Source organism: Larimichthys crocea, chromosome XIII, assembly GCF_000972845.2.
Source record: "Larimichthys crocea isolate SSNF chromosome XIII, L_crocea_2.0, whole genome shotgun sequence".
Lineage (NCBI taxonomy): Eukaryota > Metazoa > Chordata > Actinopteri > Sciaenidae > Larimichthys > Larimichthys crocea.
This window is the reverse complement of record NC_040023.1, coordinates 2,023,288-2,095,376: the sequence shown is the minus strand read 5'-3', so window position 1 is coordinate 2,095,376 and position 72,089 is coordinate 2,023,288. Positions and strand designations below refer to the sequence as shown.

The following is a 72,089-nucleotide window of genomic DNA, read 5'->3' as shown; positions in this document are numbered from 1 at the left end:
TGGGGTCAGCTGCTATTACGTCTGATTAGCATAAACACCAACCCATTGTAGATTGGTCAGTTTGCTGCAAGCACAAACCTCACTCTGTCATGAGTTTTTGGGGCATGGCCCAGTGCAGTATGGGTAATAAGAGTGACCAAGCTGTTGGTGGAAGATAGAAAGGGGATGGAGGAGAGGCGGAGGGTCTGTCTGGTTGCTAGGATACGTAGCCGGCGCCAACAGCGGATATGATTTATAATGGCCAGCCTTACTGTCTCGCTTTCTCCGCTAGTTTCCTCCTTCCTCTCCTCCCTCTCACTTTTCCACTGACTCTCTCCATCCTCTACCCTCATTTCTATCCTCAGCATCTCTACGGGTCTATTAACTGGCTCTTTCTGACTGATCTGAGTACTTACTGCTGGCATTAGTGAGGGCTATTATTCATATGGGTGTTCCTGATATTCCTTCCTGCGTCCATCATGAGCTTGGCGAGATAAATTGAAAGCAACTTCAGTTTATTTGGCAATAACAACAACAAAACTCATTTTGAGTCCATGTTTTCTCCGTCTCCTGGGTTATACATACAAAGTGTATATTTTAAAGGTGCAGTAACTTCCATGTGTGTATGCCTGAGCACTCTTACATGATCATGCCTGAGCTGCACCGACATGAATGGATGATATTGATTTGCAGAGATCTGATCCACCTCGGGATGTGAAAATCCTCAGGGACGAATACAGTGTAAGGAGGAGGGGGCACGAGGCCATGTGAGGGAAGGAGACAAAAGGGGAGAAATGGAGGGCCATTTGTATGATGAAAGGATGTCACACAGGTATGTTGTGATGTGCACTGTAGTGTTCGATAAAGGTGGGTTTTAGAAGGCCGATACCAGCTCTTTAAATATATATTTTAACAGTGGTGCATTGTCTGAGAATTTTTTGTTCATGTTTTGGTGGAGATTTTTTTTCAGAAGAGTGTTCAAGACTGAGAAACTTAGGAGACACGATCAATGATCAACTAACCTTCTCTGATCACGTTGCCTCGGTTGTCCGCTTTACACTTTACAAAATCAAACAAATCAGACCTTACCTAACTTAACATGCTGCCCAACTACCGATACAGGCTGTGGTCATCTCAGGACTCATCTCACTGTACCGACTTCCTGAACATCGTACCACTACCCGTCAAAAAACTCCTGAAGATCCAGCTCTTCAGAGAGTACCTTCTCTCCAACATTACTTACAACTGGTGCTAAATGCTAAATCTATCTCTGAATAGTATTTACTGCTGCACTTACATGTCCTTGTTCACTGTACCGAGATCGGAGGCGTCATTATTTTGGGTTTGTGGTTGTGGTTGCACTACAGATTTCCACTCTAGATTTTACAATCAGAGGCAGATGACACTAATTATCTTATTATCTGCTATCTATTTTCCATGAAGAGAGTTTAGGCTACCTATAATCTCACTGCGTACAACTACTTTGTAATGAGAAATAGTGTCTTAGAAAACAATTTACAGTCAGGTCTGTCCTGTTATCCAGAGCAACAGGAGAGACACGTTGCTTTTCAATTTTATTCCAAAGAAACTTTTGAGCTGATCGTAGCGCCACAATCGAAACTCCATTCACGTTCTTTGTGGCAGAATCTCAACTCCAAACCTGGGAGAAACTATTTGCTCGGATATGTGGCCGGATACAAGCAGACAAGAGAGAGAATATATGTTTTGTACGAAAATTGGTTAACTGGCTTCTTAATACAATTATAGTCCTTTGTGTCTACAAGGTGATATGGTTTGTGTAGTATGAAGAGCGAAATAATGTAAACTGGATTTATAGTTGACACAAGGGGTTAATGGGAGTCCAGCCCTAGACACCTCTGGCGTAGGTTTTGATTTATAGTTCAGAGACACATTCTACCTTCTCATAGCGCCACTGCAACTCCACACAGTGCGTGATCAGGCCGCGGCGTGCTTTAATTATTTCCCCCACAATAATTATAGTTATATCCTCTCATGTGGTTTATAATAAATAGTGACAATGGGTTATGCAGATGCTCACATAACTGGAGTTGCATCCTGGCAATATCTACTTGAGAATGTCACGTTACTGAATATGAAACGTCGCTGTACAACGGCTGCATTTACTTTATTTCATTCACCATGATCGACGGCAGGGACCACGGTGAGCTGAATGTTTGCTGTGTGGATGGCTCTCCTGGAAAGTAAAGTCTTTGTGCAGCTTCCTTCAAGGATAGGTTCACATTTATTCAAGTCTATCTTTAGACAGCACTCACGCAGCTATGAAGAGATCCTGAAACAATTCAAATGTAAAAAATACAGGACCATCTGCCATTCTTAGTTGGTCAAATCAAGCTGGTACCTCCCAAAATGACTTTTTAGTGCAAAACTATCACTCCAGATAGTGTTTCCTTGTTGAGTTCCAGTGGCACAAAAAGACTTTGGTACTAAAAAGTCAGTCTGGACCAAGCGGCAGCCTCTGTTTCTGTGAAGTGAAGCCAATGCAGAAGTGCAGTTCCTCAAACAGCCACTTGAGGCTGGCTAAAGACCAAGGCAATCTCCATAAGCCCTAATGTTAAAATGTCCTTCACAGCAGAAATAAACATGTTTACAGCCTGGTTCAAAAAACGGTTTTGTTCTCTATAGCTAATTTCCCTGGTCATGACAACTGTACTGAGGGTGAATTTGTTTTTAACCCACCTGTTCAAATTATATTAAGGCTTAAAGTTATGCACGACTAACAGCGTGGCGGCTTTGATTGACAGGTAGGCGCTGTTACTGAACTCTTGTTTGAGCAACCAGATGTCAGGTCCATTGATGATCCATGTCTTTGTCTCTCTGTAGCCTACGTCGTAGCTATGCAGCTTTAGTGCTTTTGTCACATGAGCATCCCAGATGTTTTGTGTCAAAGCTAAAATGTCTGCTCCAGTTAGACAAGGCGTTGTCCGTCTTTTTTCTCTCTCAGACTTCTTAACTTATCCGCACTTATTAAATTAGATTATGTGCCGAAGCAAGAAGTCTGTTTGTCTCTTAGCTCTGCATCCATAAGCGATCCAGGAAGACATTCAAACTAGAGTGTCCATATTTCTCTTTCCCTCTCAGTCTGTCCAGTGTCTTCCAGTAAATGGAGGATAATTTTAGAGCGATAAAGAGCCCAGAGGATATCAAGGGGAGGGAACATACACACACCCACACACACACACACACACAATAAGATGGTCCCTCATTCCCTGTTGCACCTGCTGACCCCACAGGATCCACTGAGATCGGCTACTGCTGAGTGTGCGGCTTCTACACACACTCAAACACACACACACACACACACATACACACATACAGGAATGCGTACGCACTTTGACTAATAGGCCTAATGCTTCCTGAAGAGGGCCCAGCACTGCATTAGCTACGGATGTGGGATTGATTTAGAAACTGAAAGCCTTCTAGTGTGTGTGTGTGTGTGTGTGTGTTGTGCACACACTGGTGTGTGTTTTTCTCTGTTCCACTCCTCTAACATTATCTGTTTACTCACAAATGTTGCACATGCAGAGGAAGACACATATGAAGGCGGTGTGACCGATTTTGAAGATTGATGTTCGGTGTATGTTTACATTCAGCCATATAAATTCCAAAAACACACGTGTGCAGAGTTTAAGTCTGGTATAAGCTTTTGAATGAACGTTTAGACTGTCATCAAACTCATCTTACCAATTTTAGCAACCGTGCCAATTAAGGCAGTTTGACCCTTCACACCAATTAAACAGGAGTGAAACCTGGGGAACATTTGTCCTTTTAATGCCGGATTAATTCTTCAGCATTAAGAAAATTGAATTCAAAATATAATGAACTAATGAAGTGAAGACAGTTTGCTGCAGCAGATGACGGTGACTGACACTGTGCAATATTTAACACATGAAACAGCCAAGCTACTTTTTGTTATTGGCCATTATAAACTGCCTCAGGGGTGAACATGTCACCATTATGCTACGCTGACTCTTTGGCTACTGTGTTGGAGCACCACAATTTCTGGCATTGTGGAACACAATCAACCATTGACCACTGCCATAGCGCACTATTTTGCTAGGTTTTTAGTAACATCACTCTATGTACTCTATATGAAGGGGGGTCACAGCAAAACAGGAAGTATGTGCATAAATAATGACACAGTAGGTTTGCCTGTACCAGAGATGGTTCAGAAAGGAGACAGCACACTTGGAGTCATTTCCTGTATCTGTGTCATGTGAGCTCAGCCACTGCCCCACCCCTAGACTAGCATAGTACACAGTGAATACTCTTAGGGAGAACAGAAAAGAGAGTAAGCCATATATCTTCTGAGCATTCAGACACTAAAATGACGGCTCAATCTCAGCAGCAACACAGATGTCTCTTCTCTCTGTTGCTGCTAAACCTTCGGTCTGGTCTGGTCAAAAATCGACACCTCTTATGAAGAGATCTGTCTATAGGATGGAGCATCCTATATCAACAATGTATGTGTAAATATACTGTAGAGGTTAAAATTACCATATAAGTAACGTCCAAAACTGCTGCTACATTTCGCAAACTTCCAACAACTGTCAGAGCTTCAGATTTTTTCACATCCATTTTAATATGATACTCAAATGCCAGCGTGGTGAGAGTCAGCACATCCAGGTCTGAGGCCATGGTTCTCTGCCAGAGAACAGTGGAACGCGTTCTCTTCTGGGTAGGGAGTGAGTTGTTGCCCTAAGCGAAGGAGTTCAAGTAGGGGTCTTGTTCACAAGTGATGGGAAAATGGAGCATGATATGGACCAGCGGTTTAGTGCTGCGGACGTTGTACCAGACTGTTGTAGGGAAGAGGAAGCTGACCCAGAAGGCAAAGCTCTCGATTTTCCAGTCCATCTACGATCCAACCCTCACCTATGCCGAAATGAGCTTCCTCTGCCGGTGGCTGTGCTCAGCTTTAGAGATAGGTTAAGGAGCGTGGAGGGAGCTCGGGGTAGAGCTGCCGCTCCTTCGCATTGAAAGGATCCAGTTGAGGTGGTTCGGGCATCTGATTAGGATGCTTTCTTGGGCGCCTTCCTTTGGAGGGGCACGTCCAACTGTAAGGAGACCCCTGGGACAGACCCAGAACCTGTTGGAGGGATACATAGCCCATCTAGCCTGGAAACACCTCAGGATCCATTCAGGAGGAGCTGGAATGTGTTGCTGGGGTGAAGGACGTCTGAAGCACCCTGCTAAACTTGCTGCCGCTGCGACCTGACCCTAGATAAGCAGCAAGAAATGGATGGGTGGAAAAGAGTAATTGGCTGAAACATTTGTAGAATAGCTGCACTGTAGAGGCAGGGACACACTCGAGAAGACTACTTTGTCACGCTGGAAGGCCAAGGTGTTTATAGCTGTCCTGTACGGCCGGGTGAAAAACCTTTTGTTGTAGAGAGAGGCGACAGCTGTTGAAATATTAGGCTAACGACACACATTTTCAGATTATGTTCTTGTGGAAGACATTCACAGTGTTGCGCGTGTTTGTACATACAAAGTGACCAGGGAATAGTTGCGTGAAGAATAACAGAGCCTGGGAGAGAAACCCAGATTTTCAAAGTCTAGCTGAAGCTAATATGAGACTTCAGTAGGTAAATTAAGTGGTTATCTTCTTTTAGTGAATAATTCCCTCTTTGTGTTTCCTGTGCAGCATCTGTGGGACACTTCTCGCAGTGTAATGTAGGTTTGTTGCCCTGATAAAACGATAATAATCTTACATGATTCAGGTTAAACTAGGACTGCAGACCTCTCACATCGTAGTCTCACTATCAGCGTATCGCCTCTCAGCCAGTAACTCCTTCGACGTACATGTAACTATTACATCAAGATAGATGTGGAAAATCAGAGCGAATGCTGTATTATGTCTTTAGAGCAAGACATATTATATTTGACATCGCCAGCCTTTATGTGTCGCAGAGAACGCCTGCTGGGAAATGTTGGCAAACTAACATATAACCTTAACGTAATGCCATGTGGAGCTAATCGGAGAAACAAAGAGGCCACGGTGCGTGGAGGGGGGGGTTGATATCGGTGGAGAACCAGGTGACTGGCAGAGGATGCTGGTAGAAAGAGCGAGAACGAGGGCAGAAGAGGAACGGGTTAAAGCGTTGTTGAGAGCAGAGGAGAGAGGGTGAGGTGGCCTGGGGGGAGGAGAAGAGAAAGAGCAGAGAAACAGAAAAGCAGACGTGGAGGAGGTGGGGAATTGATGAAGCAGAAAGCTGGGTTATTCCTGCTGTGAATCTATGTGTCTTTGCCTTGTGTGTGTGTGTCTGAATGTGCACATGCCTGGGTGTGTGTGTGTGTGTGAAGGTGAGTATGAATGGCGGGCTATGGCAGTAAATGAAACTGTTTATCAGATCAATATGGCCATCATCTCCCAGATGATTGTGGCCTCTACCGAAGAGCAATCATAAATCACAACCAAATATAGAGGACACCGATCCATACCAGCTGTGTGTGTGTGTGTGTGTGTGTGTGTGTGTGTGTGTGTGCACAAGCAGACATGCACCTCTATGTTTTTTTATATCGGTAGATGTTTGCGTGAAATATTTCTCTTTCTCGCCTCCGATTGCTCTGAGCCGAGATTTGAGATGGAGCAGTCAGAAAATGGAGACGGACCACACCTTACACCATCTTATCCACACACTTTGTGCAAAAAAATCACAGCCTCACCGTGTATAAAACAAACACACACACACACACACACAGGATCAGCCATATTGTAAGTGTAACATATCCTCCGTCTTTCTCCATAGGGTTAACAACAGTGCTCTTGTCCTGTGTGTGTGTGTGTGTGTGTGTGTGTGTGACGGCCCCCGGTGCTCTCACTCTGAATAATGTAGCCTCCCGATATCAGTGACAAGAGTCTCGAAACCAAAATAGCATCTTGAGCTCCGATAAATATAGAAGGTAATTAAATCGGCAGCAGGAGAGAGACAGAGAAAAGCCAGGAAAAAGGGAAGGTCTGTTTAATGTGTGTGGATAAAACTCCCCTCTGCAGCGAACTACACGGTGATCGACCGGACGGGGACGAAACGCCGTTTGTCGTGTGTTTGTCTCTTTTACTCACCCCCACACTGATACTATCGGGATTCAATTCTTCTTTTTGTTTTGTTTTGAATAGTCTCCAGTGAATCTACTGGATTTAGAGGTTAATCTGTGTGTGTTTTAAGGCCTGCCAGAGTACAGTGAGTCAGCAGTATTTCACCGGTTAGTTCTCAGGAGATTGGGCTGTGTGTGTGTGTGTGTGTGTGTGTGTGTGTGTGTGTGTGTGTGTGTGTGTGTGTGTGTGAGCGCTCGCTGCCATCTGCCTCATGCCACTCTCTCGCCCTTTTTTTTTTATTTTTTATTTTATTTTTTTTCTTTACTGCCTTTTCTGTGCGTTGTGCTCGCCTTATTCCACATTTTTGTCAAATATTTTCAGCACGCATTGAAGCAGACAAATCGTGTGAGCCAGAGGTGTGGGGTGAAAGGTTGTGTGTTTGTGTGTGGGGATGATGGTGGTGGTGGGTTGGATCAGCTTGTCAGTGCAAACCGGTCCCCATCTTGACATGATATCCTCTGGGAAAGTGTGTGTGTCCGTGTGTGTGTGTGTGTGTGTCCGTTCGGTGTGACATGTTGTGACAGAAACTGACTGACAAGCCCCTTTGCAGCCCAACACCAGCCACTGCAGAGAGACTAATGATGACAGCTCTCAGGCCGTACACACTGCTCTCTTTTTCTTTCTCAAACACACACACACACACAGACACACACACACACGCACACACACTCACCATGTCTTCCTATCTCTCGTTCTCTTTGTCTTGTGTCTCTCCCTCGACTACCTCTTCCTCTATCACACGCCCACACAGACAATGGCATCCTGTATATCGTCTCCCTGACACAAAGGCGCAAACACACACATTTACATGAACATTCAGTCAAACACACACACACACGCTCACACACACACACACGCTCACACACACACTCACACACACACACACACACTCATATTCATGCATACAGTCTGCATGACAAATATTTCTCAAATACACACAGAAGGTACACACGTTTTTTTCTCTTGCATTGTCTGTCTTTCTCTCAGACACACACTCTCTCTTTTTCTCGCACACACACACATAAACACACATACACACAAACGCTGCACTACTCTCTCTGTCTTGGAATTTTACATTTTGATGAAGGAGGAAGCACGTCGTCCAATCAGAGCAGCGGGAGCTGGGAGAGACCATCCGAGCGCAGACAGCAGGGAGGTTCGGAGGCAGTTCGACACAGCGCTATCAGGGCCGTCCCTACCAGCTCTGCCCCCCGGCGTCCCCTTGTCTGCGGCCGGCTGGTGGTACGATCCGCCAGGCTCGATAAGAACCCCTCCTCTCTGTCTCCCCCTCTTCTGTCAGTGCTAGGGTGTAGCTACTGATCCTATACTACAGCAGAGAGAGTGAGAGTGAGGAGGGAGGAGGGACATCAGGTGTCACAGCTCTGCAACCCCAGTTTGAGGCTGCATTACCACGACAACCAGCTCCAGGGGTGCTGCCAGGTGAGTCCGAGGACACGCACGCACACTCTCTCACACGCTTACACTTTGACACACATGCTGTACATGCAGCACAATGAAGTGATCCCACATTGTTTCTTCATAGGGATGTGTTGAAGTGAGCAGATTTACATACACAGGTGTGCAGCCGCTGATGTGCTCCAGGATGTGGGTATTGTCACTTATTGCACCCCGTGTTCCAACACTGTACCAGCAGTATAGTGTGTTGTCAGTGAGTGTGTGTGTGTGTGTCTGTGTGTGTGTGTGTGTAGCCATGCCAGAATGTACAGTATATGTGTGTGTGTACATACGCCATCCCTCCCAGTGTGGTGGTGGTGGTGGGAGACAAAGGGTCCCCTCTGTCTAGCGCTGAAGCACCGCTCACACCGGCGCTGATGGGTGGGAAAGTTCTCTCTCCGTCAGCAATCATGTCTGATCGGAAAAAGAAAAGAAGTCAAATAGGGTGCCCCCCCACACCACCCCTACTGATCCACACCACCCCCCCTCCATCCAACACGCACACACTCATACACACAGCCCCCACCCCACCTTCCCACCACACCATCGCTGTCGAACACTCCGGACTCACGGTGATAGGAGGACACGGTCACAGCAGATGATCACCCGGTGGGTGGGGGTTGGGGTTGTGGTGGTGGGGGTGGGGGTGTGTTCTGAGGACATGGAGGATGAGAGGAGTGGTTGGCGGTCATGACACTACTGTAATGTGCGATAGACATACCATAGAGAATGAGGTTAAAACACATCCGTCCGAGGAGGGGTCATCTGCCATGCACATGACTGCCGGTGTGTGTGTGTGTGTGTGTGTGTGTGTGCACGTACGCATGCAAGAGGAAAAGAATGGGAGCAGGAGTGTAATGTTCCGGCCATTACTGACCGATAAACCCAGACAAAGGGGTGGCAGATCATATGTGCAGTCTCGTGTCATACTCTTGAGCGTGTGGGTGGGTGGGGAGGGTTCGTATGTTGAATGGTCACGTATGTGCGGGGCGCCTCCGTAAGCATGTGCGCGTCCGATCATCATGTCTGAGCCTCGTCCCTGTAAGGTGGCCTTTCGTTTTCCAGGAGATCACATGTGCGCATTGCGCTGCCGTGTTCTCGGTCCCTCTCTCTCTCTCTCTCTCTCTCTCTCTCTCTCTCTCTCTCTCCTCTCTCCTCTCTCTCAGCGCCTGACGCCCTTATTCAACCTGTCCTGTCTGACAGCCGGTCGTCATCCCACCCCGACCCTCCACCGTCATTCATGCAGCACCAAGCGGAGCCTCGTTCAGCCTCCCTTGTCTCACAAGGCTGCCGACCGGGTTCAACCCCGTCCATATGACACTAGATTATCAATCCCCTCTTTGTGTCAACTACTGTAATAGATGTGCTCGTATCCTTATGTGGCCTTTGTTAAATCCTGCCCATGTGATTGCAGATCTTCGTGTGTTCGGTGGAAGGGGGGCGGGGGGGTCTGTGTACATTGTAGTTTGTAGTACTGTAGATGGACATTTTAGGACTAGTCAAATCTTTTTTTGGTCATGCTACATCAGATAGGCGATAGGTGCTCATTCAAAGGAGACCATCCATTTTCTCTGGACTAAAATATCTCTTATGTAAGAAGCGACGATTCCGTCTTTTTTCCCTATCATTTCTGTGGCGTTTGTCGATTGGTACCGTGTGTGGGCGAAAGACAAGAAAGTTAATTTAGAGAAGAGGTCTACACGGGTGGAGAACCGGGCTCGAACTCTAGACATGTAAAGTGCGCAGGTCATGCATTCACCTACAGTGACACCGGGCAGTGAATTCGATGAAGGCAGGGTTTATACGGTGCGTGACGAGTGTGGGCTGCCTCTGAGTATTGTATACATCATGAGAGCGGAGTAATCTATGTCTTTATAACCAACAACCACTGACCAAACTGCATAGTCTGTGTGTAAAAATGGTGGCGACGAGAACAAGCTGTACATTCCTCTTTCAGTGCCCTTCTCTCCTCTCCTCTCTCTCTGTCTCCCTCCTCTTTCATTTTATTCTCACCCTTCCCATTTCCTTCTCTCTTTTCTCTGAGCTCACATGCACACACTCGTCCCCCCTCCTCCATGTGTGAGCACTGACAATCTGTAGGGCGTGCCCCCACCCCGACCAACCCCCCCCCGTCGCCACATACGTACACATACAGCCAGCCGTGCAGCGTACATACATACATACATACATGCGCGCCATGTGGAGATTCACACATGGCTGCACAATAATCACGCCGGCCCGTCGTACATACGTTGGTTTACACTATGGGGCCTCTGCGCTGAGAAAAGACATCGAGACAGAGCTTTTTCTTCTCTAATTTGGACGCTGTGAGGTGAGTGTAGCCGCACGGAGACAGAGATGCTACTTTTGTTTGCGTATATGATGTCTGTGATGCTCAGAAATGACGGCGTAAGCAACAATTACCCTAATTGAACATTTTAGAGCAGCCCTTGCAAAATGGCTGCCGAGCCGGCACGCTCGTCTGTGATGGCCGACAAGAGTGTGTAGGTCTAAGGTGTGTGCGTGTGTCTGTGTGTACGCCGGTTTGTATATACAGTATGTCTGTGTGTGTGTGTGTGTGTGTGTGTTCTGTGTGTGTTTGTGCTAACTCCATGTGAGAGTAATCCTGCTTTTGCTTTTTACTGACTGCTTTGTGTCAGGGGAAGTCTCTGCTCACCGGAGATCTCTGCTAATCCATAATTACCAAGTGCAATATACCTAGACGGTAGAAGCCATTATGTCAAACCACCTTACTGTAACAGTTGATGATTGTGTTTCCTGTAAAAAAGACCTTACATACAGCTTTGAAAATAAAACTCGCTTTAGATAGCAACGACGCTTGGGAGTCGCCAAGACACTCCGGCGACACCCATCGCCACGTCCACCATCTTCAGAACGTCGGCATTTTCACAGACCAGCATAAAGGTGCTGAATGCGTTCTGCCAAAGAGCTGACCTTGTTTTTTTTCTTTACAGCTCTCTACCTCGCCAGCCCAACCCAGCACCCAGCCGGCCGGCCCAGCCACGCTATCCAACAAACAAGCCAGGCCTGCCTTGCCCCAGAACTGGCAACCTGCGGGAGTCATCAGGGTTAGTGCGCCTTTGGCACGCCTCCGTGCCAAAAATCATCTGTAAGCATCAGGCTGGAACTTGTAAATTTATAGATCTGCACTTAAACCAAAGGCCAAACAATCAAATAATACATATGAAGAAGAGGGAGGGGGGTGAGCTCGAGCCAGCCATAAAACACTGCTGCTGCTGTTTCAGATTTATAACAGTCAGTAGGACAAGTCCAGAGACATGCAGAGGCTTTTATTGTAGCACAGAAAACAATGTTTCATTGTAATCGTGAAGTAGATATCAATTTATGGCAATTTTGTTTGTTTGATTTATGTTTTTTATGCTTTGACACAAAGACAGCAACGACTCCTCTAAAGTCATTTTGTCCCCACATCAATCCTCTTATGACTCTAGTCCAATATAATATCTCTAAGAAGGAGCAGCTTTCAGAGGTCTGTACCTTCTTAAACACACACACATGCAGCCTCACACATTTTTTCTACCGAGATAAGCAGCATTCTCTCATTTACATACCCACTTTTTCTTCCATTCATATTAGGCTACTCACACACACACACACACACACACACACACACACACATACAGCACAGATTATAAGCATCGCTGGATTAAGTTAAAGCCGTGCCGTTTTACTAATAATTCAAATACTGCAAGTGTTTGCATTTTCTGCAGTTCATCAGGGAGACGCTGTAAAAAAAAAAAAGACAAAGCTGAACTAAATGACTACCAGCGCTCAGGCCTTATCGCAGCTGTGTGGGTGTGCGGCTTGTGTGCTCATGTGAAAGAGAGAGAGAGAGAGAAAGTGTGAGTGTGTGTGTGTGTGTGTCTGTGTGTCTGTGTGAATGTGCGTTCGCCGAGTCTTGAATGTGACAGCCGAGGGGTCGGGGCTTACACATTAAAATCTCTGCCGCTGTTTCTAATGCATTTGTCAAGCAGTGGTGTGGTCACACCGTTCAGTCCAACGCAGCAGGGAGGAAAGACAGACCGCGATCTTATTAGCATTATTTTATATGCTAACAATAGTTCTGGGTTATATGCACATTTAGAACAATTATTTTCTATTATCTGATAAATATATGAGCTATTGGAAAGCTGTAGGCCCATTGTTGCATCCTCGTATAAAAGAGCGTCTGGTATTCAGCGCTACGCTAACAACGATTTAGACCGTAAAAGAGATCAAGTTAGAAAGGCCAGGGTAAAGACATAATCTTGTTTTGTTAACCTATTTAATTGGAAAGATATTGATGTTCACCTTTGAGTAGAGGGAACATGAGGACAGCAGTCTGTGTGTAAGTGTGTGTGTGTACCTGTGTTTGGCAAAAGGCCTTTTAGACTCGAGTAAAGAGGAAATGGATGCTCAGCCAGCATCCTTATCGCCGCTGCTCTGAGAGCGGACCACCACAGGTCCTTCATAATGGACACAAAACACAGTCGTTTCTATTTAAGCACTCACTCACACCTCTCGGCCATCCAGTGTGTTGCTGCAGATAACATTAATACACAAAATAATGCATCATAATGCTCATTTCTAATAACGTAATCATTTATCGTCCGATTTTTGATTATATAGAGAGGGGAAAGGACGATGCAGCACACACAAAAAGTGTACGGTGTAGTGTAGAAATTGGTATTGTACGGCTCTGTCTTTCTCAGCATGAGGTGAAATATGAAATAAAAAAAGAACATCGTTTGAAGTGGAGGTCTGCTGGTTAATGGCGTGGCTCTAAAACACAGAGATGGGGAGGATGTTCTCCACAGCGAAGCTTTCTGCCTCCCTGGCTTCCATCAACAGACGTCGTCATTTTCCAACTCAATTTACAGACGCATTAGGAGATGCTGAGGCGCGCCCAACTCTCTCAAATGCAATCAGCCTGCCTGTGTGTTTTAAAAGGAAATGGAGGGTGCCATCTTTATCGACTTTGTTTCCGACTTCTCCTCCCCTCCTCTGTTTTCTGTCTGAAATTATTTCAAAACGTAAAACATACGGATTTGTTTCATGACCACCTCTCACTGATCTATCTCCCTTTTTAGGCTACAAGAGGATGCTTGTGACGACTCACCTCTGAAAGATTTAGATAGTTTCAGATACGGTAAGTTCAAAACATATCTGGCTACGTATTGTTAAATCTTACCCGTTATCGTCTATCCTTTGTCCGTCTATTATTATATTTCAAAATGAGCAAGTTCATTTTATGTATTTGTTTGGCTGCAAAAGACAAAGATGTGTCTCCAAGTTTTTGTTAATATGATGTACTTATTTACATTTAAGGCTTCATAAATATCCTTTTATTTTGAAGTGCCTACATATACAGATACTTTCCGTTGTACCACATTTATTGGTGGCATAATTTGTTAAAATAATATGAAATACAGCAAATACAACTCTGTTAACAGTGACAGTAGTTAACACTGGTGCCTGTTATACTTTCCTCTGTTAAATATGCTTTCAAAGCATGACGGCATGTTTAATGCACGTCAACAGAATTGATACAGCGCTTCCTTTTTACATTTAATATCTTGCATTTGATCTTAGTTTTGACAGGTTTTTGTTCTATATTTCTCGTCGTTAAAATGATTTTCACTTCCAGGTAGCGTTAAAAAGCTCACTTTAAATTTGGCTTTGTGAAAAGGTCTGCCTCTACCTCTCTTTGTCTGTAATTGATTTTACACCTTTGAGCCCTCACAATAGTTTTCTGAGTGCACTTAGGGGAGAGATTCAGGACAAAGTCAGCTTGAGAGGTACATCCATGTATATCTCACTTGTGCGCGCACGCACACCAGCTGACTAGAGTCCTGCACTGTTAATGTCCTGTTTGACCCTCAACTAAACATATGACTAATTGAGAGCCTGGGTAAAAGCTGAAGAGGGGGAGAGAGAGTAGAAAGAGAGGAGGCCAGACAAAGGATGGGGGCTGGGAATGGCAGAAATGAAGAAGAGGAGGTGGTGAAAAATAAGACGGGGAGAAGAAGGAGTCATTAAAAAAGAAAGAAATGACATCTACTGTTATCCTCTCCTATCTATAGCTATCTTTCAATTCCTTCATTCTCTCCAAAATGTCACAGAGCAGTCATCCTCTCTTTCACCCTTCATTTCTCTCTGTATCACCTCATTTCTTGTACCAGCTGTTCACTCATCTGTTTCACTTTTGATCTCCACATTTTTCCCAACATATTCCTTCTCTCCTTCTTCTCATACCCCTTCAAACACTTGTCTTTTTTTTTTAATAATCACTACGGCGACGAGCGGATTGATCTCGCCCACAAACGCATAGCTCAAATATTGATTCTTTCTCACACGCCGCCGTGGACGCGTAGACACACACCGAAACATTATTCATATGTGCCGTTAAGTGGCTGCATCTCTCCTGCAAATCTCTTTTCTGCTGAGCAGCGGCGCGGATCTATAGCGTGCAGGTGGAGGAGGTCTCTCGAAGCATGTGGACGATATCTTGAAACGAGGGGCCGGCTGCCATAGCAACCATATGATGAGGCAGGCAGGGCTATTTAAAGGAATTCAGCTGCTGCTCGCGTTCCCATCAGCTTCACACACCGGTCCAGTGAAAGACAAAGAAATAGATGTGAATGCAAGAAAACGTAGACCCCCATCGCTCCACCCTTCCAAATTAATGCCTGATATTACAGCAGGGTTACAGAAAGGAGTAAATTCAGTAGTTAATAGTTTAAATGAATGGTGACAAATTTAATCTTCTGAACATTTATTTAACGTAGAATCTTCTACCTATGAAATTAATGTTAGCTTTTTTTAGTCCACCACTCCTTTTGTATTTATTCCTGATAGCACCTCTATCTCCCCGAGTGCCAATTAAATAAATCAGATTTAATTGCAGCATTTCCGCCCAACAACACAGCACCACAGCAGTCTTGTCATTTTGGTGAGAACATGCTGCACACATTTTAGATCCTTCCACATAAAATGGACATGCATGCACACACCTTCCTGCCAAAATGGATGCACATTAGCAAAATGTTTTTCAGACAGTACAATGTAGACAAAGCTCGCTGTGCACAATAGAATTATGTGCCATTGTAATGTCTCAAATTATTCATAGTAAATAAATAAAAAAAAACATACTTTTTTCTCTAGAGAGGTATTTCTCAGTGGACAGTAAAACATGAGGAGAGACAAGTGTGAGAGGAAGAACAACTGCTGTGCACACACAGTGCCTTGCATGCCAAACAGAGAGAGGGAAGCAAACAAAGAAAATCATGATTTCTTAAACACATATTTCTCTGTCATTACTGTTATAAGACGACGCACACCTGAAGGAAAATGACGTTTATCTCCCATCACCTATTGAGCAGGATCGACATTTTTTAACCTATCCTCCCGTGTGTCTCTGTCGACATTTAACTCTGTGAATAATGAGGCGGTGCTTCTTTTGAATGCAGTGTTCAGGTTATAGAAGTTAGATTTCACCGGGCAACAGATAAAGACTTAAATCAAACATTCACCCAGTGTTTTTAAAGAAGATATAGCTTCTAGACATTTAGTTTCTACCGCTAGTCTGGACACAATGCATGGCAGTCAGAGGGACCAACACCTAACAAAATTAACTTACTACCTGAATTTATTAGTTCATAAATTGATAAATTGATCTGTTTTCTATAATTGATTCATCCTTTAAGTTATTTTTTATAATATTTTTTTAGTTCTAGCTTCTCAAATTCAAGGATATTTTCTACATTTTCAGACATTTTCTAGACGAAACATTTAATTGATCTGAGCTCATGGGGGTTGATAGGTGATTCTCCCTCTCCTATAAATAAATAAATGCTCCTGTGCTTTTTGAATGTTTTATCATGCTGATATTCTACAACATTTTAATTTGGAGTGCACAATTATTGGCAAAACTGCTGGTGTTCTTTTATCACTCATTCGAGCCCAGCGAGCGAGTCAGGAAGATTTAAAGTGTCTCATAGAAGCAAAATTATGAGTGACCTCTCTCGTAACACTCCCTCTGCTCTTCACTTTGCTCTTTATCTCGTTCTAATCCCAACTCATTTCATATGCTAAGTAAAAGCTTATATCCCTCTTCAGTGTACGTACACACACATCCCTCGTTGCTGTGGTGTGATTATAAAATTTGCATAGAGGATGTTGTTGGAGCTGTTGGAGTGCTGAAGCACCAGAGCTGAAGCAGAGGGTTGTGGGTGGTCTAATGCCTGTCAGGTGTAGAAAGGTGGGGCAGAGACTCCCAGAATCCCTCATGTCTGGATTTATGACGAGGACTCAACAAGAGGAACCAGGAGAAAGTTCCCTCGTTTCAGCGTCTTTCTCTCTCTTTCTTCACCTCGACTGGTTTCCTCTGAATCTAATTTGCATGTTCTCTCTTCACAGCTGTCACAGATGTAGCAGAGATTGGAAAAGAGGGAGAGCTGACTCTGTACCCCCCTGGGGCACGACGCAATGAGATGGAACCACTTCTCTGTTTTCCAATGGAGAAAAAAAACACTTCCATCAGAGCGCCATCTGCTGGCTCGGTGGGGCGGGACAGCTGGTGTTGTGAATCAGGCCGCCGCAGTCCAGGGACCGGCTACTTCCCAACACCAGGGTCTCACCTTCACCCCTCACGTCTCGTCCATCTTGAAGGATACAGTCGACCATATCTTTGACACTCTTATGTCTGATGTAGTCCATATCTGTGTGAGGTGTATTTCCTCTGCATCATGTCCTCTAAAATTATGAATCAGAGAGTGTAATGGACATAAAATGTGATATCCCAACCAATATAACATGCAACAAGGATGACATTCAACAAACAAATAAATAAATGAAATAAACATTTCAAAATATGTCTGTGGCTTTATTCTCTTCGTGACTCTATGAAAATATGAAAACATCACAAGGAAATTAAAGTTCTCGTTTCAATTGTTTGTTTGATATATTTTGTTCAAAATGACCTGAATCACTCCTTCAAAATGATAAATTTAAAAGGACCAAATGCTCAATAACGGCTCCACAGTTAACGGATAGCAGTTTGTTGTAATCAATTGACAATGGGATCCCACAGGGCTCCGATGGTGGACCTTTATTTGTTAGATTCTCTTTTTTTTTGGGGGGGGGGGTCTCCATCAGAATATTCAAATGATCCCACATTATGTTAATCCAACATGTACTTAAATGTAAAACATGTAATGAAGAAATAAAATACTCAGGACGTTTATGGCTTTATTCCCAGGTATTAGATTTAGGAGGAGACCAGGCAGGGGATATAGCCACCTACACTATAATGAGCGCTGGCAGCACTCTCAATGTCTTTTCAAATATGAGACAATGTGATTGCATAATCCTATGCAAGAAGACTGACTCAAACACACAGAGGCTGACAGGGAGCTCACATTTTATAAGAAGTGTGTGGAAGATGTGGGACAATACTGTTAAAAATCCTACATTTTATTTCCTTTGTCTTGAATCCTCTGTCCTTTATTATACATCACAGCTCTTATCCCCATGTTACTGACTTAAATGTCTAAAAGTGAGATGAGTCTGCTGTGATGCTCGTGATGGGAAGCAAGAGAGATGACATTTACTGTAACAGTTAAAGGTGATGGTGTGTCTCTGTCTCTGCAACGGATCAAAGAATTTAACATTAGGTTGTATTTCCTTAGGATAAGTTTAGGTGCTCCCTCTGTACTTTACCACCTGTACCTGTACCTCAAGATTTGAGCATATGCATATACTCATATACATACAACCTGCCATAAATTCTACTTTTACAAAGCTTATAAGGTTTCAGTTGGACTATTGAGATTGTAGGTTGCAGTCATGTTAAACTGGACTGCATTGTATTGAAAGGTGTTTTTAATATATTGGCTACCCTGTTTACATAAATGAGAGGGCCAATACGACACAGTCCAGGCCTAACATTACTACAAACTACAGCTCAATAGTAAACATAATAGTTGAATTAATAAAAAATAAGCTTTATGGTAGTGTTGTTGTATTGGATCACACACACACACACACACACACACACATATATATATATATACAGTACTGTATGTTCAAACTAATGGTACGTATTGATCACTACCAGTTATTCTGTATTTTCTGTTCGATTCATCCTTTTTGCTACCCCTTTTTCCAGTTTGTGTATTGCTCAGTTTTAGGTTTTAAATATTTAAATGAAAGTGTAAAAGATTTTAAGATGCAAGGAAGGTATCTAGTGCTAACACACTCATACATGTACAGCTCTTTTATTTAAAAATGTGTTGTCAAATGGTGTAAAAAATTCAGTGAAATGTGTAGGGTTCAGTATATGAACAACAGAATTAAATGAATATAAACTTAAATACTTTAATATAAGTTTGTTTTTATTATATGACACTGTGATAGATAGATAGATAGATAGATAGATAGATAGATAGATAGATTTATTTTATGTGCAAAAACAATTGCCAGGTCGTACTGCGCATGCTCAGCACACCTGAGTCCCTTGTCAACTTGTAGTGAATAAAGGTGAGCAGCCGGGAAAGATGCGCGCTCAGGTCGGAGCTACTTTTGACGTCGTTACGCAGATTTAATTGTAGCAAGTACACTTTACTTTTTAAAGCATATATATATATATATGTATATATAGTAACCACGTTAAGAAGGCATTATTATTTATTGTTTTCAACATGTTCCCATCTTCTAGCAGGGTTAAACTGAACCGAGCCGCGTTAAAAGACGTCGTTGAGCTAAAAGTAGTCCCGCGGCGGAGGAGAGTCCATGTTACAGGTGACTCCCAAAGACAACATGAAAACCACAAAGTCACCCAACTATTCTCAGTCAAAGACAACAACAACAACAACAAATCCACGTGTAGGAGCGTCCAAACTTTTTTACCACACCAAATGGGCCCTGAAAATGTGACCGGGTACATCCCTGGAGGAGAGCCGGAGGAGACTGGCGTAGTAGGTACGCAGAAAGCAGTGAGGAGCAGGTGGAGGCTGGGCTGCATCAGAAAGCATCGTTTAAACTTTAAAACAGACCGAGGTGGCAAAAATGTCCTGTCAAATTAAGCTAAATAATAAGCCTCCAAAGAGTCAGACGCCTTTAAAGTCCAAACATAAAACTCGTGTGACCCACGTTGCTGAAAGCGGCAGAGGCAAAGTGAAGGCCAGGTCCGCCCGGTGGGACCTTCAGCCCGGACAAGGGTCGACAGGAGCACGGTCGATATTCACCGGACTGTCAAGTAAGGTGCACTGCAGCTGTGTTTGTTTGGTTAGTTAATTAAAACAGCCAGCTAACGTGTTAAGTGGACTCCAGCTAACATTTATTGACTTGAGGATTTCAGTGGTGGTTAAAAGTTTCAGCTAACTTCAGTGTTTTCGGCTCAGTTGTGTAGAAACGTGTCAGATGCTAAGCTAACGCGGCTAAAGCCCATCTCCACTGTTTTCAGTGTTTTCTGTCGGTTCATGAATAAATAATTGTTTTGTTTTGTTTTCTGGTAAGTTGCACTTAAAATGGCTCACTCAGGTTGCTGCTGTGCAAGACTTGGTTTGTTGTGACTCAGTCAGACCAAGCTGGATTTATCCATTTTGGATTAATGATGAATAAGTCCACATATTTTCATATATATTCAGTTTTTAAGGCTGTCTCCTCCACAGACAGTCTCATTGAAAAGCTTAAAGCTGCCCTCTCTTGTTGTACATTTGCTAAACCAACCACTTAGTCCTTAAGCTGAAGACCTCTGTCTTGTAAAAAAAACAAAACATACAGTTTGGCAACACTACCAGGGAATAATAAATGTTTGTTTTAAACTGTGCAATCAGCTCATTGCTCGTCCTCGTGGTTGGTTGTGGATGTTTTCCACGGTAAAACACCAAGTAATGAACCCATTATGTGTTGGTGGACTTGAAGGAGGCGAACAAGACCTACTATTTGAAAATATATGCTTCGACAAGTCACACAAGTGTTTTCAAACTGTATTTATGCGTTCAGACAGGATCCTGCGAAAACCAAAAGCAGGTTTTTCCATTAATTTGAGTAATGGGTAGTCTGTTTTGGCCCGGTGAGGCCAAAAAATGCAGCAACCCGCAGTGGAGAAGTTGAAGTGGGTCTAACTTTTGGAAATATACACGCTCAGATTGGTTAAAACCCTCCACAGTCAGCCTGAAACGTCATTAAAACTGAGGCGATCCAGTTGGATTCATGGACTAAACTATGATGCTCTACCTGTTTGTGCTCTGGCTTCTAAATCTGTCTGGCTTGCAAAAAAAAAAAAAAAAAAAAGGTGACATGAAGTTTAATTTGGTTTGTGTTTGACGATTTGATGGAAAAGAAGAAAATGAGCATTGGTTGAGAGACATAGACAGTGAATGAGATTGAGGGAGGGCCGGCATCGATAAAGGCGGTTAAACAGTGAAATAAAAAGTAATTTCCTGATTGTTTTACATTCAGCACAAATGGATACATCCCAGCAGCCCCTCACACCATCAGACAACCCCGTCTGATCCTGTCTGAATGAGCCTTAACTGGTTGATTTGGTAAATGCACGTTTTGCTGCTCCCCTCAGCACAGTAAATGAGGCAGTCCCAAATGGGGTTGACTCAAAAACACTTTTACCCTGGTGATAGGGTGGGTTTATCTCAGGTAATAATTCCAAATGGCCACAGTTTCATTCACTTTTGCACTATTTGTTTCCACTTTCAGACCTCGTTAGAAAGACTCACCCAAGCCTCACTGGACTTGCTAGTTCAGAAGGGTCTTTAAGAAGATCTGTCCGAGACTCCGGCTGTGGTTTCAGCGATGACTGCATTTCCCCTCTGTGGAAGACATCGGGTAAGCAAGGGCAAAAAGCCAGTAGCCCAGAAGAAAACACAGTCACCTCTAAGAAGATTATCCGGTGGATCGACCCGAAGGTGACGCTTTGTGACGTTGCCCAAATATGTGATGGTTTTAGTCCTGATTGTCGCTACGTGTTACCGGATCTTCTCAAGAACAAGGTTGTGTATTGCTTCAAACAGGACATGAGAGCTGGATTCCAGTTCAGGCCCAGTTGTTTAGGGCAAAAGAAAAATGAGGAAGGTGCTCTGGCTAAAAATGGAGAATGTTGTCCCAGGGTTCGCGTCTCTGAAGACCAGAGACACCTGAACGAACACACCAATGCACAGTTGTGTCATCAATTCAAGAGTTGGCCCAGTGACGGCTCTGCAACCTGTTCTTCTTCCGTCTTACTAGGTGAACGTACAAAAAAGGGGGTCTGTAGGTCTGGCATGTGGGACACAGATGGTGAGGAGGATCCTGGGTCAGGATCTCGCCTCACAGGAGCCGAGAGTCACACAGCCAAAAAAATAAAGCTTGGGGAAAGTGATAAAGATGGGTTTTTGCCATCCGCTCCTAATTTAGAACAGATTTGTTGCAAAAATGCAACTGCAAAAAACGACTTTAGAGACAAAGAGAAAACATGCTTTTGGATGTCTAAAAACAGTCTGTCATGTTCAAACCATGAAGCTGGGGGAAGCAGCACTCTTGGATCAGATTGTGTCCACAAGAAATCTTGTGGCGAGATGTGCAGTCTCTCAAAAACTGATGCAGCTCACTTTTCTACAGATCAGGACACCGATGAACTAGAGTCATTCACCTGCCAGAGAGTGAGGCCCTATTTCAGGGAAAATAACTTTTCTTGTGCACGCACATACGTGTCCTGGCCTTTCTCTAACAGTGGCCAGACCCTTTGTACCGCAGCCTCTCCAGCAAAGTCTATGGATCCATCGGAAAACTTTGACTCAAACCAAAATCAGCCCAGCAACATGCTCCCAAACGCACCTCATGAAATTGAAGAGAAGCGAAAGGATGATGGAGAAAACATTTTATCAGAGAGAAATGGGAAATCCCTTGGCAATATGTATTCATACTCCTCAGACAGCAAGAGCATGGAGTTTCCGCCTCTCTTAATGGAGGCAGAAAAATCACCAGGCAGTCCTCGTTCAGAGATGCCCACCCTCTCCACCCCAAGACATTGTGGTAGAGAGCCTGGACATGGACCTAACACTGACAGCTCTATATCCACCCCGTCCCCCTCAGCACTTGGCCTAAGTGATTCGGATACCACCACTTTGTCGTTCATGTCATCTCCAGTCACGCATGGTGGTTTGAGCAGCCTCTCGGCCACGCCGTCCTCTCTCCCGCCTTCATCGTTCCTACTGAGGAAAGTCAAAAGTGTTGATGGCTCTTCACGCAATCTTATGGTCAAGGCTGTAGAGAAGTCGTTGTTCTACTGCGAGGAAACCCGAATGAGTGCATGCAGCTCCTCATCCTCTGCTCCTCCACACAGCTCTGACTCCCTTCAGTCATGTGAATCCGTGCTCCTGCTTCCTCAATGTGAACAAGAGAGTGATGAAGAACGTCTAATAGGCAAAAGACTGGATCCATATTGTACTTCAACCTCCGTTAAGCATGATCTTTTAAAAGAGAGATCATCGCTGAGTCTGGACTTTGTTGAAACTGAGTTCATGCTTCCAATGATGCTCTCTCCTGTCTCGTCACCACAAAGACAGTCATGGTCAAGCCCAGGCTGTTCAGAGGAAGAGGAGAAGCAGGAGGAGATAAACAAAAACACCTGCAAACACAAAACATTACTTGGAGGTCACACGCCACAAATTGCTAACGGCAATTCTGAAAACTCAAAGGGTTATCTTGAACATGGCGTCGAACAATTGGAAGGAGTCTGGACAAATCTCAAACCTCAGAGTCCTCCAAGGGAACCTCAGTGTTCTGCCAACAGTGATGAAGATGTGAACAACAGTAATGAAGATGTGAACGATGGTGATGAAGAGGAAAGCCAGGATGAAACTGACTGCAAAGATTATGTGGAACAGGGTAACACAAAATCTGAACAAGTTCCCTTAGACCCTAAAATGAAGGCCACCGTTTCCTCAGATGCTCTGACAGAACCCTGCTCTTCTCCCAGCAGGGATGAAGTTGATGGTGGATGGCCATGTTTGACAAGAGAGGAGGGCTCAAATCCACCTGAAATAGCTGGCAGTGGAAGGGATGAAACTAAAGCAGAGGCAGCTGGTGATACTCAGCGGGGCATTTTGGATGAGTTCACAGCTTATGAACAGGATATCCTGCTTGTTGATGTGATCCAGGATGACCCAGAGCTGTTTGAAAACCTGCCGCAGGAAAGTTTACTGAAACTCGGCCCCACCAGAGTCACTGAGGCCCCTAAAACCAAAACACTGATGCAAAGAATAGATGGACCATCGGAGGAGTTTAAACCAAGGTAAGGTCTCATATTTGATAGCATCTCCTGACAGTCACAGATAAATTGTGGAGTCCGTTACAAATGAAATTACTGTTTTATTTGTGTTTCAGATTGACCCGAGTTAATATTGATTTTCACTGTGACAGCCCCGATATCAAAGGTATGACCAGTGCACCTGTCAGAATCTGTTATATAACACATATTTCAGATGTTATCACACGCTCGTTGCTAACTGGTAATAGCATTGATGCATAAACACGACCTACAAATCCTTAAAGTGGGGATTTACTAGCCAGCCAGTGGCTTGTTAGACAGACATGAATAGAACCATGGTGAGAGGTATTTTAAGCCACAACACCACAAGAACTGTTTATTGTGTATATTTCTGAGGTTAATGTATTACCCTCTTAAGTAATTAAGGGCAAAGTGTCCACCTCTGCTATAAAACTTAAACAAATTAATATTTTTTTGGCTTTTTTTTCTGCATAAATCTCTTAAACAACTTTTCTTAAACTTCAGCCCAGGTCAAAACTACCAAACATTCAATCATCTTGAGGATTTTAACCCTTTAAATGCCAGTTTGATTACTTGTTTAAAAAAAAAAAAAGGTCAAACTTTTTTTGTCCTTAATGACTTAAGAGGGTATTCAATTAAACTGAACGCCTGGGGGGTAAATATTCAAGGATCATCTTGTGATTTTAATTTCTTCTGTGTGTACCTGTACAGAGGAGAGCCACGACAGACCATGGAGACCTCAGTGTGGCAGCAACCTTTCCAAAACACAAAGCGTCACGTGGCATACCACAGAAACAAAGCAAACCAAAGCCATGGTAATGTAGTGGGTCCAAACACTGTATCATAGTGGACTGGGACACTTCTTGGGACTGTGTTTCAGCACTTCACTGCGAGACAACTTCTGCAATTGTGGACAGGGTCTTTTTTTGTGTAAATGCTCTCTGTGCTTCCCTAAAGTAAAAGTCCAAAATGAAAAGGGGAGAATGCAAAATTACAAATAATAAATGTAATTTAAAGGTGTTTAGTACCTTTCAAAATAGTAGTCTTGGCTGTCCTGTTCATAATTTAGAATGTGCACACTGCATTAAAATGAGACATCGTGGATGAAGTAATGCTCTAATGGACACTAGAAGTATTTAGTAATCTGTTTGATGTGCTTGAACAGGTTCTGTCTGATGCCAACAACAATCACATAAACAACGGCGTGGAAAGGTAGCACTTTGTCACATGATGAAGCATTTCTTCGGCCCAGTTAATCTTTCATTGTTTTGATAATCACTGTGTTTATGTCCTGTAATAGGAACCAGCCCATCCAGACAGTGAACTCCCTCCATAATCACATCTCTCCACTTATGACCATAAAAAATGGTGAGGAGGGGGGAGGGAAAACAGCATAGAGAGTGATTAACGTCTTGTGAACTTCTCATTTTGTTGCCAGTGTTTCTTATGTAGAGTGAAAACTTGAAGAGCTGCTGTGTATGACTGTTGTTTTGCTCCTCCGCTCTCCACACAGGCCCATGGATCACAAACCCGGCGAACACGGCCGAGTTTAGGCGCCAGAAATCTAACGTTGTAAGTATTCCATTAAAATAAACAGCAGCAGACTGTCTTACCACAAGAAAGGCCTCATTTATAAAACATGTTTATTGGCTTCAGAATGAATTAAATGTTCTATTTATTCCAAAGAATCTGACCAGAATGAGTCAGTGCTAGACAAACTTACTGTAGGTGCTGATTTACTCTTAACACAAAAACGTGTGAAAGGAAAATAAAGTAGCTCTGTGATCTCTGTAACTTAACGCTAAAGGTAAACGCACTTTATTTGCAGTGGTGTGTTAATTCTAGAAAGAATAGCACAGTAAATGATATTGATTATTGAGCAGCACATTTTTTTTTAAATTGCATAAAGGGGTGCTGTATGACTTGAATATATTTTGCTTTCTGATATGAACTTAAGAATTTAAATTTAATTCCCATTTTAAGAAAACAGAACTAACTATATAACCACATTGTATGCAGGTCTACTTTAAAATAAATAAAAATAAACAAAGCACTGGGTGTATATAGCTTGAGTTGTTTATTTGTTTACATCACACATGTTCTCCGGATCACCATCATTTCTAGTACTTGGTACTGGTTTCGTCTTATTTTACCTGCTCACTTGGTGGCAGGATGCAGACAGAGAGGGCAAGTAGGGCTTGGATATTTTCTGTTGACCGTCTTGTCTTGTTGCATTAAGCCAAGTTAAGTTTTATTAAATTATTCTATCGCTTAAAGAACAGCATAAAACGTGTCTCACGTGACTGTGGATCTTTGGTTTCAATATGTCAAAGTAAAGAGCCTGTTTAGCCTCTTACTGGCCTTTTTTAATCGATAATAGTCGCTACACTGGGTTCAAATTCAATTAATTTAGCTTTGGAGTATATAAGCAGGAAGCAAGAGGAAGAGTGAACAATGTAAGACGTAACAAATTAAGTGCACGTTGAATTTATTTATAGAATTCATATCTTAAACTAAAGAAATTAGTTTTAACTTCATAAAAAATGCGTGTATTACAAATGCATTGAGAGTATTAATGATGTTTAATTAAGATCTGTTGTATATTCTCCTGCCGCAGTCTTTGATTTAATTGTATAAAGCTCCTCTCCGCCTGTGTCGCCTCAGTACTGCAGGCAGTACTTCAGTGAGTCACTGTCCTGCGGGTTCAAGATGTGTCGGTTCCAACATGTGCCCATGGAGGGAGACGAGAAGGTACTCTCCAAGAGGAATTAATATTTTCTCAGCTTGCCAGCAGCATGTAAACCACGAATACACTGGCGCATTGTACAGATCTGCACAGCAGCCGCTCCCTCATCAAGTACAGTAGATTAAATAGACAATGAACTTTTGATTTATTAGTCAGTTGTGACTGCAAAGCTTTCTGAGGCAACATCACCCTCTGCTGAGGCGTAGTTGTAACTCCACATTTAATCAAAAGAAAATGTGAAGTCACTGTTTTCCTCTCTTTCTTTCAGTTCTGCGTTGAAACTGTGACCCGGTTAATCAAAAATCCAATGAGCCTTCAAAAAGCTGGTAATTTCTCCACCCGTTTAACCACAATGGACGCATTGTCTACAGTGCTCATGTGTTATTTATACAGTGTGCATATGTCACCCCTGAGTTTGAATGTCCTGTCCTCACTCTGTCTTTTCCACGGGTGTCCTTCCATCTCTTTCTGCCTCCAGGAGCCGTGTTTATAAGCTACTACCAAAACAACCCACCAGGAGTGTATTTCTCTATGCCGGTGCTTCTAACACTCCTCTGGTCTCTGCTCAAAGCCGGCATGGTGTCTGACGTCTTTTCAGTCCTCATGGTCAGCTTGGCCCACAAGATAGTGGTCAGTGTGGTCGTCATCCATCTTTTAACAATACTATCATGCTGCAGTACACCTTGTAGTCCACTAGAGGGCATGTTCTAGTTTGTATGAGGAGAGAAACACACAAAGGAACAATATGTAAGACACTTACTGTATTAAATCAAATAATTACCATTCTACCAATACTACAGTCGGTAGTTTCTTCTTTTGAATTTCTCCTTACGGACCAGACTCAGTCTGGTCTGATCCCGCAAACTGCCTATACTCTGGACTTACTCAGCTCTTAGTACCGGAGATGGAGACTGCTTTCCTGGGAGAAGTGAGCTGTAGAGTCCATAGATAGGACTGACTGGGTCATGTTTTATTTTTTTATTTTCCCCGAAAAAATTGCCAAAAAGATGACCTACTATTATAATTACTGTTGTGTGCGTGATGTTTCCTTTACTGGGGTCTAAAGGGTGTTTATGATAAGCATAACCGCTGTAGCAAAAAAGTAATGTCTTATCTCTCTCTCCCTTTAAATAATCAGACACAAACTAATTTAAATGTCTTATTATTTTGGATATCAGTCAGACTCAGTCAGTCATAGAAGCTGAAATAAACAATGCTGCGCTTATTTTCCCCTTGTGGAGGACTCTCAGTATCAATGTCTAAATATCACTGTTACAAGCAAAGTTGCATATTGTTCCTTTAATGGTTGGTAATGGTTTAATGGTTATTCACTACTATGGGCATACAATAAATGTTGAACTCTCTTTTCCTCTCTCTTGCTAGCCTGGCCATGAGTTCCTGTTAGCTCTCTTTAACCTGGTGAGGGAAAAGGGTCTCATGGGTTTTGTACCTGAACTCGTGCAGCTCACATTCAAGGTATCCTGATCCTAACACACTTTTAAAAGTAAGGCAGTTAATTCTGTGTTGTATGGACGAATTAACTGTGTGTATATATGCTGACAGATGGCCAGTGCAGGCCTAGTTCTGAGTTTGGACTTCCTCGACTGTGTAAAAAACACTCCTGAGTTCCAGCAGACGGTCAATCCAAACTCACTTGTTTCAGCGTCTGGCAACCACAAGTAAGTGGAACGTCTTCAGCTCCCACATGCAGCACAGACAGTCACAACACTCTTTATAAACGTAGTTAATTGTCATCCATCCTTATCCTTATGTACAACTGTATTAGCAGATAATGACTCTTATTTTTATCTCAGGGTTTCTACCAGTGCACCCTTTCCAGAGTACCTGAATTTGGCCCACTCCATTGTGGAAATAGAGGTTAGTTGTTCTCTTCAGTAGATTGCTTTTGTCAGTTTATCCAAGGATGAAATGGTTTTGTGTTCAATCTGCCATTGTATTCCTGGACTCGCTTTTTATGCTTTTCTTTCTGACAGCTTTGTACAAAGCAAGAGGACTGGAGGCGGATGGGGGAGGTTTTCAGGTCCATCTGCCAATCCAGCCAGCATCCCAACCAAATGGAGCGAATCAGCGGCCGCATTGCCATCGCGCTGCTGTCTGAGAGCAAAGACAAGCTGTCACTGCCCTTTGCTGTCTTCGCTGAGACAGGTTAAAAAAAAAAAAAAGTTGTTCGATGTAACAGTGGTAATTATTACTTTCTCATAACAATACATACTGATCATTTGATTATTCTGATTTTAGTGTGTCAGAATGACGATGAGGAGAGCCTGATCAGGGGGTTTTTAGGCAGAATCGGAGTCTCTCTCATGTTAAGATACCACAAAACACATCAGTGGGCCAAGGTAAATAAACTCTCTCATGCCATATGACAGTCATCTTGCTAACAGACATTTGTGTTGCAGCTTCACAGGGCTGTCTTGTCTTATGTAGCCAGCTATAGTCTATGTTACTGAATGAAAGTAGACTGTTACCTTACATTTTAACAACCTAAAAAAAACAAACATTTAAATAATTAAAGCAGCTCTATGTTCTTCTTTTTATGTTATAATTAGACACCTAGAACCCTTTTGGTACTGCAGACATGTAAAGATATTATCACATGATATTGGCAAATGGGTTTTGCTGTGTGTGTGTGCATGTAGGGTCGGAGAGTGGTGGAGGTGCTGTCCCTTTCAAAAATCAACTACTCAACACTGAAGGGTTTGTTTGGGAATGAGGACGGAGCGTCACGCTGTCGCCTGGTCACTGTGGCCACTGAGCTCTGCCTCCTGAGTGGCAGCGTGGAGGGAGCTCTAAACACACTCCGAGGTAACAGCCATGACCCGGGAGTGAAGAGGTAGCTGTGACTGGCTTAGCTGACCTCATGCACAGATTCACAACTCTATTGCTCAAGAAAAAATGTACTTAGAGATAGATAGTGGTAGATATCAGTGGTTATAAATATATGTGAAATCCTCTCTGATAAAGATGAATATGTTTTATGTAAAAATATAAACCTCAATTACAATTAGTAGTATTCCAAATGTCTGATTTAAGATTAAAAAAGGACAACTTCTGTTGGGAATAAAGTTGTATACTGCCGTTTACAAAGTCATATTGTTTTGGTTTGTTGTAGATGAAGCTTTAGAAATCTGTTTAAAAAATGGTGTTTGCCTTTTTGTTTATGTGTCTGTTAATTCAGAAAACCAATGGTTCCTGAGTTCGAGCTTGTGGCCGTGTGAGCCCGCTGACCTGGAAAGTAGGACTCGTGTGTTGACACGTCTAGCTGAGAAAACCTCTCACAGAGACACACTGGACGTCCTCTGTAATCTCCCCGGACTCAAAGAGCCAAACGGTGAGAGAAAAAACCTTTTCGTCCTCTGCATTGTTAAGAATCCTGTGTTTTTTCAATTTAAATCAAAATATGTCAACACAACCTATGAGCTCAAAACAGAGTTTGAATGAGTCAAAATTTAGGTACCGGTAATTATCAATATGAGCAGCAGCGGCACTAAGAAAATATTCTCTTAAGCTTAAATATGTCCTGTTTTACCTCTGCAGGAAAAATAGACATAGTTATTTTGAGGTAAAACCCAATAATGTATGTAAAGTCTTTATGGCATTTTAATGTTGTACACAGTCTCATGGTAAGTAGAGTAGTTGTGGATATGCAAATCTATGATAGCTCTGCATGCGTCCCTAAAAATAATCGTAGTAATTGTTTGTTCTGTTTTCCTCAGACTCAGTCAATGTCTCCAGGTACTGTCTTCTGTTTAACACTCACCTGCAAGTGTGTGTGGACAGGCAGACACTTCCTGTAGCTTCAGACACCGTAGACTTCATGCTCTCTAAAAAACTGGCAGTGGACCACAGTCTGCTGCAGATACTTTTACACAAACTGGGCAAGCAAAACCTCTGGCTCCGGGCGCGGGAAGTATTCAGACGTAAGTACAACCTCCTGGTATATTGACTTCTATTAATACAGGTCATAAATACAGTTTAGGAACAGCAGAAAGATTAAATAAGTGAATGACTTTTGCAGCTGTTGTGTGATTTCAATTTATATTCATCAGACTCTCTGAGCGTGGGGTACTACTCAGGTGTCTCTGCTCCGGCTGGTTTCATGGGGCTCATCGTCCCCTCTCAGCTGAGGGAGGTGGAGCTGGCTCTCGCTTTTGAGATGTTCATCACTGTCAACGCAACAGCCATCCTCCACTTTTCAGAGACAGCCACTTCCTGCCTCAGCATCACTCTCAAAAGGTAAAGTGTGTGTGAGAGAGAGATGGTTGCATTATGTGATGTGTATGTACATGACGGTGCTGCTTCCTCTTCTTCCTCCAGGACTCAAAGCTGTGAGAGCGAGTACCTCTCAGCTGGTAGCCGCCTCCTCTCTGCAGCTTGTATCCCTCAACCCAAACTAATTGTTCACTACAAAGCCGTTAACTCCTCGCGGGAGCAAGTGTTCACCCTCGACATTTCCTCAGCTCGATGCTGGCTCCGCCACAATCATTTGTGGGCCAACGAGATGTGGATGCACTGATCGGAACTGCAGTCCCCGATGTACTTAACTTTCCTTTCACATGAAACTACTTTTTTCACAAGAGACGTCTCTGGATGAAAAAACAACCAATGAAATCAGGAAAAATTAAACTCACTCATTTCTGTTGGCTCTACGTTTGTAACACTCATGGTCATATTTAGACTGACGCCAGAACTGTTTAAAAAAGCTAACATCTTATTTTTGTTCACATTTGTTTTAAAATGTTACGTGATTTTTTTCCTTGTTGTTTCTTGAGGAGTTCTTTTAGCTGTTTTGTCTTTCATTATTGTCACTCAGTGTTTGTGTGGTTTGGTCTGTTGGGGAACAAAGTCCAGCATAATTTTGTGGAGTTATTCGATTTAGTTTCTAAATGTAAATAACCTTTTTGTGTATATAGGTCTATATTTATAATGGTGTTTAGTCTTTGACAGTATTATGTTACCGTACTGATTGTCAAAACCTCAATTGTTGCTAGTTCAAGAGCTGTGATTTTCTTTTGTATGAAGTTTTTATAAAAAAAGGAAGTTCTGCTCCAAAAAGTTTGACCCTGTAGTGTTTCTTTACAGAATGAAAATAAATCCTAAAGTAGGTGGTTAAAATCTCATTGCCTTCTGTTTTTTCCCTCAAACATTGTTTTATCGTCATGACTTCCACCAGGTTTAGGGTCACTGTCACGTGTCGACTTTGTCGAGGTACATTCAGGTGTTGGGCACCTTTTTGAAAAGGTTAGCCTTGCTGTTGCTTGACATTTCGCTGGGAACCTGCAGTTTTTTGGTCGATAACTGATATTAATTCTTATCTTTAACAAAGAACACAAATTTTCTGACTTTGCAGACATTTGTATGTCTCCAAATTTACATAATTAGCTGATGTTAGTGAGGAGCTCTCCTACTGCCATCTTTCCTTGTGGTCCCTTGTGACCGCCTTTTTGTTTTTTATATTACAGCATCATTTGTTATTGTGTCTCCCCACTCATAACCGCTATGTGGTGGTGTCTTCAGCCTCTGGGTTGAACACTCTGTTGTACAGAGCCTAGTTTCCTAGTTGGCCACAAGAGGGAGTTAATTATTAGTGATTGGGAAGAGTAGACCACATCTGGAGCATCAATCAAAATTAAAGAGGTGAGCCTTTTTGGCTCAATGTCCACATGATGCACAGTATCTGTTAAAGTGTAAGTGTATATAGTCATATCTCCATTAAAATGTTTAGTTACCTCCACCAGTTACCTCTAGCTTCCCTCCCACCAATGATCTTGACCCTGCTTGAGTGTTTCCTCATTACTTTTCCTTGATGCACTCAAAACCGACACAACACTACCATCCATTTCCACACAGACAATATTTTATTACATTTTCTCATTTCATATGGTCAGATAAAGAGCTGCGTCAGCTTCCTCTCACCTCTTCCTCTTTGTTTTTATGCATAGAGGTGTTACGCCGCAACTGAACCACCAGGGGGAAGTACTTGACCGTGGTGAGATGAATAGTAATGCAGCACGTTACATGCAGTGATTAAAGAAATGTTACAGAGGTTCAAAATGTACAGCTGCACTCTGACTTAAATCAATCGTCCAGCGTGTGATTTCTGTGGCAGCAATTACACGTCTGAGATGACCGGAGAGAAATAACAGATCACACAGCTGACCACAAGTGACACATAATAAAAAATGTTATATTATTTTGCCCTTTACCATCTGTAGTTGCCTTCAGTGCTGCAGCAAGTAGGAGTAAAAACAGACCCTGTAGAGCTCCAGGTGGTCTGGATACATAAATGCCTGTTAAGGCCAGCAAATCCCTTTAATTAAGCAGTATATAAACATTTAATAAGTGGTTTATTGTGAAGGTTTAAGCTATTGTAATTGTTGTTTGTTAAGAGCTATTACTCCTATAAGGTGTATCATCAGATAAATGAGTAATAATTTATGAAAACATGCTTGTAATAATCTAAAATTCGTCTTAGGAGAAGTTATAATAATATGATAATATAATAATGAACACTTTCTCGTATCTGCTTGCAGCTACATCATGGTGTGATTATAAATAAATGTTACGCCCACTCCATTCAGTCAGATGATGCGCTGTTAATAATGGAATATAACCGGCGCCAATGAGCGTGCCATCCAAGGACAGAGCTAATCCTAACACAAGACTTTGTTTGTGTGTTTGTCTTTTGCTCAGAGCAACTGCTTTAATCATGTTAAGAGTGAATTCTTCTCCTGATTCAAAGAAAGAAGTAGTCAACACACTCCTTCTGCAGCCAGCGTCATAAGGAGTCATCAGTTGTCTGCAGTGGCTTTATGAAAAGCCTGTGTGACTCATACGACAGTACGGGGTATTCCTTCAGGAGGATTGTTTTCTCACTTTGACGTATCAACATAACCTCTGGCACGTTTGCAAGTGATTCATCCTTTTATCTGTCCTCGCTTGCTTTAATCGCCTTGCAAGGTTGCTGTAAATCAACTCGCCATCCTCCATCCTCCCTTTTTGTCCGAGCCACTGTTGTTCTTTCCTTTAACCCCTCCGAGATGAATGGAGTAACATTTGTGACCTGTGCCAAATTAAGTTAAGTGCCTCATATGATGTCACTTAGCTAATAACCCCGCACAGTTTTGACTTGCCTGCTTTCCTACTATGCTTGTGTAACCTTTTCTTTTTGTTATTGTCCTTGCTTCATCCTCCTTTCACCAAAGATCATTAACATCTTTTTTTTTTAATCCACTGTCCACAATCCAGTAGAACAAAGACAGATAATTAACCAGCAGCTTTTCTGATAATTAACCAACAGTCTCTGTCATTTTTTGGAGCAAAAATGCCACACGTTCTCTGACTGCTGCTTCTCAGATGTCTCCTGTGTCATGTGATGATTGAATATCTGTATGGTATGGACTGTTGGTCAGGTCAGGTCAAAAGAAGCCATTTGAATGCCAATAGCTAATTTCTCTTGCATGCTCACACATGAACAAGGGTGCGTACAAGGGTCTGTATGTTGTATTTCCGTGTCTGTTTCTTAGTTTGTCTTGTTTTAGTATTTCTTTATTTTTGGGTTGCGAAGGGAAAGGATGAGGGTGAGAGTATACTCAGTGTACTAGTATGTATGCATGTTTACCCATTGCTGCTAGTTATTGTACACTCTACGAATTAAAATGATGTATAAGAAACCATTTGATCATAAACAATCCTGAGCCTAGAGGAAACATTACATTACAGCTATTTGGCTGATGCTTTTATCCTTAATTATTTAATATAAGTGTGTTCAGCTTTATGGATACAACCCAAAGGGATACAAAGGAAATACCAAGAACAGACAATACATAGTCTACTTAGACGGCTAATATCCACAGTAACTCTTGAAGCGTGATTACAACATTGAGTCACATCTTTAAGTGTCGCCTTGCAGTATTTACAAACCGCTGTGTGTTCTTTTGGATGCTCCTTTGAAGAGAAACTCTTTGTGGTTTAGGAAACTAAAAATTTTACCTCAGGCCGGACCCTGCTTAGCTTCCGAGATCAGGCGTATTCAGGGTGATATAGCTGTTGTTAACTTTTAATCTTGTACCGTGTGAAAGAAAGACATTATGGTACAAAGTGATGGGAAAAGGAGATTTTTTGTCCGGGGCTGTAATGTTGTACGGCTCCCTCGATAAATAATCAGAAATGATGAAAGAAATTAGTGAGCGAACACTTGTACTGTGGATGTAAGCACATGTCACATGCTGTTAATTCCTCCGTGTTATCAGGATGTAAATAACATAATGCTTGACTTGTGCTTATAGTGCAGCCAAATCAAATATCATGCTTATAAAACGATGATGATGATAACATGTTAGAATGAAGTCTTTTCTTCATTGCCGTCTCACTCAATTCCTCATTCTGCATAACTTCTGCTGTCCATAATAACTCGAGGGGCTCTGACATGAGTTCTCCCGGTTTCACAGCACTCTCTTGTGTTTCTGCTCAAACCAGAAAGAGAAGAAAGAAACCACAGATCAATATCCTTTCATATCCCAGGACTCTAACAAGTCCACAGACCGCTGTTCACTCCACTATGTTGTCTGAGTAGTGCTTCACAGAAATGATTTATTTCCAATGGGCCCCAAATTGAGCTATGATGATGTATGACTTAATTAATCAATATGAACACACAGTCTAACCGTTAAAGAAGTTTTTAAATAAAATCTTGTCTGTGCCAATGTATCAGAGATTTTTTAATTTTAATGGGAGATTACCTGGTTAAATAAATCACTTTTTGCAGCTGTTGCACATTATTTAACTGTATATTTGATCTTTTATTATATATCTTATATATATATATATATATATATATATATATATATATATCTATATATATATATATATATATATATTGATCTATAGAAGATTACTTGTTTAACGTGCTTATGGCTGAGCTCTTTTAAAGAACTTTAAAGAAATTTTAATTATAATCCAGTGATTCGTTAATGTTTTAATGTTTTCAAATTTGCTGTTTTAATGTTTAAATGAATTCTGATGTTTTTAATTAAATTTTCTTCTCTTTTTAATTTTTTATTTCTATTGCTATTGCTTGTCTTATTGTCACATGTTTTTCCTTGCCTCTGTAAAGCACTGTGAATTGCCTTGTGTACGAATTGTGCTATAGAAATAAACTTGCCTTGCCTTGCCTTGCCTGCCTTAACATGTGTTGTTTTTATTTGTTTGTATACCTGGAGTATTGTAACAAAAATAATTTCCCCCTGGGATTATTAAAGTATTTCTGATTCTGATTCTGAAATATTAAGTAAACTAAATAAATGTGCAAATAAGACAACAGTGCAACAGCACGGAGTGTAAAGGATGCTACAAATAAATGTTAAATACGGTTTGTGTACATGAGGTAGGTGGACAGTAGTAGATAGTGTTTACTTTCATCTGTCTTTATCTACACTTTCAAATAGAAGTATTCTTTGTGTGTAAAGTTCCCCAGTAACCATTAGCTACCCCCCCACCCCTCACCAGTCCAGCAGCTGGAAGGCTGGAGGGTCACTAAAACCCTTTATACTGTACAACATCAATCATAATTAGCTTTATATGCTGTATATCCTGGAGGGGGGTCAGAGTAAATTTAATAGAAAATAAATCCCTCCTGGTTTTATCCCATTTCATTTCATTTCCTTTAACTTCTTCCACCCTAATGGTGAAACAAATTAGATCATTTCCAACAGGTGGACACACACGCGCACCTCCTTGTCACTCATAACATGACTGACTTGGATCACCGTGCGCGCGTACGTGAGACCACCCTCTCTCTCCTCACTGACGGGAGCGCGCATTTGGCGCACACTCCCCTCTCTCTCCTCCCCAGGGCGGAAGTGGGTCCATTTTTTCTCCCCCCCTCCTCCACCTCCTCCCTCAGTCGGATAAGAGCGGCTCGAGGAGCTGCAGCCCGAGCAACACGCGCACCACCCCGAGAGCGCACACCTCCTTGTTTACGGTAATTCAGCCGAGAGTCAACGACGGCGACAACGGCGACGTAAAAAAAACTGAATCAAAAAAAGGGTCCATACGCGTCGTTGGACCGCGAGGGTTTAAGGGCGTTGTTTCCACGCTGAGAGAGAGGGTGGAGAAGAGGTGGAGGCAAAAAAAAAAAAAAAAAAAAACCCTGCGCATTCCTCCACGCAGAGAGGGGACACCAGACCGGGGAATGAGAGCTGTGAAGCGGCCTCTTCACAACCGGTGAATCCGCCCACGGAGCCTCGCTACGGGCGTCTGTGTTTCGTTTTTTTGTGGCTTTATTGGAGAGTTTCTGAAATGACCCGACACACACTATGATATCGTTGCTTTGATGAATAATTTACGGTGCTGCTGCTGCTGCTGCTGCCGCGACTACCGACCGACTGCTGGCTGCGCCCGACGCCGACTCAACGGGCCCCGATGGTGGACTAAGACAACAACAACAACAACAAGAAGAAGGAGCTAAATTTAAAGGAGCAGAGAGAAAACAATTTCTTTTTAATAAGCGTGATAAATGTGCTGTTTTGTAGCCTAGAGCCCTGTAGTCATGTTGCCTAGTCGGTGGGGGAGGAGAGACCGAGCCCCCAGAATTTCGACGCCGTCTCAGTGTCACTCCAGTTTGGGCTTTATTTTATGAGCCTCACCCCTCAACTCCCATCGGACACTTTTTTTTTCTCTCTCTCTCTCCCACCCTGCACAGATGCGCCAACATCATCATCTCCTCCTCATTGGTCTCAATGCTTCCCATCCAAACGCCTTACACAAGTGAACTGAAGTCTAACAAACTGTTTGGCTGCCTCCCTTGTTTTGCATCAAGTCAGAGTTGTATAGTTACAGAGAGAAATCTGTAAGTCGATGAGCGCCGCTTTCACTGTTGGAACTGACTTTAATACCTCATGAATCTACCTCAAACACAACTTTTTAGTTTCTACACAACACAAGGGCCGATGTGTCCCCAAATGAATACCTCAACCTCACTGCTGCGCCTGTTGTAAACTTCAAGCCTGTGTTTCAGTAAAAGCTGCAGATGGCTTCGTTTCCAGACTCGGACCTGCAGACGTGTCCGCTCTGCAAAGAGCTCTGCGGCTCCTCTGCTCCTATTTCCTCCAGCTCTTCTACCTCCTCATCTTCCTCGCATACCTCGACGTCCTCCAGCCAGACCACCAGAAGGCTCCACGTCCTGCCCTGCCTCCATGCCTTCTGCAGGCAGTGCCTGGAGGGTCAGCGAAGTCCTGGGGACCCGCTGAAACTGCGTTGCCCCACCTGCGACCAGAAGGTGTCCATCTCTGAAGCCGGCGTGGACTCCCTGCCTTCCTCCAACTTCCTCTTCAGCAACCTGCTGGACGTGGTGGTGAGCTCCGAGGAGCAGATCCAGAACAAGAACGGCCACCACCACCATCGAAGTGGCATCGGCGGAGGCTCCTCGGGCTTCCATCATTCTCACGGAGGCCTGCTGCACCCTCACCACCTGGGAGAGCCTCAGTGCAGCTCCTGCGACGAGGAGAACCCAGCTACCTCCCACTGCCTTGACTGCCAGGAGTATCTGTGCGACAACTGTGTGCGGGCACACCAGCGGGTGCGGCTGACCAAGGACCACTTCATCGAGTGCCTGGGAGACAACCTCCACCTGGGCCGGGTCAACGCCAACAGCAACTCGGGACAGCCGGGGGTGTCGGTGTCTCTCGCGCAGTCCCTGCAGAACAACTTTGCCCTGCTGTCCCTGTTCCAGGATCGCATGAGCTTCTGCCAACACCACGACAATGAGGTGAGTCTAACATTTACACAGAGAACAGCACATCCGTATGAATAACACATTGAGGCGGTGTCTTGGCATCCAAACCTACCCTACTGGTTCTGTGGCATCATATTTATTAATACACACACACACACACACACACACACACACACACACACTCCTATAGTGTAATAGCATTATGTGTGTAGTATGTAACCACACTGCCGACCATATGGCCTTAGGTTCAAAGGGAGCTGAGTGGCTCTTCACCTAGTTCCCTGGAGACAAACATGCTCGTGTGCTGAGCTGGATTTACACACACACACACACACACACACACATACAGACTGCATGCACACACACACTTATAAGCATAGACACATGCAGAGTCTGGTTAATCTGTACCACACCATCCATTCAGGGCAGAGAGAGAGAGAGAGAGAGAGGCCCCTGTAGTAACTGCACACATGTTTCTATGACTGTTAGAAGTTCTGTCCATGGACATATTATGGAGATCTAGCTTTTCTCTGATAATGGGAAAGACAAGTTGGAACTTGGGGCCCAAAGTTCTTTTTCTTTTTCCTTTTTTTTTGGCATCATGTGATTGGAGCAAAGTAAACTACAAAGCGCCCGTAAAACAGGAAACCAGCCTTTTTCTTGGTTTAGTCATATGGTCAGGAAGAATAACAAATAGCGCTGGTAGGGGGTCTTGGAATGTCATTATGGTACCACTTCTGGTTTCTGTTGAGGAGCTCAGAGAAAGTTTTGCCCTACAGCTGGAGAATATACAGAACATGAATAAAAAAAATATTTAGTTCAAGTAGATTATCTGAAAAGATCTGAGCTGAATGACGTCAGTGATCACACGCCGCATACTTGCATGCACTTTGATAGTTACTTGTATCAAACGGTGTAGTACTATTGCAATTTTTTCACTTAACCAATGAACGGTTGTGGGTTGCACATTAATTACAGTAGCGTGTGTGTGTACGTCTTATTACCCGTCCAACTGTGAAACGTTGCAGATGTGGCAGGATTCATCGTCAAACCTCGTTAAACTCACCCGTGCCGTCAACTGCGACTTCAAGATTTAGATTTAGATTTTGTGTAAAGTAAAGAAAGATTTGACTTCATAAAACTGCTCATGCTGATCATCCCAGTCAACAATTTCCTAATTCTCCATGATAAAACCTGTAACACATGGAAACACAACGCATAGGAACTTAACATCTTGCTCCACCACGATGGAAACCACTGCACCCACTCCTTTTTAAAGCATTACTCCATAGTGCTATGTGTGAACAAGCCGTGAGTCAAGTTATCTTTAAAACAAAAGAGAAGCAGGATGGGTTGTTGTCGTGGAGGGAGAAAGCATCTGTTAGCAGTTAACATTTATTCCTTTTATCCCGGCTATCAGACAGACGTTTGTTTATCGGCGAAGTCGGGTTACTCAGTGTTAAACTGTGAATGTAAATAAAAATGCAGCGACATCAATAAATGAATAATTCCTTCTGCAGGTCTGCACAACATTAATTAAAAGCCGAGTCAGTTCAGATTTCCAATTAAATTTTTTTGCCTGTGACCTACAACCCCGTACTCACCCCCCTCCCCACATCCAGTGCCAGTAAACGGGTGGGTTTGGTTTTCCAGTAAGGGCTTCATTTCCCAGTTAAGCCCCACTCACTCACTCACTCACTCACTCACTGACTGTGTTCAGCCCTCGGGGAGGTAATGACACAGGAGAGGGCTAGTCTTTCTTTACCTATGAGCGCCGAGCAAGCCGAGTCATTGTCCGTCACCCGGCTCCACATCCATCATCTGTTTTAAAATGGTTCCTCGTAAACGCAGTCTGTTTTTGAAAGACCAGTTATGGCATAAGACTTTGATATTAGGTAATGAAATCTTCTTCATTTCAGTTCATTTATTTTGATCTTTTAATCGGGTGCATATTTATTTAATGCACAGTCTTTCTTAAAGGGCCAGTATACTCTTAGACGGTCTTACAGCTTTCCGAAACCGATGATCCGACATTCCTGCTCACTTGACATTGTGATTGGCCAGCTGTGTGGAGGTGAGAAAGAAGCCACGGTTAGAAACTCTATAGCCCTGTAGCGCTCGTTTTCAAGGACAGATTGAAAATCTGCAGCTTTATGCCCACATTTAAACAATATCACATCTTCCCCTCTCAACTACCGCAACAACCACGAACGCGTTTGATTTTTTCCGACATGGACAGCACGTCATACGACCTAGCGCTGCCCTTGGAGCCTGCTGGTTAATTCAGAAACTTGTGGTTTCCTCATGTTTGAGGGCGTGGGTGTTGAAACTGGTTTTCAGCCACAAAATTCCCATACCAGATATTTAAGATGTTTGTTGCATGCAGGAAGGACTGTTTTCTTCCACACTGTTGCTGAAACGCAGTTTGCATCTTCAGACGTAGACCACTGATTGTATTTCCATTATTTCTCTCTCACGCAAGCCCACAACACACACTGCACGCATGCGGTCAGCTGGCCCTCAGCTGTAGCCTTCGCTGCGTATTCAAGCAGAACTCCACACAACACACACGCACCACATCTGCTTTTGTCTGGGCTGGTTTTTAAGCTCTGCGGGCCTTCGTACCAGTACCAGAGGACTGTTTCGTGTGACCAGGATCTGGGGTCTGTCCCCTCTGCAGTGTTACATAAGCATTTCTCCTCTCCCTAGAGATTGGTGGTGACGATGGTTACTGCTCGCTGCTGAAACATCTAAAAGAATAAGAATATTTCAGTCATGGGTGACGCTTTATGCAATTCCCGTGCCTGTCTTCCTGCCTGGCTTGATCTGCTCTGTGCATCTGGTGGAATCTCGAACATTGTCTGGAGCGGCCACGAGCCCACCCCGAGGCCACGGCGGTCATGATGTTTGAAAAATGAGTGCAACAAGAAGAAACTCAACACAGGTGTAATTAATGACCTTAACGATGGCTGCATTACAGTGAGGTGATCGAGTTTCAGGGCTACTGCTACTGTGCGTGTATGTTAAATATATGGTGGAACCATAATTGCTGTTATTAGCTACACCTGTGCTTTTCATGCCACGGCAAGTTGAGATATGAAAAAGGATTTTAATGGCAAAGTGTAAATCGTTAGTTCGCAGACCGACATATTGATCTGCTTCATATCTCTGTATCGTGGAGATCCCAGTTAAACTAAACCATTTAGTTTAGTTTGAACGTTTCTACAACGTGCGATACTCTCCGTCTTACATTTGGATGGAAAAAAACAAACCCCTAAAGCCGCAGATTTTATTTCAACCCGGTGACATTGGTAGTTGCAGGTTAGAAGCAGAAAGCGTCTGTACATAGAGCTCGATTCAGGTTTTGGAAATTGATATCATCTTCAAATCTCGGGAAATCTGATTAAACACCCTGATATTGCAAAAAACAGGGATGGTGACGCAAAATCTCTTCCTTCATGAAGTTTTCCCCCATGTGGGTCGTGGAGCGAATATCACATTTATTTGCTTTGGCTTGACTTTTCTCTCCCAGTTCTCCGCACATAGATCACATCAGTCATTCTGAGTTAACCCGTTGTTAATTCACATACCTCGTCTAAAGATCTGCTAATGGAAAGTAATCAGAAACTGTAAAAACCTCATCGACTCTCTAGTGGAAAGATTGATGGCGAAATGAAGAGTTTCAGTTGGAAGATAAGCTCCTTGGACTGCAAAGGAGAGTCAGCTACCCACTGATAAGAATATAGGCTATGTGTGCACGTGTGCGAATACGTTGGCCTACTTAAACAGCATGAATGTCAGTTGTTACTCATCTGAAGCACTGGCAGTCGGTGAGGGTCCCACGTTGTGTGTGTGTGTGTGTGTGTGTGGAAATGGAAAATTGGATTACATCAAAGGACTGCCCTCTGCTTGCTGTGATGTCACCCTCCGACATAGAAATACATACGCAGCTCTATCTGAGAGACACCTAATGATATGATAATCCTACAAAATGTCACTCTGTGCTTCTAGATTAAATTGTTGTCACCATGGAGTCTCAGCAGCAGCAGCGCACACACACACACACAAATAGTCTTTATATAGCTACCAGAGGTGGAGGGGGGTTACTGAAGCGGGCTGAAAGCGGACAGAGAGTGGTTGCTGGGCAATGAGCGCCTACAATGCATCGTGTTTTATAAGGATGAGGTGAAGTTGAACTAATCGGTTTGACGGCCTACCAAAGCTCTTGTGCCTCCTCGGGGGCCATTTTTGTCTAGCGTCAAAATAACGAAGACAGTGGGATGTTCACTTGCAGTGGGAGGTCTTTTTAAAGGAATTTTATTGTGGTTTGTGGCAGATTTCCACAATCCTGCTCTTCTGTGTGAAAAAATGTACTCCTTTTTTTTGTGTGTGTAGGTGTGTAGAGGAAGACTTATCTCTTAAAACATATGCTGGGCTGGCTTTACGAATCACCATCCAGTTTTACTCCCCCTCTCTCTGGAGCTAGCAGAGAATGTTTGTAAGGAAACCTAACCCAACACTGACGCTGATACAAGGCCAGAGGAATTCCTGTAACTTGAGTTTATACCTCCTGGGTTCTTTTTTCCCCTTCTCCCTCTCTCTTTCTCTCACACCCTGGGTATTTCCTCCGCCGACTCCTGCCTTTCTCATCAGCGCTCTCTGTCTGCTCTGTGTCAGAGACAATGGACATTATGGATGCAGAAAGTCTCCTCAACATGATTTAGCAGCTGTTACTGTTGAGGGCCAAGTGATTACATTTCATCACTCCTGGAAGTATCCGTGTGAGTGTGTGGCAGCAGCGTTTTCCTTTCTAAGAGCATCTCCCATCTGTAGGTAGTTATCCTCTGAAGAGGATTTTAGTGTATGTGTGTGTGTGTGTGTGTTTCCACCCAGCCAGCAGAGTTGGATTATATGAAGTTGGACTTCCAGGGTTTTAATGTGCAACATGTGCCCAGTAATTAGAAAGCGTTCCCTGTTTCCTGTGTGTTGTGGATGTGTTTCATGTAGGCTAACGGGGAGTGTGTGTGCCCGTGTGTGTCCGAGCTTTGATGTCCATTTGAGGACTTTGGGCTATATAAATTTAATGGATAGAAAGGAAGGCATTTATCACATTCTCTTTGACAACGGGATTTAAAACCCATTCAAGAACTGGAACCTGCCACTTCCTACCCCAGTGGTTGGGCACAAATGGGGTTTTAATTGGCCATTATTTGACCTCACTCAACGGGATTGCACTGTTAACACGTTTAACGTTAAAGCTCTCAACCCTATTTGGGGGGACACTGCACAGCTTCCAGCTACGATTTGTCCACCCTCTGTGTTTTTCTTAAGACTGTGCTAGCAGTTGAGATAAGCAGTCGGCACACTTTGCAGTAGATTCAACACGTTGTGCTCTCAAACTTTAGACTAGTTGCTGTGGTCGTGAACACAGTGGCACATTGAATTTCCAAGTGACCATTTCATTTTCCGCTGTACAGATTTAGATCTTTAGATGGTTCATGCATTTAAATCGCCACAGTGCAGTCAAACAAACATCAGGCCAAGGTGCAGCTTTGGCCAATTAAAATCTGTGCAAGTGCACATTCCTAGTAGATCACTTTCGTCATATTTCTGCTCTATACTTCATGAGTGAAATTGTAAAATCCTTCCTCGTAGTTTTAGGTCAGACTCATGGATGTATAACTCACACTGACCTCCTTGTTTCGTGTTTCATTGTGTCACCAGTACCTGAAACAACACACTCTCCCCAGTGTTTGTTTTTATATATAGTCAACAATACATATTGTTACATGGGAGCGTGAACCCCACCGGGCACGTCTCCATCACGTCGTGGCGGCAATGCTGTTTTGGTCCGTCCTCCGGACAGCGTTAATGTTCTCCCTCCCTCCTAGACTTTGTTTACTTGCTCAGATTTAGTCTTTTTTTTTCTTGGTCTGTGTGCTTTTAGATGTGTAAATATAATTTTAAAAAATACTAAAAAATGATTTCCCTTTTGTCTGTTTTTACGATCAGAGGTTTGTACCAGGTGTTTTATGTTGAAAATCAACAGGATACTCTGTCTGACTTCTGACCAGCTCGATCTGCTCTGTGCATATTGACGCGGACTGTTTGCAACGCCCGTCAAAAATTGTATAGACGCGTATTCTCGCCACTTCTGGTGGGTTTGGAAACATCGACTAGAACGGCTGCAATCAGCTCTAGTGGCGGCGGCTCACATGAATTTGGGTGTAATTATAACATATGAATGAAGATGAAGTGTTCAGTAAATATTGTTCCATCGTTATTTCCTTCTTTCACTTCAGGGATTTGCATGTTTTGTGACTCGGTTTCTTTGTTTTGTAATGCCACATGTGACAGGCATTTACTCATGTTGATGTTTCGACTTACTTGTATAACCAGGCTGTTTCCTTTTTTAAAGGCCATTCTCCTTAGGCTGCCAAGTTGGTATGCCAGCCATGTACATGTGTGTATGTGTGTGAGACAAACAGGCGCTGAACGGATGAGCCAGTACAGAACGATAAATGTTGTCACTCTTCCGAATGTAGCATATGAATTTCCTGCCTTGGGACCATATGATGTGTATATGTGTTTTGTTGACACATGTAGAGTGAAGGCAACAATGAAAGCTTGACGTGGTTGAAGGTGGGAGGGAAAGGAGCGGTCTTGTTGTCATGGATTGAGGGTCATTAAGCATGCGGGGTGTTTATTGCTGCAGTAACCAAGAATAGCTGGTTTGTGACTGTATACTGATATGTGGATTTGTCACAGCTGCTCCACATTTCTTTCACACCGCTTCTCCATTTCATCCCTTGTTTGCTGGAAGCTCTCATGTTTCTCCCTCTCTCCCTCTCTCTCTCTCTCTCCTTCTCCTTTTTTTTATATATATATTGTTGTTGAACTAATTTTTTCCCCTTGATTTTTATCTCCCATCGCTCCCACCCTTTTTTTTACTGCTCAAGTATTAAGCACACAACCGTCAGTCACATGCTCGCTGGGTAAAGAGGCCAGCTGACTGTGGTTTGTTTTCTTTCTCCGCTGTGGGGCCGTCCAATCAGATCGCCGGCTTACAGCCACCGCCCCCCCATGTTGTATCTGGCAGAGTTTCAAAACATCGGTAGGCATGTCCGTGTGCGTGTTGTGTCGGTGGCAACAAGCCAACAGGGGTTGCCGCGAGAGGGCGGGGCGGCAGAGGAGGAGGAGGAGGAGAAAAGGAGTGATGGAGGGAACAGAGAGGAGAGGAGGGGAAATTATAATAAAACAAGACATGGAGGGAGGGTGTTTGGAAAAGATGAGAGGAGGTGTCTGTAAGTGGAGCTTTGTCTGGCAGATGGGATTGCTGGGATTGCTGGGAATATTGGGATTGGGAATTCCACAGATTATCCAGACTGTCTTAGAGCCGGTGCCGTCTATTTGTCCTTTCATAAGTGAAGTAACTTTGCTAATCTTTCTCCCCTTTCCTAGTTCTTAACTCCACCTACAACAGATGCAGAATGTTGAAGCGACAGACCGATAATAATAATTGCAGAGTTATGCGCCACGACATGATCGCTGTAACGCTTTCTTCTCAGAGGAGGAAACGGTTTAGTGTGCGAGTGCTTAAGCCATGTCTTTTTCTGCCTGACGTGTTGGAATGGGGCGTGTGAGTTCACATAACTCACTCTTTGTCATCAGCGCTCTCAAATGCTTAGCAGCTTCGCCTGACATGACAAAATTTCAACGTGATTTACGTCACAGCTCTGTTGAAGGGGATATCCTGAAGAACTTAAACGTGTTTTCAAATATTTATTGAGTAAAGGCCCACATGTTTGACTCGATGTGATGTTACCTCACGTCTTGTCTGCATACTTACCGTCTAAAAGCAGTCTTATCTTCTGAATAGATAAGGTTGCACGGCCACTTGGACCACCGTGGATCTTCTGGTTCGGCTGGTGCGTGCTCCTCCCTCATTACTAACTTAAGATGCCCTTAATTAAGCAAGGCAACTTCTGAACCTCCCCACTCTGGTTGATAAATGTTCAGGTTATCATAGTTATCCAATAGTCTAGAAGTAGTAAGTAAATTGAGTGTAAATTTGCCCATCTTTCAAATTAGACTAAAGGTATTTGGTTCAAGCTGTTTGACACACTGACATCTGACATCAGCCTCAAGGAATGTCTGTTCAGTGTGTGTGTGACTGTGTGTTTGTATCCATCCACTACTCTGATCTTTCTTGTTTCAGTCTGTTGACAAGGAGTGAAAGAGCACACAGGCCGGAGGCACTGACACAGAATTTAAAAAGAAACACGGTCACACAGTTAAAGTTTTTACACAAAGTATACAGATACTATATGTTTTAAAGATTCAAGCCACACATGTGTTTGGCTTTCCCATCTTCTGATTTGAATTGACTCAATTTCCTCAGTGGCCTTCAAATGTTTTTCTTGGCAGATCAAATCGTGCACACGCGTCTGGAAAACTAAAAATCCACCATGAAGTCTGATCTCATCTCTTTAAACTATCTCACATATTTCATACTTTCTATAGTGGCATATTTAATTTAATTTCCTTGTGCATATGAAATTATAATGAATGTGAAATTGATTGGTTCCACTGCTGTTATTTGATTATGAAGATAAGCACACTTATTATCCGCTGCAAGTATATTATATATTAGCCTCGTCGTGATTACAGTCAGATTAATCAGGGTGGGGCAGCCTGATAACATTTATTTCCTGAAGCTTAATTTTCATTTACGTCTTTCGTTTCACTTCCTACAAAGAAAATCTGTTCATTTCCAGTTGTAGATCGAGTTTCAAGTCACGCAATACATGGATTTAAACGGCATTTTCACAACATACTCCGAAGTACACATGAAATACATTTTCCTTGCATGTGACAGCCGACGTATAGCGTAAGATGGAGCGCTGTTGAGAAACGGCATTTGGACACGATCGTCGCAGATGTCCGGGCATCTCGCTGCTGCTGAAAGTGGCGTGGAGTTCGCTCTCACCGTTCTCAGAGCAGTCCTGGTTTTTCTGGCACCACAGTGTGACATTACATGGCCCTTGTCCCCTCCCCCCACCTCGGCTGTGCATGCAGGCAGCGAGTGCTGCGGCGAGTGATTTTACTGGCTAGTTGAGCTTGTGCCCTCTCCCCCAGTTCCCAGTACTTACCTAGGGAGGGAGGAAAGGGGGTGGATCCGACTACTACTGCTGCTTGCCCACCGTGTGAGCACAAGGCCAGACTCACAGCCGTCATGCATTTACACTAATGTTTCCCTCAAGATTTCACTATTTTTGTTTTTGTCAAGCTAGAATGTAGTGCGCTGCTGCCACACCAATTGTGTATATACAGATATAAGTTAAATCTGGATGTTTATTAATGTTTCTATAAAAAAAATCAAATGTTTCTGTCCTTTTTGGGACTTGTGTGTCTCCAGTATCTTATAATAACCAATAAAATGAATGAAGCAGGGGGATAAATACTGAAATTATTAATTAAAAAGTCCACAAGGAGTCTTTTACAGTGTCGGCTTGCTTGTGTGCCAGCAGTATTAGTCTGTTTTTAAATGTATGCCTGCAGCGAACAATTATTTTCCTCAATCGTTGATTATTTTTATGGTGTAGCCTTTTAGTTTTTAGCATTCCAAAGATATTGAATTTACTCTTACCTTTTTTTTTCTAAGTGATCAATCAACTGTTCGCTTCAGCTTTATTTGACTTGTTTTGACTTGCTTTGGAGGTTCGGTTTACGTTAAGGCCTTTTCAAACCCACACAAGTGCCCCCTACATATGTGTCTTGAGTGTAAACCCATAATGGAAGGGAGTGTAATGGGCAGAGAGGATGAATGAGAAACATCCGGTGAACTAATGAAATACAATAACTCACTTCCCCCAGCGTAGCCGAGCCCTCGTGTTCACCACTTTTATAGCTGGTGGTGATGGCATGTTTCTTCCAGCCCACTCTCCCAGTAGCACTTCATTTTGTCTCCCCGTGTATGTGTGTTCTTGTGCACATGTGCGTTTCTGTTTGTAGGCTACGTTTTGCTACGTGTTGATGTGTAATAAATAAATCCTGTAGGCGAAAAACACCTCTGTCCCAAGGCCTCCCCTCCAGGGTGTCCTGTGTGGAATTTACAACTTTGTTAGCGTGACACCACGCCTATTTCACATCTTTTTAAGTTGTTTTTCACATTCCGCGTCACGTGCGCACGCTGGAAGTTTCTGGTGAGCTCTTGCATGTGTGAGGGTATCCGGCGTGTCCAGCGTATGGCATGGCTGTGAAATGCCTGGCTTGTTCTCGTACCACATGTGTAACAGAGTGGCTGTGTGTTCCTTTTGCGTGCGGAGACTTTGCTTTGTGTGTGTGTGATGCTTTTTGTGTCTCGTCGGTCGAGTAAGATAAATATTTGTGAGAAGTCACTTGCAGCTTGTTGAGCGATGGGTTTGAAGGAGAGGCAGATAAAGACGGAGGCGAGCAGAGAGGGAACAGGAGCCTTGCGTGAGGACCTCTGGGAAGAACCAGTATCCTGTGTGAGTCAATAATATTGACTGCCGTTCCAAGAGGCCGACGTGTTATGCAATCTACAACCTTGTGCGTATGAGTGTGCTTCAGCCTGAGGAGTGTTGGGCTGTTGATGACACATAAGCTGCAGATAGCATTAAAGATATCGGACGCTTCATGCATGTATCATAGGATCTGTTTCTGTGAAACATCCGGTGTTTTCAATAACGGGCTTCTTTTTTAAAAAAAATTGTTTCCACGTCTACAAACGGTGCCTGTAAACACGAGATAATACAGTCATAAGATATTATTGATTTCTGAACGCTCCATATAAAATCTCATGGGTCAGTTGGTAGTGTTTTGTATGTTGTATCATGTATGGGTTTGATGTCATTGGATTGTACTGGGTGCAATGGTGATAATTTGGCATGACCTCAGGAATAGTCATTGTTTCCAAGGCAACAACATGGATCCAAATAAATGGTAGGTGGAGGCTTGTTGTGCTGCACATGCTGTTATGTTTGCCATCAGAAAGTGCACCATCATTAGATGATGAAAACACTTTGTGTTTTGTTTGATCGCCATATGATTCAAACAAGAAAGAGATATCGTGATTGGTCTCATATTATGATTGTGAAAACACAATCTCAGGACTCATCGGCCATCGTCTGACAATTTAGCATCTGGGGGAAAAGTCAATGTTTTTGGGCAATATGGTGTAGCCAGAGAATATCTGGGCCAAGAACTTGATATGTGAGAGAGACACATTTCTGCTAATCTCTATAAACAGATCTTTCTGGATGACTTTAAAATATACCTGATGGGTTTGGAGATTGCATTTCGGCCAATGCTTTGTGCCTCTTTTACCTCTCCACACAGACTGTTGCAACCAAAACCAGCTCAGACACGAGTGGTCAATACTACAAATGGAAACCAGGACGCTTCCAGTGCCAGAATCTTGATCTCTTGCTTATAAATTCTGCATTTGTATGCAGATATCTGTTTATAGAGATTAGTGAAAGCAAGAAAATATTATTACAACCGTAAAAACCTCTTGATTACGCATTAATAATTCACATTCTCCTGTGAAAACACACGTGCACAAATCCAAATGTACATTCACACAGCCAAAATGTATGACATGAGAAAATTACAACTTAAACGGGAGAAACGGTAAACAAGGTTAACAGATTGTAGATGCCCAAAAGTAGCTACCAGTAGATGACGTATTATCTGGAACAAGATACTTTATATTATTATTATTGTTATTATTTTTAAGACTCTATCAGACTACTCTCCTGAACAATAGGTGCTAGGCCCGTAAACGTCACAAATAGCAAGTCAGCGTTTTCACGTCAGGATCGGCTTTCCCATCGCTGTAAAATAAAATTTATAGTTCATTAAACCACTCGTCATATAATTGTCAATACTGGAACAGCTTCATTGGATGATCTGAGTGCTACTGATCCCAGTCCTGTAGATACAGTGGCTCCATCGCTCACCAGAATCCATCCTATCACAACACCATCAATCTGCCTGTCCCTCACCCCCCCAACTGCCTACGTCCGTCATCGTCCTCTCCACCTTCCTCCTCCTTTCCAGCCCAGCTGCATTCCTTGCTTTTGTGTGACCTGTCCCCTTGGAATTTAGGAGATGTGGGGGTGGGAGAGAGAGAGAGAGGACAGAAGGGGGGAAAAAAAGAAGAAGAGCAAGAAGAAAAAGAAGAAGAAGAAGAAGAAGAAGAGGAGGCTATTGAGTGACAGGGCGGCGCAGGGACTGTAGTAAAGGACGGGGCTCAGCAGAAACAGAGGCAGCAAGAAAAGGACAAGAAGAAAAGAATCTAAGAGGAGCTTAAGGAAAAGGCAGAAAGGAGGAGGATGTCAGATAAAGGGGGAGGTGTGTGTGTGTGTGAGAGAGTCTCATTAGATTATACTGCTCCCCAAGGGAACAGCCATTATTGATGGATTGATTGCAGGCCCCTCCCCATCCACTCAGGTCTCCTGCTATTGGAGGCCATTGATCTGGTGTCTCTTCGGGATATGATGGCCAGTGCATATTTAATTAGCCTTCCATTACAAACATTCAGCACTCAGACAAGGGCTTTAAAGCAAAGCTAAGGTTTTAGCAGCAAAGGTTAAATGACATTTTCCTTCACATCCTGGGGGACAGGGGGCCACTTTTTTTTTTTTTTTCTGTCAGCTGCTTTTACTTCATCCATCATGTAGCAATCATTTCTACGATAATAATAGAGATTCATGTGGTGTTCAATCTAATAAATGTAAAAAGAAGGCATGTAATTAATGTTTTTTTTTTTTTTTTTTAAAGAAGATGACATGGGAATAGCCTCCCTTTATGGCCCTCTTTCTCCTCACATAAAAGATTGTCCAGAACGAGTATTGATCTACTTTTGGTGGCCTTCTGTGCTTCTTTTTGGGTTTGGAAAAGAGAAACTCTCTGGGGTGTCATGGCTTATTTGGGCCTCTCTGGTAACGCATGCATATGCATGGCTTGTTTATCATTCATGGTCTTTTCTCATTTATCACCTTTGTGTGTGTGTGTGTGTGAGGGCGAGAGACTTAACTGTGATTAATGTATTCATCCTGCCTGTCTCATTTCATTGTGAGCCTTTGATGACACAACTGTAAAGCACAATAGACTGACAGTGTCACAGTGACATATGTCTTCTTGCCGCAGGCTAAGATACTGACAGTAATTGTTGGTATCCAGATATTCAGGTCCTTAATTACTGTTGATTTGGCAACAGCATTTCATGTCGTTAAAGTAAAGCTTTCAACATATGGTTAGTAATTCATCTAAAAGGAAAATGCATTATTAATTTAATTATACATACACAAAGTAACTTTACAGTGTCGTCTCTCGAATGTCACTCTGAGATAATAAGAGGAATTAAGCTTAATGGTCAGATGTATCAAACAAGTGTCGTCTCAGTTTGTGCCTGTCTGAACCAGACACTTATTTGCCTGCGTCTCTGTTTTTTCTAGGTGTTCCTGTTCTTCTGTGAAACCTGCTCGGTGCCTATCTGCAGGGAGTGCAGCGTGGGCCGACATATGGGCCACACCTTCGTTTATCTACAAGACGCCGTACAGGACTGCAGGGCCATCACCATCCAGCTGCTGGCAGATGCACAGCAGGGACGACAGGCCGTGCAGGTAAGACAGGGACATAATTCACATGGGATAAAAGAGGCAAATATGTCTTTGGTTTTTTGTTTGTTTGTTTTACCGCTTGACTCTGGAACCAAGGCAACAGTAATGAGGCAATACAAAATGAAATGTGAGAATTAAGGAGAACGTGGCCAGATGTTCTTATAATTTCATCAAGAGAAAATGGATCACTTCACAGGGCTCGAATAGGTCCAACTGATTTAAGTCTCAACTAAATAAAGCCAAGAGCTCTTCTGCACAATTCTCCAAAGTGTGACAAGAAGTCAATCCCTACGAAGGTCAAACCACACAAATCCACACTCATCCATCTCCCAGTGAGAAGCTAAGGAGAGCAGCTGTGTCTTTCCATCGTCCCTCAGCACAGAGAGACCGACTATTAGAGATGATCAGCTTGAATATGTTTGAGAGTGACCAGTGCTGGGCTGATGGGAAGCCTGGGGTTAGAGGTGTCCAGCTGGCCCTGAAAGGGGGTTGGGTCGCATGGAGTGAGGTCTGGTTGGGGCAGGGCTGAAGGTCAAAGGGGGAGGAGGAGCGGTGAGGAGCATGGGGGGAGGGTAGATGAGGTATTTAAAGGATTTCAGAGAAAGGAAAACTCCCCTCCTCTTTGAAAGAAGTGAAACACTTTGCCCTCCCCCTGCCTCTTACTCTCACTCCCACACAAACACACACATCGCCTCTGTTCATTTACGTAATTACAGATTAGATGGCAGCTTGGTGGACATCCTCCCAGTTCAGCTTATACAATCAAATATGCACAAATGGAAAAAAAAGGATGAGGTTTCACTAACACTTTGTTTAATCATGTCCATAAAAATAAAAAACACACATGCATTACATTTGCTATCACTGATCTGAAGGGAATGATTTCGACTACACTGAAACAGTTAATTGATTCATTTGTGGCCTGATGAAACACAAATATAAACCTCATGGTGGCGCTACAGAAAAACATCAGTGCAATTAAATTATTAAGGATAACAATGTCTGGTAATCAGGTATGTTTTCACAAAAAGGTTTCAGTTCAGAGAAGTGCTGGACTAACTGGTGGACAGACATGCCTGTAGTTTGACTAAACAAAACATTTTTTTTGCGTTTCTTCATGTTTATATTATTGTGAAGTCAATGGTTTTTTTTTAAGTTTTAGACCGTGAAGATGTCATTTTTGGCTCAAAGAAACTGTGGCAGGCATTTTACAGATAATAATTGTTTCATAAAAGATCCAGCTGCACGTTTAAAGGTGTAACAGTAAGAGGACACATACACCGGCGTCGTCCAGTGTGCCTGGAAGGTGAGGCAGTGTTGACCTTGGGTAAAGACTGAAACATGAAACACTAGCTGTTCCACTAAGGTCATGTGACATGTTGGCATGTACTATCTCCTCAGCGGTGCTTGACCTTTGTGTGACTGGTTCACACTTTGTACCCTAATGGATGTGTGCTTATGTCACTCTGGGTGTTCTACAAATTCCAAGATATCACAACATGGATCCGCTCCGTTAAATGCCACACTCAAGGCCACGTGCAAGCAAAGGTTCAAGTCACGTATCACAGCACTTGCACGTTTTTGGTCCATTGAGAGTCAAATGAACACCTTTTTTAAATAATTAATTATTAAGATGAAAAGCAGCAGGATCTGTGCAGCTGAGTCATGAGAAACACCGCCTACCATCTGGCAATACGTTGTGGCGTTTGTTGAGTGTTTGTCCATTTTGGCTCAGGTCACCATGGGAGTAAATGCTGACGCCAGATAATATGTAAACACATGCACACACACACACACACACACACACACACACGCTCCTGTCCCCTGAGGTAGGAAATTTCCACCCACTCCACACCCATTATCTTTGCTGACCTCTGACCCTGGACTTGTGACCTCCCGGTTGGCCAGAGGTCTTTCCCTCTGCGCTTTGATTGGTCAGTTTCACCGTCTTTGTGCTCCAAGCTGTGCTTTTCTGGGAATGTTGAAGGGAAAGAAGGAAGATGGCGACACAAATAGAGATTATGAGACCAGGAAGCAGTGTGAGAAGTTCGAAAAAGATTGTTTTTATTTATTCTTTGCCTCACTCCAGCCCAAAGGAGAAAGGAAAAGGAACAATTAGCATTTGATAGGACATCTGGAGATAGGTGATGGCTTTATTTTCTACCCTTCCTCCTTCCCCACTCTCTTCCTCTCTCGATTCTTCCAGGATTCCCTCCCTGCTGTTCCCTCTCTGGGGGCCTGGTTTAGTTGACCCTATAGATGCCTACCTCAAATGGCCAGGCGAAAGAGAAAAGGACCCTGCTGCCAGGCTTTGTTCTTGCAGGGGTGAAGGGAGGGGGTGGGCAGTATGTGTCTTAAAACAGGGGTTGCAGATCATGACCTGCAGAGGTTTAGGCGACCTTTGATCCCTGTGGCAGATATCACAAAGAAAGCCTTATCCCACCTCCCCTTCGTCCCTGTGAGGTCCGGTTCACCCTGTGACCTGCCAGAAAAATGCCAGAGGAAAAGCCAGATAAAATAGCAGGGGGTGGAAGACAATGAGGAAAATGTGCATTTAGCCCAAATTGTGGGTTGTAAAAAGTCAAATCCTCTTAAGGTGGAATTTCAAGTTTATGCCACACAGTTGCTTTTTAGTGCCTGAATTTATGGGGGGCAATGAAGAAACTCATTTTGATGTAATGAAGCAGCTTTATAGGGCTGGATGTTGTTGAATTGTCTGAGTTTTGGTACAAAACAATATCTTTTCAACACTTTAATAAATAAAATTTGGACTGAAACAATAATAAAAAAAATAAAATAAAGATTTAAATAATAAAATATCCGATCAAAGAATAAGTATAAGGAAGCAATGTCAACTTTTGATACTTGATACGATTCGATTGATTCGGTTTGATGCACAGTGAAGCGAAAAACAGTTTCAGAAATAGTGCTTCTAGTTTTTATGATGCCGACGTTCGAGTATCAGGGAGAAGAGATTCAGCCCAGCAGGAAGTTGCATCATCCTCTGCAGTGTGAAGTGACTTCCTATTCCTGACCCACGTTTCCTTTTCCCCTCCAAAGAAGCCACCAAACATGAGAAAGGAATAGATCACAAAAACTGAGCAGGTGCCAGGAAGATGTCACATACAGTGTCCTTTTCTTTTTAATGCTTCCTCATCCTCTGCTTCCTGTTTCTGGGGGTCATCTGTATCCCATCGGAGTAATAAAACAGACCAGGCGGCGGTGGTGCGTTTGAGTCTTTTGTCACACTAAAGTGTGAGCGATAAATATGTTTATGCTTATCCCCACAACGGCGCGTGCTGGTCTTCTGTCTCACTGTTAATATTTTTGGAAGTGGTCATTCTTAAAATTTGGTGTTATGCCACATCAGTAACATCGCATGATTGTGTTTTGTTTCCCCAGCTAAGCATGGAGAAGGTCCAGGCCATGGCGGAGCAAGTGGAGATCAAAGCCAAGGTGGTGCAGACTGAAGTAAAGGCCCTCGTCCTCCGACACAAGAAAGCGCTGGAGGAGAGGGAGTGTGAACTACTGTGGAAGGTGAGCGGAAACTTCCATGTCCATCAACGTCCCATTTCCTACACTGGGCAGTGTTTGTTTTTACTAATGAAATATCCTGTCGGCTCCAGGACCCTCAGGTAGCAGAGCATAAAATGCCTTGTCAAGATTCATTAATTAAACTTGATAAACAAGATCAAGGAACCAGCTGTTAAGCTGCCAGTGGGGCCTGTAGCCTGTGTGTAAGTAACCTTCGGTCAGGGCCTCCCAGGTTTAAGGTTACCCAGAGAACGAGTGGGGTTCTGCGGGGTGAAAGACAGACCCCTTATCCCCGAGGCCCCTCACCCTTGGCTCAACCGTGCCTCTAAATCCCTAACCCATGGGTAATAAATGAATGACTGCATAAAAAGGAGACTGTACTGCATGCTACAAACGCACGCACATGATCTGCATCACATCAATCACGACTGAAACCCGATAGACCCAAAGCTGCAAATTTTCACATGTAGATAAAAGCACAAGTACGCATTTAACTGACAGAACATAAGCAATAATTTTAGCCTAACACCCACCGGCCTACCAAACTCTTATTTCTCCTTCTTTACCCTGAGAGCGGGATCAGTGACATCGTAAAAGCTGAGCTGTGTCCTACTCTCTCAGATCTTGCAGTTCGTGTGTTTGTGTGTGTGCGTGTACACGTTTGTGTGCGCAGGTCAAAGTGTCACAAAGAAGGTTTTCACTTACCCATGTTCCCCCTTTAATCCTTTTTACACCACTACAGGACTCATTCTTTATCCCTGACCTGATAAAGTCGTTACAGGCAACCAAACCTCACCCACACACTGAGTCTCTGTTTCTTTCCTTTCTTTCCTCCTCTCTGACTGACTGACTGTTACACATGTCACACGTGTCATGAATATATCTTGCTTGTGTGCAAGTATGTGGCCAGTTGTGAGCGAGTTTTGCCGTGTTCATTTATGATCTGTGTTTTCTCTCTGCAAGAGAATTGAGAAATGGTGCGGTGTGTACCATTTTAGAGGCAGAAGAAAGGGTGCTGATGGTGCATATATAATTGCAATAGTTGCTCATGGAGGTGGTAGAGCCTGTAGGTTCACTACTGCATGTGTTATTAAAGTTATTATATGTGGCATGTGTGCATACCTGTCATGTGCTCCACTGCTCGCTTGCGGAAAGCTTGCAAGCTAAGCCGAACAACTCCACGATATTGACAATGACCTCACTGGCGTTTCCTGTACTTTGAGCCGGCGTCGATGACCACCCCATGCTGACAGCGGTGTCAGGAAAAATGTAACTGAATCTCGGAAGCCGTTCCTCACTGACTCAGCACTGTCACTAAAGTAGAGAGATTCATGGCTGTGAGATCACCGCAGAGGAGCTGAATGTGACTCACGGCTAAAACATGCAAATTAAAGATGAGCCTGGGTGTGTCGTCTATATGTTGTTGTGTGAATGTGTGGCGCTGACATGTGAGGTTGTAACTTAATAAGTAGTTGTTGAATCAAAGAAAATCGAGCCGCCTCTGTATCTCAGATTCTGTGAAATACATACCGGCTCTGCCATTGAATGTTTTCAGCTTACAACTAAAACTAGTTGTCTGTGATCAGAAAACCTTACTTAAGTCTTTGTCCTCATTGACTATAAAGTGTAACTCTAGTCTCACAGATGCAAATTGCAGTCCCACCTATGCCAAGGATCAACAAAAGGCCCCCTCTCCTCACGGAGTCTTTGTTTCTTTCAGTCCTTCTTTACTATCAAAAGTCCTTCTTACATAGAGACAGCCAGCCTATTATGTTGTACTCTTTTTGTCAAGCGACTGTAAGTAAGAGCCCAATCCTGGCCTCTCAGGTTCTAGCACCCTCTTTAAAGCTTTATTCGCACTCAGTGCACTGTAACGTTATCTGGCTTCTCACTGTGACCGAAATGTGTCGTGGTTAAGTGACAGTCAAACTTTTTTATGATTACACAAATGATTCAATCCCAGTAACACTTAAGTACTCCCCTTTTCAGTTTTGTTAACCCGGCTATCTCTTTAAATAGTCTCCTCTGTATACAGTGTTGTACTTTTTTCTGTTGTGGTGTTCAGACAAGAAGAAAAAAAAGCAGCCACACTAATGAGATTTGACCCTACTACATACTTCATACTACAACAAAGATCATATCCAAATTTTCTTTGTAGCATGCACAGAGTTCTTAATACTTTAGGTATTTTAATACGTTTATCATCCAATTTAAAGTCCTGCCATTTAATTTAGCCACTGTAATCATTAATGCACTAGTGCACCCTTTATGCCCATCAATCTTCAAGTCTCCTGTAACTGCTTTACATCTCTTACTTAACCTACTTTCTGCTGGACTGGTTAATATTGACACACTAATGCAGGCAACTAGTTGCATGTTACCCAAGCTGCCTTCTTTTTCTTGTTCCCTGGCATGTTCAGCACATTGCTGCCATCCTGTGGGCAAACCTGCAAGTTTAATTTAATTTAACTTACTTTAACATTAATTGTAACATTCTGCGCTCCTGTTCTGTCTCCTTTCAGGTGGAGAAGATCCGTCAGGTGAAGGCCAAGTCTCTGTACCTGCAGGTGGAGAAACTGCATCAGAGTTTGACCAAGTTGGACAGCACCATCGCTGCGGTTAGCCAGGTGCTGGACGAGGGCCACCACCTTGACGTGCTGCTGGCCAGGGAGCGAATGCTCACCCAGATCCATGAACTCAAGGCTCTGAGGGGCCTGCTGCAGCCGCAGGAGGACGACCGCTTCATGTTCACTCCTCCAGACCAGGTAGGCACCGGGATCCTGCAGATCACTGAACATAAAAAGTGTTTGAAAGTATTGCTTTGTGTGCAGAATCTAATAATAGGAGAAGCACTATCGCTGGATAACCTTGAGTTGAGCTTACAAGTAAACCTTTAAAACCCACAAAGAAATTCAATGTATCCCATCACGCTTCCCACAGGCTCTCTACATAGCCGTCCAGTCAATGGGGCTCATCAGCAGTGGTGCCTTTGCCCCGGTCACTAAAGCCCACGGTGAGGGCCTAAAAACTGCGCTTCGCGGTAAGCCGGCCTCATTCACTGTGATCGGATATGACCATGACGGCGAGCCACGTCTTTCCGGCGGGGACGCAGTGTCCGCTGTAGTCATGTCGGCCACAGATGGCAGCCTGTCTGCAGCGGAGGTAACGGACCACCAGAATGGCTCGTACACCGTCAGCTACCTGCCTAAATGTGAGGGGGAGCACCTCGTGTCAGCGTTGGTGTGTAACCAGCACATCCAGGGCAGCCCGTTCAAGGTGATGGTGAAGTCCAGGCGGAGCTACGGCTCCCTGGGCACCCAGGTGTCATCATTCGGGTGCGAGGGGGAGGGAGATGGTCAGCTGTGTCGTCCATGGGGCATCAGCGTGGACAAGGAGGGATACGTAGTGGTGGCCGATCGCAGCAACAACCGCATACAGGTAGAGCACGATCTTCAATCTCTCTCTCTCTCTCTCTGCAGTAGTTAGCACATAGTAAATGCTTCAATGTTGCAACATTAATCAATGTTTTTGTTCCTTCTCTCTTCAGATATTCAAGCCTTGTGGTGCCTTCCACCATAAGTTTGGCTCTCTGGGTTCCCGGCCTGGTCAGTTTGATCGTCCAGCAGGGGTTGCATGTGACAGTCAGAGACGAATCATTGTGGCTGATAAGGACAATCACCGTGTGCAGGTACGAAAACATTTAGACACAATCCACACTTTCCACACAGGTTTACGTGTGACTGAAAAAGTCCAGAAGCTACAGGAACGTTGCATGAGAGCAAATTTAAATGGAAGATCATACTAGCCCCTGAAAACACACAGCTCCTTGCACTAACACGCTCCCCCTCTACTGCAGATATAAACATGTTGGGGGCTAAGACATTTGCTTTGTTTGACAGGTGTTTACTTTTGAGGGCCAGTTCCTGCTGAAGTTTGGGGAAAAGGGTACCAAGAATGGGCAGTTCAACTATCCCTGGGATGTGGCTGTCAACTCTGAGGGTAAGATCCTGGTCTCAGACACCAGGAACCACCGCGTGCAGCTGTTTGCCCCTGACGGCTCTTTCCTCAACAAGTACGGCTTCGAAGGGGCCCTGTGGAAACACTTTGACTCTCCCAGAGGAGTGGCCTTTAACCACGAAGACCACCTGGTGGTGACCGACTTCAACAACCACCGGCTCTTGGTCATCAGGCCGGACTGCCAGTCGGCTCGCTTTCTGGGCTCTGAGGGCACCGGGAACGGGCAGTTTCTGCGGCCTCAGGGCGTCGCAGTGGACCAGGAGAACCGCATCATCGTGGCAGACTCCCGCAACCATCGAGTCCAAGTGTTTGAGCCCAATGGAAACTTTTTATGCAAATTTGGCACACAGGGGAGTGGCTTTGGACAGATGGATCGCCCCTCCGGTGTGGCTGTGACGCCTGACGGAGTCATTGTGGTGGTTGACTTTGGAAATAATCGCATCCTCAAGTTCTAAAAGAAAAAAGTTTATTTTTGCATTCTCTCCCTCCGTTTGGCCTTTTGCAGTTTTTTTTTTTCAATGAAGGAAATGGAGGAGAGAGAATGAATCAACAGACACAACAGGAGGAGAGCGCAGAGAGGATTGAGAGCATGTTGAAGTGAAGGGAAATTAAAACTGTAGGTGATTTATTTTTTATTTTTATTATCCCAATCAGATATCTGTGGTATGTATGACAAAGGGGACCTCTACAAATTGATAATCAGTAGATAAAGAGCCATATTTCCCTTCGTCAGTCTCGGCTGCGCTGAATTCTCTCTGTAAGCTCTCCTTAAATATCCATCTCAGGGAATTTCTCACTTTTCTTGAAATCTTGTACCCTCTGCTCCATACCTACCTCATTTAGCTCTTTATGAATGTACTCATAGTCACTGAGCAGAGGTTTTAGTCCGTGAAGTTTTACAAAGAAGAAAAGTCTACCTCTATACTTTGTTATTTAAGAGAGACAAAAAAAGAATAGACTGTTCGGTTGATATTTGCACAGGATTAATGGAATTCTTGCTGTGCATTTTGAAAAAATGAGTTAAAGTGAACCTCCTGAATGTTGTTGCTGAGACAATACTCAGACCGCTGTAGAGGCTGCATGATTTATTCTCATTAGAGAGCTTTGCTTGGAGAGGATACTAGGGTACAGTAGTGTCCTTTTCATGTTGTTTATAGGCTACTTAGTTTTTCTTTGCTTATTCCTCAACCCTTGTCTCTTTGTGGCTTTGTGGAGATCGTAGTGTCATGATCGCCTAACAAGAGTGCGCAAAGCGATGCCAAACTTGATAGAATCAAAAATTTGCCCAGGTCACGATAGGACTAGTTTAAATCATCACTTTTCAGGCTCTTTCTCTAGCTTTACTAGCTAATACTGACTTGATGAATAATGCAGAGCAGTAAATATAAGGTTGAGGATATTTTCTCCAAAACGATCCCCAAGATAAGCCCTGTAATGAATTAATTAACCCAAAGTTTGCGATCATCCATACAACCTCACCTCCCCCCCGACTGTGTTGCATAAGACTGGATAAAGTAATGTTTCTAAGACAACCTGTGCCATTACTACCAGTCAGCTGCATGAACGACTAAGATGCAAAGATTAGTATGCAAGGAGACCGTTGTCTCCTTCTAAACCCACCAAAAGATTTTGGAGATAGATTTTCCAAGGTCTGGATCTTTTAGTGATTTTTAGTGTAGAGATTTAATCATGTAACTGAATGACACCTTTTTGGTGAGGCGCGCTGTGTGACAAAAGCCTCACAAGTAGACTCCTAATTTGGCTGTCCAGAGGACATTAATGACATCAAGTGAAAGGCCCAACATTACACGTCTTTTGGATTTAGATTGTGGTTGAAAGCCATTCCCCTTTTGGCTCATGGGGCCTTAGATTTAGTCCAGTCCAATGAGAGGGCACGATCACAAAACCCTGCCCTATTTATTGATCCTTGGAGTTGAGGAGACCTCTCCAGATTGAGTCCTAGTAGACCGATTCCTCTAAAGACGGAGGTCTATAGACCGACCACTGGAGTCAACCAAAGTTAGAATTTCTGCACAATGGCCAACCTTAGATTTGGCAATTAAAGAAATTTAAAAAATCCCCTTTAAAAACATTTTTTCTTAAATAATCATTGTTGCTGAGAAGTTCATAAAACTCATCTAGTTGAGTTCATAGCACTGTCCATGTTAGGCTTAGAAGAATAAAGTGTGCTTTAGGTCACAGTTTATTGTACACGAGTACTTTTGCATCCTATTAAGACCAAGACCCTTGAGGTGTGAGGCAGACAGAAGATCCTTTACGACCATCAGCAGAGTTGTTGGCGTAGAGAACCAAAGAGAACCCCCTTTATGTCCCTCGCATCTATCGCCCATCGAACGATGCCCCTGTTTTATCATTGTTAGACGGCCCCTTAGGCCTAAGTAGCATCTCAGATTAGCCTTTGTATCCCAATCTATTTACCATAGAAACTAATAAATACTGACTTCTTTGTTGGTGATAGCGTTGTGGGGTTTTAAATCCCTTTGCCCTTTTGTTCAATCTGCGTCTCACTGGAAGCACTAGACAATTAAGGTTCTGTTAGCCACTTCCTTAGCCTAGCAAAGAATTTGGGACCTAAGAAAAAGATTTGACGACCCTCACCTCTGAGGAGAGGGTTCGTCTGCACATGATCAGGATTTACATCGTCATATCTTCAGATATCCTGTACCTCAGTGGTTGTTTTACCTCCTTTCTCGTATACCCCAACCCCCTGAATACCTCAAATGTCACACATTGCTACTGTGCATTTAAACATTCAAATACCTCAACTTGTTACTCACTCTAAGATACCTCATTTTTACTCTTTTTATTTAAGCATACCTCGTCAGATATTTATGCATTACACATATACCTCATTCTTTGAATCTTCTTGTATTACAGAACAGTACATCATGTCCCATTGCTCTAGGACCAAAGATCATGGTACTGTTTTACGTTGAAATTGAAATTTGTATTATGGTCATCACTCCATTTTTCAACCCTCTGCTGCAAATTGCCTGGTAAACTTTGCCTTTTATCACCAAGAAACCAAATATTTCAGATGAAAGCATTGTGCCAAAATGATCTGCGAGAGTTCTGTGCCAAACGGGGTTGGCATTTGGACCACACTGGTGTAGACGACAAATGTCACTGGACCATTATATCACAGATACAAATATTAAATCAGAGCACCTGAGAAGAAATCCTCGCTCTCTGATTGGATGCACTTAATGGTGTGTTTCCACTACACGGTAAGGCTCAGCTCTACTCGATCTGACTGACTTTTTGGTACCAGGTACCACTGCAAATTGTGCCTCCTCAAACTAGGTGGTATTTTTTGTAGCTGATCATCATAGCAATATGTGAAACTGCCTTGATATCATCTTGAATGTGACACAAACAAGAACAATGGAGGATATTGAAGGGGCGGCTGTCTGTCACAGCGAGGACGCAAACTTTATTTCAGAAAACTTTGACAACGAGACAGCTGTACTTACTCCGGGTCGTATAAGTGACAATTTTTTTGACCAATCCAGTGGTCTGCAGCTCAATTCGCTTGTAACCCCTGACCAAAGTGATACCAAAAAAAGTACCAGGTACTGTCCACAATTTTGACAAAACCAAAATGGAGTTAGTCGAGTTAAGTGGAGTTGTGGAAACACAATTTAGAGTGTTTTGTGCTACATGGTGATATTTCTGTGTTTGTGTCTCATTGAAGTTTCATGCGGCTTCCCTATGACGATCAGCTAAGAGTACCACCTATCTGCAGTGGAATTCAAGAAAAGTACCCGATACCAGGAGAGAGTTGAGCCGAGTTATACCATGCACTGGAAACGCGTCATAAGAGGGCTGGGCCCCATTTATCTTTACCTCATGATGCTGATGATGATGAACATACAGATTCCACTTGTACTTTGTTACTGTGCGTAAGGGGTGAGGGGAAGTGGCTTCTTTTAAAAAAACAAAATGTAAAAAAAAAAAAAAAAAAAATTAAGAAGAACTTCACAAAACTGCCTTTGAACGCACAAGAATTACCTCTAATTTCAGCACAATTTACCAATAATTCAGTGTGGATTTTAGGATGCTTGATGCTGGTTGTGGAGGACCTTGAGATAAAGTCTAAACTCAACCATTCTGACTGTGATTTAAACACGCACATCAGAGTATTACGCCTAACACGTGACTACAGGCTGGTTTATTATTTAAGTGGAGCTGTTAGCACATTGATGGAGAGCTGGTTTGATTCCACACGCCCTGCTGCTTTGAACCCAACACCTAGTTTCACCATTTTGTTTTTTTGCTTTTCAGTATTACTCTGTGAAATGTTCATTCATGTTGCATCTTTTTTTTCTTTTTTTTAATTCAGAGCAGAATTCTGTCTTTAAGATCTTTAGGTCTTCACTCTTAAAGAGGAAAAATGTATTTTAAAATCTTTTTTGTTTTTTTTTTTTCATTTTGTTGCATGCTTTAAAAAAAGTCTTTGTATTATAAATGACGTCTCTCAGATAGGTGTTGCAAAAAAAAAAAAAAAAAAAAAAAAAAAAAAAAAAACTCAGACGGAGTGGGGTAGCTGACTTATTGGGATGGTTTTTACCAAAATATATACCCAAAGACGTGTATGTGTGTTATGATTGCGTTGGATGGAATTAACCTTTGACCTTTGCGATTGTATTTCTCAAGAGGCTCTGCAGAGCACAACCTGTTCGGCCAGCCATACCTCGATTCCTGAGCAAGAGTTAGAGGCGATAAACATGAAGGCTAGTGCGCCCCTAGGCCGTTAGCGCTTTGTTTAACCCCCTCTGATACGCATAATATGGGTAGACACGTGAACACACTCGACTTTAGAAAGCATATATTTATCCTACATTTGTGTTTCGCCTTCAAACAGGAACTCTCATGTGAGGAGCAGCTAGGTTTTCTCCAGCACAAACTAGCAAATCGGCTCCCTTGTCTTTTTTTTTTTTTCTCTTTTCTTCTTCTTTTAAAGGAAGGAAGTGTGGCGATGGCTGCTGCTGAGCATGTGATCGGTTGACTGCACTCCTGCTCAGCGGGGTTTTTTTTTTTTTTGGTCCACCATTTTATTTTCTGGCCTCTCACGGCTTTAAGAGAGAAAAAGCAAAGCTGCATCAGGTGACGTGTGCAAGGTCGTAGACCTCCTTTTAATGATTGTATACTCGAAAGAAAGAAAGAAAGAAAGAAAGGACAAAAAAAAGGTTGGAAAATTTAGAAAGGAAAAAAAATAAAACTCAGGTAGTTCTCAGCAGCCCTGCCCTGCAGGTGTTTCATTGAAATGTGTACCGTAGTGATGACATAGTGACCCCCCCTGCCCCCGTTATGACCTCTCAGTACTAGTCTGATTCTTTTTGTGTGTCCATTTACATATTATAAAACAAATTATTTCTAAATCTGAAACAATAAGTCTTTCGATTAGTTTCCCCTGATTAATCAGTTATCTTTTGTTTTGTTTTTTTGTTTTGCCAATTTTGTTTTCTTTCACAAAAAAAAGTACAAATACTTCTCACCACTCGATGCTCATTGGCCCTTTTAGAATGTATTTTGTGAAGAAAAGGGTTATATGGGATCTAGTTGATGCTCACTCGCTACAACCAGCTGCTGGTGCCATTTTATAAGACAACATTTTCCTCTAAACATTTGGTGCTAAATGTTCCACACCAGCAATACTTAGAGTATTAGGTGGAATCATGCGGTTGTAGTGGAACATGCAGCACCGTGTTCATATATACACACCGCTTTAACAACCAGATTGGGATGGTTGTGTTTGGCCCGAGGTGATAACCGCCAACTCCTCTTCAGACGTCCCAACTTTTGTGACCGTTGTGTTCTGTTGTCCCAGCGAGCCGGTTGTTGTGTGAAGCAAGTGTTGTGTTTGTGCTCTGCATCGTTGTTGTCTAAGCAGAAATCCACTGAATGTATCCTCCTAACAGTCCAAGAGGCAGGACGAGCCAGCGTGGCCAGCTGAGTTTAGATGGTTGCTGCTGGCGCTTCCTCAGCCAGGCTGCTGTGTGTGTCAGTCAAACCTTGTGTGTATGTGTGTGTGTGTGTGTGTGTGTCTTTGTCTGTGTGTGTTTGCCAGCGCTCCTTTCCCTTCCCCTTAACACACACTCGCACGTCGTACTGAGTTTAAGTGCAGATGTCAGGTCTTCAGTCTAAATAAGGCAGGGGAGACTATAATATATTGGCCACCTGCAGCTCGCTCTGTACTCTCTGGACTTTAAACATTTCCTATGCAGTTTTTTTGTTTGCTTTTTTTTTGTTTACACTTAAATAAAGTTGTATTTCTTTGACTTCAAAACTCTCCAAGACTCTTTTCTTTTGTCCTTCGAGAAGCAGAAATACTCAAATCCGAATTATTGTGGCCGTTTCATTCAGATGATTTGAGTCAGGACAGAAAAACTGAGTGTTTGAAATACTGCTCATATCTGTGTTATTTATTCCACAATAGTAATATTTCTCAGTTTTCTTCAGCACAGTGTCGGTTTGCATAAAAAGCAGCTCCACCTGCTCAAGGCAGAAGAGCAAACACACCCCAGGCGAGGAGTCTGAAACTGGTTCGGACAGTCTGGTTTCACTGGGAAAACACAGAGAGACCTACTAGTAATAGTACTTATACCACTTATGGTTTGTTACTACTACCACTGTGTTAATAATGTAATTAATGGTGGCTGAACTCTTGGTACTACTTGATGATTTACTGTCACTTGAATAGTACAGAGCCATTGTGAATTTATAGGTAACATGCTCTTCCAATCTCTTATCTAAGGGTTGAATTTGTTATTTATTTTTTAGTGTACCTCAGAGTCTGCCTTGTCTGCTACCTTGGTTACGGATTTCCCAGAAAACCTTTCAACAACTCTCAGGGTTTTATTCGTAGTGCGTATTAAAGGGAGAGCAGTAGTGTGGTAGTTTTTTAGACAAATGCTGTAATGTAAAACTGTGTTTGTAAGAAAAAGATGTGACATGTAGCTGCAGTAAATGACCAAGAAGGTATTTTCTGTCTGACTGACTGTCATAAATATCTTTTAAGTCACAGCGTTTAATGACAAAATGGTACAAATATCTATTTTTTCTTAGTCAGTTCTCTCTTTTATTTAATATGAATGACTGCAACAGTTTTAAAACTTATTTTTTCAACTGCACATCAGTTTTTTGGGAGCTAATCATTAACACACAGATGGCACAGTCTTCGGGAGCGATTTTGGGTTCGGTATCTTGCAGAGGACACTTCACCTGGATGGAGGAGCCAATGACCGAAACCACCAATCATCTGATTAGTCAGCACGCTCAGCATGTTTACGTCAAAATATTTACAATATCTGTAACACAAAAATCTAAATCTCCTGTAATGGTTTGGAAACATGATACAGTAGGGATAAATCTGGTGACACAAAGATCTTCTAGAATGATACTTCAAGAAGAAGAAGGGACTACAAAACAAATGTTAATAGCCCAAGAGAAATGCAGATTTCACATTATTTTGACAGGAAAAGCACAGGTGTAACAAATAATCTTAAAGATGGGTCTGTTCCATTACAGTGTACCACAGCAGGGAAACTTTTACAGCTAAATGGGATGCGGCCATTGTTAATCAATATGATTAATTACCCTTGTACTTTTCCCACTGCGATGTATCAAAATGTTCTGCCTTTAATGAGTAACTGTGAGTTGAAGTTGACCCACAGAGGGACAGTTGTAGTTCCCTGCCTCCACAACTTGATGTCAGCAGCGGCACATTTCAGATTCATCCTCAGAGCAACACCGAGGACTAATTATGTTGCAGGAGTTTTGTGGTTGGCTACAGTGTGTTAATGAATGATCTTAATGAGGCCACGAGGAGAACTGGATAAAAATGTTACCTCTGTGAATTGTGCCGTGTGATTGAGAGCTCCTACCTGAGGTGCATGTTTCCAGCACTTAGGTGGAGAGCATTAGCAGTGAGGTGGGTTGTTTGGACAGAGATGAGTCGTGAACTAGTACAGGTTTTGCAAGATTACAATGACACGGCATTGCTGATCAAACACAACAGCAGGCTGGTAGGACCTTAAACATCTCCTGAGTGCTGAGCTGGGACAGCAGGAGCAGAGGAGCACCTGTATGTGCAAGCTCCCCGACAGATGGATGGGGAGGTCCTGTGTTGGTGTGTGTTCGCATTGGATGTCATCTACTGTATGTGTATGAGTGGCTGTACACGGCTCTCTGAGGAGCCAATTAGCTGTAGCAGACTGAGAAGGTGCCAAAGAACACAGAGATCCAGATTGTTTCGCTTTGGTGGCGGCACAAACTGGGCTGCTCCGCCAGAACGAGCCGAGAGCATCAGTCACCTTTAGTCACCACAGACACAGCTCGAATACATCATTTTAATTATTTCTTTCACTCAGCAGTAAGTTCACATTAAAAGACCCAGAAGCTACGGGGTGGGGGGCCTCATCATTTCATCATTATTTTATAATAACTCAAAATAAAACTTTTAATTTTGTGTCTGTAATTTTTATTTAAAGGTCCAGTGTGTAACATTTAAGGAGATCTATTTTCAAGAATTGAATATAATATGCATAACTATGTTATAATTTGTGTATGTTAACCTGAAAATTAGGATAATTATGTTTGTATTACGTATAATGAACCTTTTATATCCACAGAGGGAGTGGGTCCTCTTCCACAGAGTCGGCCATGTTGAGTACAGTAGCCCAGAATAGACAAACCAATCATTTGCTCTAGACAGGACGTTTTCTGCATTTCACAAGTTTCACAGCTACTGTAGTTTATGCTTGAAAAGAGTGCAGTCTGCACTTTCACCACTAGATGCCACTAAATCTTATACACTGCACCTTTAAACAGTTATTTTACATAATAACATTTCCTGACTTAAGACTTCACAGGTAATATTACAATAGTAATAAACAACATAAAATTAAAGTAGTAATTAAATACTAAGAGTTAAAAAAGTATATAAATGTAAATACATAAATAAATTCGAACAATTAATAAATAAAATAATAATAATAATATCCATAGACGGTGGCTAAGAAATATTATCCAATCCCAATTCTATCACATCCCTCCATCAAACACCCAGGTAACATTTAACATCCCCAAATCTTTTAATTATTGAACAATCCCAAAAACTTGTGTGTTATTGTTTCCAATATTTCCACATTGTTTCCAACACAATGAAGAGATGATAAAGGGAGTATTAAAATATCTGATCTTTACTTTCCAGTCAAATTCTTTCCACAGTTACATTCACGCCTTCATCACTTCCAGAAGTGACTACTGCAACAACATCCTGGCACACCATCCAGAACTTTAAATAAACTACTAATAAATTAATTCTAATTCTTGTTTTTTCTTTATGTGGTCTGTGTTTTGTGAAGTGTCATTTGCCAACCTTTTGTGTATTTAGGCTTTTGCTGACCATATTTTGTGTCTCTTTTCATGTAAAAATAATTTTTTTTACCAGTTATGTTTATCAGTTCTTTTTAATAATAGATACTCTGAATTAGCCAGAAATCTTGTTGCTTAAATGTATCTAATCTAATCTAGGTTGTGAATATATAACAATAACATACAGTCAGCAGCTTTTAAGATGAAAGTCCTGTGTCTGTCCACCTTGCAGCTCCAAAATTCACTTTCTTTATCCATCAACTCGATCCATCCATTTTCTGTAAACGCCAGTTGCCAGACGCCAGTTCATCACAGGGCTGACACACAGAGACATTCACACCTACGAGTCAGCAATTAGCCTGCATGTCTTCGGACTGTGGGAGGAAGCCAGAGCACCTGGAGAGACCTACAGGGGGTTTGGGATCAACCAAGGAATCTTAGATGGAGTCGCTCAGAAGCAACTCTTTGCTCTAGCAAATGCTCCACTACGTTTACTGGCTTATTGTTAACGTTGTTGCCTGCTGTTTGCTGTGGTGCTCGTAGTGTACAGTGGATTTTTAGTTTTGTTGCTGAAATCAGCTGCCCATTGTTGCCAAAAAATGACACTTGGAGCAGTCAAGCTGTGGTTGTGCTTGTTCTAGCTAACCAGAGGTAACTGGCTGAAGTTGGTCAAAGTGTTTTAAGACATCAAGACATCACCATTTGGTTTAATTATCTTCTTATTTCTTTTGTTAAATGTTTTGTCTAATTGTGCTTATATTATATTATTGTCATTTAGGATCCCCTTGAAAATGGAATGGTACATCTCAATTTACAAATTTTCCCCAGTTTGACGCGTTGTGTGTTTTTTAACCTCGACCGAGGTGATGCCGAGGCGTGGGCGGTTTTTACCGACACAGAGCACTGCAAGTTGTTGACGTAGTGTTGACGATAAGGTGATGCAGGGGCGTGACGTAGTTGAGACTCCAGAAGAGCGTGATCTTCCCCCTGAAGTGCCTTCATATCCAATTCACCCCTGGTCCTGAGGAGAGTCATTCCTCAGACTTGAGGAGGAGGTGTCAGAGAGGAGACGAAAAGAGGAGGGGGCAGATGTGTGGCAGCGGCACAGGTCGAGAAAGAGAGATAGACATTGATTTCGTCTTGTATTTCACAGCCCTCAAAGACTTTTCAAGCATATTGACTCCGACTCACAGCCGAGAGATGTTTGCGCAGTGCCTCATCATGTTAACAACCAAAAAATAAACAACCCTGCTCATGAGATAATGACGATTTTCACCCTGAAAAACAACAAAATAACAAAATTATCTTATATCTGCTGCAGCTCTCTCTGTGTCATACTGCTCTTGAATTCCCCTCCATGTTTTAGTGTAATTTTTTTCTGCCTGTTGTCGCATCATGAACACAGTCGTGGACAGACACGTACAGACTAAAGATAAGGTGTTAAAATCGTCCTTATGTCTTGTGGCGACTGTTGTTTATTCCCCATTGCTGTTGCTGCAAGCCAAGAAATTACCTCATCTACTGTACATTTACCATCCTATCTTGTGTTATTGTACTGTTATCAGCAGGGGAACACCTCAGAAACACATAAAAAATGACAATGGAACCTCCTTCGTATCAGAAGTAGGTGAAACCACCCACTTTTCATCCAATATGCACCATTTTTCTACAATAATACTACACAGTGAAGGCGAATGACTAGACTCAAAAGATGATGCCCATTTCTCTGCCAAGACAGATCGAAATGACACGCTGAGTCATAGTTCGGTGAATTTTCTTCCAAGAGACAGGAGCTCTGGATAGTTGTTGGTTTTTTTTGCCAGACATGGGACACATCTGTGTTTGACGTACCAACCGTGGCTCATGTGGTTACCTGTAATGACTGCGTTACCTGATGTCCTCTGATTAATTTCTTCCACAGACGATTTTGATCATGACATCTTTATCATCCTCCCCTCCTGTCAGTGAGTCACGGCAACCCCACTATAGCAGCGTTGTCAGGCAGAATGTGATTGAATGTGAATAATGTGGGGAGGAGGGGGCCATAAACCAATAGGATTATAGACTCAATGCGGCCTTGTAACCTCAAGTTTTGTCTGGGCTGACCACTACTCTCCCTAGTCATCATGGATTAAAGAAGCTTATTAGACACGCACACACACACACACACACACCTGACCAGTCCATTATAGCAGCTAGCGGACTGATAACCATACAAAGTGACAGATGCAAGATGGAGCCATATAAGAGCTCATTGACCTCTGATCTGTTCTGAGCGCTGTGTTCACTGGCGCAAATTACCCGTCCATCCATCCCATGCATCCTCCCAGCAAAATGAAACCGACGGTGGATCACCGCATCTCCTGCACAGATATAGCTCGCTCCTGTCCAGAGATTTGAGCCCTTTCATGCGTGTGCGTGCATGACAAAGAGAGAAAAATAACCACAGAGGAAGCGAGATGACGTCCAACAGTGAATTCTAATAAAAGATAGCATGTGACTTTGAGGGATTTGTTGTTCTGATGTGTCCTCAAGGAACTTTTATTTTGAACTGAATCAAAATTTGATTAGATAAAAGCTAATTGAGTCCCAATATAAGCGATTGTAGCTGTAGCTAAAGCATTTTAGCCGGGGAAAAAAAAAGGTGTGTCCCACTGAAGAGAAGAAATCCTGAGCTTCCCAAAACACATTTTCCCTATTAGCCTCCATTCCAAGAGACTATCTGCAACACTATTGACAGGACACCTGAAACTGCAAACAAGATTGATTGTTGCTTATTGAATTTTTAGTCTTTATTAGACAGTGTCAGCTAGAGAGAGACAGAAAAGAAGTCGATAGAGGGGAGATGATACGCAGCAAAGAGCCAGAAGTTGGAATCAACTTAGAATTGCGTTGGTACATGGGACTCCACCAGGTGAGCTATCTGTGCAACAGTATTATGAAATTTCATCCATGGATGTCTTGTATTTGTAAAATTTTCAGAGTCTAGAAAATATGTTTTAGCATGCATGACGTCATCCAAATCTAGCAAGCATATGGGCTGAGTGTGTGTGGGCAGGGCCAGTGGGACTAACACTAATGTACATCTGCAGTTGGCTGCACAACACAGA

General features: G+C 42.9%; 2 protein-coding genes across 4 annotated transcripts; both read left to right on the top strand.

Annotated features, from left to right (window-relative positions):
• Window positions 1-19,113: 19,113 nt before the first annotated feature.
• Window positions 19,114-31,766, top strand: topaz1 (testis and ovary specific TOPAZ 1). 3 transcript variants are annotated; one of them, XM_027287353.1, is made up of 21 exons: window positions 19,114-19,129; window positions 19,308-19,570; window positions 21,308-23,882; window positions 23,975-24,024; window positions 24,591-24,694; window positions 25,045-25,091; window positions 25,180-25,247; window positions 25,393-25,451; window positions 26,544-26,630; window positions 26,894-26,951; window positions 27,104-27,255; window positions 28,009-28,101; window positions 28,189-28,304; window positions 28,440-28,503; window positions 28,620-28,791; window positions 28,885-28,985; window positions 29,286-29,451; window positions 29,825-29,977; window positions 30,363-30,566; window positions 30,696-30,882; window positions 30,964-31,766. In XM_027287353.1, the coding sequence occupies exons 2-21, from the start codon at window positions 19,507-19,509 to the stop codon at window positions 31,160-31,162; spliced, it is 4,719 nt and encodes a 1,572-aa protein (XP_027143154.1). In that variant the 5' UTR covers window positions 19,114-19,129; window positions 19,308-19,506; the 3' UTR covers window positions 31,163-31,766. The 3 variants fall into 3 exon arrangements, with proteins under 3 accessions (XP_027143154.1, XP_027143153.1, XP_010745193.3); XM_027287352.1 differs by lacking the exon at window positions 19,114-19,129 and having other exon boundaries at window positions 19,238-19,570; XM_010746891.3 differs by lacking the exons at window positions 19,114-19,129; window positions 19,308-19,570 and adding an exon at window positions 19,584-19,847.
• Window positions 31,767-36,236: 4,470 nt separating this feature from the next.
• trim71 (tripartite motif containing 71, E3 ubiquitin protein ligase) lies at window positions 36,237-64,770 on the top strand. Its single transcript, XM_010746892.3, has 7 exons — window positions 36,237-38,413; window positions 51,865-52,032; window positions 55,432-55,566; window positions 58,086-58,328; window positions 58,504-59,001; window positions 59,111-59,251; window positions 59,463-64,770. Exons 1-7 carry the CDS (start codon window positions 37,676-37,678, stop codon window positions 60,033-60,035), a joined length of 2,496 nt encoding a protein of 831 aa, XP_010745194.1. The 5' UTR covers window positions 36,237-37,675; the 3' UTR covers window positions 60,036-64,770.
• Window positions 64,771-72,089: the final 7,319 nt, after the last annotated feature.

Bases quoted from the DNA above. Each gene is read 5' to 3' on its own strand.
- trim71 (XM_010746892.3), top strand. From the start codon at position 37,676: ATGGCTTCGTTTCCAGACTCGGACCTGCAGACGTGTCCGCTCTGCAAA. The intron at 52,033-55,431 runs GTAAGACAGGGA...TTGTTTCCCCAG, and splicing joins AGGGACGACAGGCCGTGCAG to CTAAGCATGGAGAAGGTCCA. The intron at 59,252-59,462 runs GTACGAAAACAT...TTTGTTTGACAG, and splicing joins AGGACAATCACCGTGTGCAG to GTGTTTACTTTTGAGGGCCA.
- topaz1 (XM_027287352.1), top strand. From the start codon at position 19,291: ATGTTCCCATCTTCTAGCAGGGTTAAACTGAACCGAGCCGCGTTAAAA. The intron at 26,952-27,103 runs GTAATTTCTCCA...TTCTGCCTCCAG, and splicing joins AATGAGCCTTCAAAAAGCTG to GAGCCGTGTTTATAAGCTAC. The intron at 28,504-28,619 runs GTTAGTTGTTCT...TCTTTCTGACAG, and splicing joins ACTCCATTGTGGAAATAGAG to CTTTGTACAAAGCAAGAGGA.